This window comes from Seriola aureovittata, chromosome 5 (genome assembly GCF_021018895.1).
Source record: "Seriola aureovittata isolate HTS-2021-v1 ecotype China chromosome 5, ASM2101889v1, whole genome shotgun sequence".
NCBI classification, from domain to species: Eukaryota; Metazoa; Chordata; class Actinopteri; order Carangiformes; family Carangidae; genus Seriola; species Seriola aureovittata.
This window is the reverse complement of record NC_079368.1, coordinates 1,108,047-1,180,135: the sequence shown is the minus strand read 5'-3', so window position 1 is coordinate 1,180,135 and position 72,089 is coordinate 1,108,047. Positions and strand designations below refer to the sequence as shown.

Below are 72,089 nucleotides of genomic sequence, written 5' to 3'. Positions count from 1 at the left end.
AATTTGACCACGGAACACGGCCATATGGTGAAAGGAAACAAAAGAGGGGGGAACTAATTAAAAGTAAAATAATGAGGATTTTAATTAACTGGCTCCCCAGACAGCGGAGCGCAGGGATCAGGAGCCTGCTACCATAATTAAAGTGCTGTAACGCTGGCAACATCTCTCCTCTCTTTCTTATATCTGTGAGGGCTCTATCCATCTAATTAAATCTGTAAATAAATTAGCAACATTGAGGGTTCCTGCTTGACTTAACACCGCCTGCAAACCACCCCCACCCTCCCAATAACACGCTCACCTTACTTTCAGCACACTGCGCCACCCATATGTAGGCAAAGGTTGAGCTGAGTTCTGTCATTAACAGAGGGATATGAGTATAGGAACCGTGTGTGTGTGTGTGCACGTTGTGTGTGTGTGTGTGTGTGTGTGTCACCCATGTTTGTGATGGTTTCTGCCTTTCATAACCAGATTCTGTCAGATTCTGTTTTCAGGCTCTGTCTGCTGGGAACATGGCTGACAGATCACAGGAGGCCAAAGTGGAGGTGACGGAGGCATCACCTCCATGTGTTGCACATGTTCAGGCTGCAACCAGCCGCCATGCATGTTCAATACGTGCCATCTGGGCTTCCCTTCTCTGTCCCCAGTACATTGTACCTCAGTGTCTTTCTGTTGTTCTTCAGCCACACCTCCACCATGCTCTTTTCCCCCGGCCTTGTTTCCTCTTTCTCCCTTTCACACACAGCCAACGTCAACCTGCAGAAACCCCCGCCCCCTGGAAGTGGGAGCTTTTTCATTAAAATGCACTCAGATTGACAAGAGACTTATTTGCATATTAAATTAACAAGCACTTAAGAGTTCTGAGTGAACTGTTACACTGCCAGCTCTGAGTAAATGAGGAGCGAGTGAGCGTTCGACTGTCATTACCCATGGCTGTCACTGTTGGACACGGTTGAGGAATAGTGTGTTCAGAGATACAGAGACACACACAGACAGATAAATGTGACAGAGTCAACAAATGCAACAAATCGCCTCTCACACCTCTGCTGTCACACCTATAGTTAGAGTGATGCATGGGTTTGATGATAATAAATGGCTTTTCATTACAATCAGTCAGTTTAGTCCATGTGATGGAGTTATTATAGAAGTGATCAGTTATACACTGGTAGTCTTTATGAAAGACCCTAACCTGATAATAATGAGCCATTTAGATCAAACTCCACACGTGTATGGACAAATGCTTTCTGTTAGGAGCAGTAGGACTGATGGTACAACAGTCATCAGTAGAAAACAGAACATGGCAATTTGCAAGTTCTAACCCTTTTTGCACTTATGAATTGAAAAAATAAGATCATTACTATCACGCAGTACCAGTCAGCACTGGTCTCCATATTATTCATATTCATATTATTTGAAATATTCCAGAGAAAATTTTACACTGTTCCAACATCCATCCAATAATATTGTTTCCATTATAAGTTACTGTGTATCCATTCATTAGTCTACCAATGTTAACGCCACACTGAAGGATTTTTCTTACTGCAAAATGCATGAAGAAGATATTTTTAAAAAGTCCAGTTTCAAAATAAAAGCCCCATAAAACTACTCTACTGTAAGACCATATGGAATGATTAACAATACCCCCTTTTAAGATAATTTTAAGATAATTTTAAAAACATAGCTCAACATAAATATCTACCAGTTTTTGTGATGATTGGACAAACTGATGGTAGCAATCAGACCTATGAGCGTGATGTCACAAGAATATGCCGCCGCTTGAATATGGTCTATTGTTTCACTCCTCGGTAGAATTCCAAAGTAAAACGTCTTGTAAGTGATGAATTTTTCCAAGGACAAACATTTTCTGCTGAGGATAAACAGAGCTGAGTGGTTGGATGTGGTTCGTCAGTCGGCCATTTTTGTTGAAAAAAGTCTTAATTTACCCATAATCATTGTACCAAAGTCCACCTTAATATAGTCAAAAACTAAACTGCTTAATGCAACAGATGAATTTAAACTCAGTCTATCTGAAGTCTGAAATTACTGTTGCATCCAAATCACAGTCAAAGTGTGTCTTTGTGAAACCGGCCCCTGGACTAGAGTGTTTTAGCTCATTTACTTCAAAACACTCATACCTCACATCATTTTATAAACCTGTATTTTAGACATATGAGTCCAACAGATTTCCATCCATGACAATCAATGAGCAGACTCTCATCATTAAACATCAGATATGTTGCAGTAATATTTGTCAGTATTAATTAATCATTGTATGATAATGGAGTGAAGACCTTTCAGATCAATCCATGATTAAACTGCATTATCACATCATAATGATGTATCATTGACAAAGGTTCTTTTTCTTCTGATGTCACGCTGAGGATGGGAAACCAATAATCTCTGAATAAATCCTGTGTGAGTCGTTGTTGTTGTTGTTCACCTTCTGGACAAGCTGGTCAAAATGGCTGGGTCTGTGCTTGGCAGGAGTCTGGACTCACTCAGGACTGTTGTAGAGAGATGCATGCAATGTAAGGTGGAGGCCATCTTGGACAATACCAACCATCCTCTCCACAACATTGTGGCAGGACAGAGAAGCAGCTATAGCAGCAGCAAATGTCTCATCTCACTGTGCTGCAGAACAGAGAGGTTCAGGAGATCCTTTGTTCCCACTGCCATCAGGCTTATACAACACCTCAGCCAAAGGAAGTGGACTAATCTAATTATTATTGTTTATTTATTATCAACTGTTATTATATTATTATTATTATTATTATTATTATTATTATTATCAACAATGAGCTAATGGACACATAAATTTCCCCTAGGTGATAAATAAAGTATCTATCTATCTATCTATCTATCTATCTATCTATCTATCTATCTATCTATCTATCTATTTATCTATCTATCTATTTATTTTCATTTTCCTTTGACCAAACAGATATTGAAGGTAAGACCTGCCTACACTGGAAACACTGTAAGCTAATGCTAGATTAGCAAACGTGTATCACGGCTAACTTAGATAGCAGGGCAGCTAATGCTACATTGTTAGCTTGATTGCATCCAGTGTGTTTTACTTCCAGGCTGAACTAAACGTGTTTGAGATCTGCGTTGATATTTCAGAATCAATTTATTTCATTTATTGTATTGCTAATGTTAGCTTACATGTGGTTGAATGCTTAAGTTAGCTGTTGTCTAATGGTAGCCAATGGGTTATCATCAAATATCTTGTTTTACCTTGAAATATGGGTCAACGTCCCTTCAGATTAAAACATTGTACAACAGTACAACGTTGTCCTTTCAGTGACAGAATTTGAGCTTCCCACCCTCAGAGTGACATCAGAGTAAAATGGCCGCCGTATTAATGTGGTCAATGGAAACACGACTTATAAGTCAAAAGACAGAACCGTCTTCAGATGCTGAAATAATCAAAAACTACTTTTTGGAGCCTTTCAGAGAGTTGATCAATGAGGGTTGTTTCTCTCCCAGGAAATGACACTAATGACCAATCTCAACAATTACCACCTAATGAATATGGCTCCACTCTTCAGTTATCAGTAGACTCAAAATCATTATCTGTCTCCTCAAAACCAGGTCTGTCAGTCTTTCCTCTCACTATATTAAAAATGTTGCACCTCCACTCTGTGTGATAGTGATGACAATGTTCCCAACAGGTCTGTGTGTCGGGTGAGCTCACAGGAGTGTTGTATCAATACCAGCCTTAGCAGGCTTTGGGAGAAGCTCGAGGGAGGGCTTCTCACTGTAGAGACTCACCGACAGCTGCGGAGAAACAGCAGAAGGCTGTTTGCAAAGTGATTGAAGCACCAGTTCACACCCTTTTCCCTGAAGTGTTCTGCTGATAGAAAAAACACATCACCTCAACATCACGATGATCTACTTTGTCCTGTCCTGAGATATTGCAGCACTGATACTGAACCATTCAGACAGGAGTTTAATTTATCCTGAGAAAAATGTTGATGCTTTTCATCATAATGTCATCTGTTTTAAGAAACTTGGCTTATGATGCAAATGAAAGCTTAATAGAGTGATCCCTCCTCAGTGAGGCACTGACTCTGCCAAAACTCGTCAGTCACTTCCTGTGAATCACTCCCGAAACTTTCACAAACTTCTCTGATCTTTGTTTTTGAGTTACACTGATTGCTATGATAGTTCTGATTGTCATTTTATTATGTGTTCAATTTATTACTGCTCTTTATCACTAACAGTTTTATCACTTTTTCATTTTGGTTTATTGATTTTACTTGTGTCTCTAAAAAGCTTTATAAATAAAGATATTTTCAAATATGATGTGGTGGAAAACAAGTGGAATTAGCTGAATCCGCAGTTTCCATTGAAATGCACACTTCATTGCTGTATAGTGATGTTTGAATTTTACTTGTCGCCTTGATTAAAGGTTAATTAAAGGAGGTGTTGATCTATAAGAAGATATATTTGTTGGTTTAAGAACCAAAAGCCATCTCAGTGTAGTTTTACATCTCCTCTCTCAGGCTTCTGTCTGGAGCTCTAGTAACAACAGGTTGGTGAGCCAATCAGAAGAGGGGAGGCTCTGAACCTCTCTTCTGATTGGCTGACTGTTTTCTGAGTGACCCAATGAAAATAAAGCAGATTTCAGGTAAAACACTCAGAGAAACCAAATCCTGCAGGGTTGGATGGAGGGTACTGACTGTAAACTGGACTGAGATTTAGTTTCTGCAGAATACATATGGTGAACATGCTTCTGCTGCGTTTCCTCCTCCCGTCCACACGACTGGAGACTGGAGAAAACAGAGACTTTTGGAAGCTATGCTGGAACCGTTTTATTTTGAAAACTCTGGGGTTGTGTGGCTGGACAGAAATTGAGACCTTTGGAAACGGTCTCTCCTGATTGGCTATCATCAGCCTGGACTACCAGTGGTGAATACAACATGATAATGAATTACAGTGATACTGACCTTGTCTTTTCTAGCAGCTGTTGAGGAGTTAAATTCTGTATTTTAACACTGCAGCTGTGTTTGCTGTTCCTTGCTCACAGTGTTTTTTACAACTAATCAACTGCAGAGTAGACAATCTGCTTCCTGTTTACAGCGGCTCAAACATGCTCAGTGTACGAGATTGCTCAGGTAGGCTATGTATGTGTTTTCAGGTGTGTTTGTCTGGACGGAGATTGTTTTCTTTTGAAAACGTCGTTTTAAAATGAAAACGTGGTCGTGTGGACGTATCAAGTGTGCCAGTTGCTCCCAGATATTTCACAGAACTCATTGTCGACAGCGTGAGAACAACAAACCTTATTGTTTTGTGGTGGAGGCAGAAATTTCAGAGACAATTGAAATCCCAAAGCAAATGAAACAAACACCATCGACATCGCTGGAAACCACAAGAGGGAGGAGAGACAATGTGATTTCTTTTCTAATTTGTATGAAAAATCAGAAGCTTCAACCATCAGACTCCAATAAGATGTAGCATGGCTTATTATTGCTGCCAGTCACTTGAAATGATCTTTAGCAGATGTCTGCTGAGCCTCAGTTTTACTGAGGACCATGAACTCATCTGAGCACATTGTAAACGGCCCCATACACCAGTATCAGTGCTCCACTGCTCATGTACCAGTAAAGGCCTGATAGAAAGTGTTATTCCCCCTGACTCTTCTGAGGTTCTCCTCCATAATGGGAATCACATTTGTTTCCACGAAGAGTCACAGCAGTGCGGCCGCTGAGCATCACCTTCATCATTAGAGGAGGAACCGCCAAACTGTTGTCAGATGAGCGTCTGGGGATTGAGCTCCCCTGCTTGTCTTGAGACAGTTTTTACGATAGGAGAGCTGGGAAAGGCCAGGCCCTCATCAACCCCCCACTCCACCAAACCAGGTGGAACACACGTGCGTTCATTAGCGCCCTTTAATGAGGAGCAGATGCAACAATGCTGCCTCTTGCTCTCCTGCTCTCACATACAAAGAGCTGCGCGCTAACACACACACACACACACACACACACACACAAACACACACACACAACACTGAAAACACAGATACTCCTGCTTATGCGATGGAAGGTCATGGAAGAAATGTGTATTTGTATTCATGCATAAACTGTCAGGGGTTTATACAGACAGGCTTTTTCACATTAAAATAAATAGATCCCAACACATGAAAATGTGTGCAAATGCATGTGCTCCCACACACACACACCCACATCCTCCCACACACTGGCCCATTCATTCAGTCCTATAGGGGCGGTCTTTCACAGCTCAGACGTTTGGGCCTCATTTGTCCAATTTAGATGAATGACTGAGATCATATATCATTCCCCTTATGTCAGACTATTTTTATCTTGAAGGAAGTCCGTGTGAGTGAGACATAGAGGCCAGAAAAACGTCCCATCTGTGGAGTCGGGTTGAGTGTTCACTGGTGAGAGAGGCTGAACTTGTAATCATGGACAACAAAAGCAGAAGGGGGGGGGTTCAGTGTCTTGCTGAAGGGAACATGCACAAACAGCTGATGGGCATGTTGGATGTTCCTGTTATCACTTAACGTCAGAACAGCCTGTTTGAGCTTGAGGGTGAATTCACTTAATCCCAATCTGTTTGGAAAAATCCAGTAAATATAATATGTTTTAGATGAAAAAGCAAAGTAACATACATTTTTATAATCTCATCACTTATTGTATGGTTCACCAAAACTAAGATTAGGATAAAGAAACTGTTAAACAGTAATCTCATGTGTGTATGTTGGAGTCAGGATGGGGTTAGCCTAGCTTTTGCCTAGCTTAGCTTTAAGACTGGAAGCGGAGGAGACAAGAGGCTGTAAATAGACAACAGTGATGCTTTTTGTGCTAAATTCCAGCAAAACCAACATGCTAACATGCTGCTAATGGAGATGCTAACATGCTGATATTGTTATAAGAAGTCAATTTAGGGTCCAAAATGCAGAAGACATACAAGAGACAGTTGGCAAGGGACTAGCTAACTGAATATGTTTGAAGATGAGCAGATGGATCTAGCAGAGTCAGGCGGTGAAACGATCCAAACGAGGCCCAGGGAACGAGGCAGCTAACTGTAGCGACTTATTCACAGGTGAACACACGTTAAGATCAAACAGATGAGCAGAAGGATCAAAACGAGCAGAGGCGGGTCGCGGTGTTGCTACGACATCACTGACTGAATGATCTGCAGGGATGAGCCCAGGTTCAAATACAGCAGCAGCTTATAGAGGTGATGAGCTGATGAGATGCAGGTGTTCAGGTGAATCGGAGAGAGAAGGAACCTGATAGCCACGCCCAGTCCCACACACACACGAACACACGCACACACACACGCACACACACACACACACACACACACACACACACACACACACACACACACACACGCACTCAGAGAGGAAAACAAAAACAATCACACAAGGGAGGAGAACAGAGGGAATAAGGGAGAGAGTCTCGTCATAACAGATATTTAACCAGGTATAATGTTTAACATGCTAACCGTCTCAGTTTAGTGCGTTAGCATGCTAACACTTGAACAGAACCACCACACAGCTGAGGCTGATGGGACTAAGACAAAGGAAGGAAATATTAAAATGTTACCTGATGATAAACAGAGGCTCAACAAAGTTCATCCTGTGTTCAAAACAATCCAGCTGAGATGTTTCAGTCTGGCTGACGGACAGAATCACATCACCTGCGAGAGGCTGGAATATACCTACAGACAACATTCATGATAATAATTAGAATATAATAATAACCATGCTGTGTCTGATTTGTTGAATCAGTCCACAAAAGAAAATAGAAAAAAAAACAATGTGTGGTTTTAGAGGGAGTTACTGTACGTCATGCAACCACCCTTCACTGTAGCCGGAGACACTGCACAGTGCACAGATAGATAAACGATAGATAGATGTTCCTTATAGTCCACAGAGTCCTCAGGTCAGTAAACAATAAACGAGACAATAAACCACACAGAAATATAATATATAACATATATGTCCCTATATCAAGAGGGATGTTGCCATATATGTCACCTATAAGGGGATATATTATCCCATATATAGGTCTGCATCCTCTGCATATATGAAGATATGTTTATAACACATATGAAATACCTATAACAAATGTTTACATATATTAATATATATGATGAGTTTTTATATTACATAAATGTTGTGATCATCTTTATTAACAATTCATATATATACATATATATATGTTATGTATATTTTTCTTCAAACATTCTGTATTTTGTATTGATATAGTATTTTTATATATATATATATATATATATATATATATATATATACTGTAATATCAGCATATGTTGACAGGCTTTGGGATACATACATAACACATATGTGTACATACAGTATATGTTTTTACTTCATATGTACATATACTGCAACTGTCGTTACACCTGTCTCAGTCAAAAATCAATCCAGTTCAGAATGCTGCTACTAACCCGGTCCAAAAAATGTGCCCACATCACTCCGGTCCGTGCATCCCTTCACTGGCTGCCTGTTTATTTTAGACTTGGGCTGGCCCCTCCTTATATTTCTGAACTTTTATCCCCTTATGAGTCAGGACGCAGTCTGAGATGTTCTGATTGTTCACTGCTGGCCATTCCAAGGTCCAGGTTGAAAACCAAAGGAGACAGGGCCTTTGCCGTCAGGGCCCCTAAACTTTGCAATGAGCTACCAGAGGAGATCAGACTTGCAGAGTCAGTTCCCCCTTTTATCTCGCTTCTTGAGACACACTTTTAGGAAAATGCGAATTAGCTTTGGTTTGTTTTGATGTTTGTATTTGATTCATGTGAAGCACTTTGTTATTTGTATTGAAAAGTGCTATACAAATAAACTATTAATATTATTATTATATATATATACTTCATATATGGAAATGACATATATGTACATATATTTCATATTAATTGAAATAAACAGCACATTACAAAACGTGGCTCTAAAAGATTATTTATTCCCATTTTAACTTTTTTTTTTGTTTTAAACTAATGAAATGCAAGTTAGATGCATGCATTTCACTCTTGGAAAGAAAGTTGTATGTTAAATTTATTTCTGTAAAGGTCAGACAGAATCTGTCTTTTATCCACCACAGTGATGAAACCTCATCAGTTACTGTCTCTATCCAGTGAAAAGCTTCCATCTCCTAAAGCTAACGTTTCATTCAACAGACCATGTCAGACAGTTATCTCAGCCTCTGGACCAGATGCATCTAGAACATGGAGATCGTTACTAATACACAGCAAACACAGTGACCACACAGTTACAGGCAGAAAGCTTCTCTAAACACATCTGTTTTCTAAAGGAGTCGGTTGTTTTGTCTCGAGTTCCCACCACGTGAGTTCCTCAACCCTGACTGCTTTCTACTAGAGGGCCAGGCTTTAAAGTCACTATCCCCTTATTGCCCATTAAAGTTAACTCACAACATCCCAGCCTTCTTCCCTAATTGAGGCCTCTGAACCGGGGGAGCAGGTGGGGTTTGTGCTGCCACGTTGAATTTGGACTCGGCATGGGGCTGCAGACACCCCCAAAGCTACACTGGCTGCACAATCAGAAAACTGTAGCAGGACAAAAAAATATAAGATGTAGGTATTAGATATGGATTAATGATGAGCGTCTTGATTACATATCACAGATGTCCTTGTCAGTCTAAAACCATAACCCTGACCCTGAGATGATTGTTTGTTGTGTTTACACGGTAACTCTGTCTGTTCGCATGTTAATGAAGGAATAACAGCTTTCAAGTTTACAGTGAATTTCATAGCTTAACACCATTTTTGTCAACTGGGGACCAGTTAGTAAGCTGACACCCACTGGTGTTTAATGATTGCCAGGCAGGAAATCACATTTAGAAACGTGTTTCATTATATAACAAATGTGTGTGATAGTGTATAGGCTGAAAATAGACAGGTGATGAGGGGACTCAGCAGACAGCGTGGAGCAGTTGTGATCGCCTTTGACTGTTACAGTTACCAAGTGTAAGTCAGCACATCCGTTTGGAAGCTTGAGGTCAACTGAAAATATGAGCACTCATGCAACGAGCTTCAGCAGCAGCGAATTCATCGTTTTAGTGGAACTGAAATATCAACAACAGCAACATGAGTCACTCTGAAGGAATTCTTCTTTGCGTTATTAATTTCTGACAGTAGCTTGTAGCAGCTCAGGTTCCTGACCTTTGAAAGGAGCTTCAGTTCAGTCAGTAACACGTCCATGAGTTTAACAGCAGGTGGTTGAACGGTTTGATTTAATGGAAAAGGCTCAAAGATTCTGAGCAGCAATAAGGAAACTGGTGGGAGGACTGAGACCAGTGTTGTGCATGTGAGCAGCGCTCATTGAACACGTTCATATTTTTTGTGAACTGAACGAGTCAGTTTACAAATGATTAAAGTGAGTGGCGTTCACTCTCGCTCATGTTTTACGACAGTTTTACAGCACGCCGCGTGACGTCTCCATAGACACGGCGCAGCATGGCTGGTGCTGGTACAGACGCTACAGATGCTGCTGCTGAAGCTACAGCTTGTTTGAGCATTTGAAGCAGTTTTATGAACAAGTGAAGACTCAGACAGATTATATTTATATACAGATTTTAAATGTAACTCATGTCTGTGATTCTTCAGTGGTGTTCAATAATTCATTTAGTTTGCGAGTGGCAATGATTTGAGGCTGGTGATGGATGGTACAAGGAGCTTCTGTTGAAAGAGAATATTTAAAAAAAACGTGAACTAGTTCATTTACATCTGTATGTTCATTTCACTCTATCTAATATTAACACACCTTATATGAGACTGAAGAACCACGTATTCACAAACACTGATAAAGGCTCAAGTGCCACAGGCATTTTAATATGTCCTCGTTGTTTTAACTTAACTCTACCTACAACCTCCAACCACTCAGCAGTCTGTACAGATGTGAAGATCCAGCTGTGAGCAGAGGAGTATGGTGATCAGAGGAAGTGTAGCTGAAATGTCAGTGTGTGCTGTGTGTGTGTGTGTGTGTGTGTGTGTGTGTGTGTGTGTGGTTTGGCATTTCAGAGAGAGATATCATTGCAGAGCAGGGTGAGAGGTGTACAACACTGAATCAGACAGGGTGGGGGGTAGGGAGGGGGACAGTGGTGGACTGTGGTTTCCCAGAGTCACGCAGGGCTCTGCTGCCAGACAACAATGGGTGAGATGCTGGGATGCAGGCTAGGAGTTCCAGTCCCTGTGGCTCTGCTGGGTGCCTGGTGCTCAGTCCCCGGCTCGATAAGCGCCGTCGCTCCTGCCCCTTCTCGGTAGAAACCCCCCCTCCCCGATTGGAAATGCCAGCGCAGGGCCGAGGGCACAGCTCGCCCAACATGGCCTCACCTCTGTGAACCACAGGGCACCTACACTTCTTATCAGCACCCACACACCTGCACAGCCACTACAATAGGAGGCCATGGGTGTGTGTATCTGTGGTGGTGGTGGGGCAAATGGACGGACAGACAGAGGGAAGCCTGGTAGATGTGGTGGTCTCTTACTGGTTTGTCTGGCGTGGAGGAGAAACCTGACAGTTGGACGTTGGAGCAGTCGTGTGTCTCTGACTGTATCTGCTGTTGAACTGAACTTTTCTATTGGCAGTGGAGGTTAGCAGAGGTGCTGCTAGATAGGAGATCAGGCCAACAGCCCTGCACCAATCTCTGGCCCCATCTTTTGTTCTGTTTGCTTATTTTGCTGGTCGTGACCTCAGAAATAAGGCAGCTGAAACAGAGCGCCGTCTCTGGGATGGTAGGTGAAAGCTATGATGGATTTTTGTAATAAAACAGGCATGGAGCTGCTGCTGTCTGTCGGGCCTGTAAGACTCGTGCTGTAATGGTCTGTGCAGCCACTCCACTGCCTCGAGGAGGTTAAGTTGATCTATTTTGGATTTAAGTGGGCTGCTAAATGCCTCTTTGCATCTGTGTGTATGTATGCACACAAGCGTGGCTTCCAGTGTATATGCTGCTGCACACTTTTGTGTGTGTTTTCTATAATTGCGTAAGCCAATGAGGAACTGATAAGCCTGGTGGAGCCAGACAGCAGACACTTAAAGATGTCTGCATTGATAATAAAGGCAGAGTTTAGTATAGCAACCTTTCCTCCAAACACACACACACACACAGGAACCACTCTCTGTCATTTTGAACCTGCGCTCATGCTCTGAACTGTATACACAGTCACATGTGTCTGAATAAACATTCCTTCAAGGAAGCAGGTAAACAGATTAATCTCATCACTGCTGGCATGGCAGGTAAAGCTCAGTGAGAGTCCTGGTCTGTGTGTGATATTATCAGGACGCCATTTGTTGTCATAACCACCCGAGCGCTGCTGCTGCTCTCTGCTGCTCTGGCGACCGCAGACTGAAGACGAAATTTATCTCTTCCTTCCAGTTTAATGTAAATCTCCGTGTTGGGAGAGGAAATCTAAACACGTGAATGTCTGCGGAGTCTCTGCTCTGGTTGTGGGAGATCAAAGCACAGGACAGGCGGTGCTGCAGCGGGCTTATCTAACCGATATGGCGAGGGGTCAGTGAGCTTAAAAGAGCTATGATCCTGGTGCTCAGTGAAAAGAATCCTCTCTGCGACCGTGGCCTTGAAAGAAACCGGCTTCAGAAAGGAGGTTAAAAGCTAATTGATTTCATGTTGTCAGAGTGCATGAATCGTGTCTCGGCTTGTGCTGTGTTGAACGTGTGTTTGAGCACAAGGATGTGCCTTACCAGAGCCTGTGAGTATGTGTGTGCGGCAGTGTCTCTTGCCTCCATCCCTCCTGTCTGTGTTTTTGAACTTGGAGATGAAGCCATCTGCACTGCTCTCTGGAGACACTGGGCTCCCTCTTCTCCTCATCTCTCCTCCATTTTCTGCTCCCGCTGTAATGGGAAAATTGCTCTGTCTTTCCGCTCTAGTTGGGATTGGCAGCCTTGATAAGCATTGCAGGGACAATTAGAGGTAGGAGTTTTCATTGAGAGGCTTTCAAACGATGCTGAGCTGTCACTGGTGGCTGATCCCCCTTGGGATGTAGCATTGTGCTGAACATGACTCCCTCCTCAGTGAAAGAACACCCTGCCTAGAGGTAAAGTCCGGCGTCTAGGTGCAGCCTCAGTCATTACACAGTTGTAGCTGCATTGATCTGAACAGCATTCACCTTAGTCTGAAGTCAGACAATCGACATGTCTTTGTTCCTTTTCATTTAACATCTTGTGATGCCATTTGCAAACAATATAGAGAACAAAAAGGCTTTTTCCACCAAGTCTCAGCTTTGTTTGGATGTGTATGATGAGCCTGTTGTTATCTTAGTAGGCTCCGACCAACACAGCTTTACTTTTCCTTCCCCTTCTCCCAGATATGGGGATGAATTAGGGAAATATCTGGCTGTGCTGCAGTTCCTCAACTAATTACTGTTAAAAGGTCTGATATGACTTGGAAGCAACGAGAGGCTGGAGCTCACAGGCAGGCAGAAATATGAAGGTGTGGAAGGGGCTGGGGGCATTGTTTATGAGCTAAGTGAAGTGGACCATCACAGAGGGAGTCAAGCAAAGGCCAAGTAAGTGATGGAGGGAACGATTAGAGGAGAGTGAGGGTGGGATGAAGGGGGGCGGGCAAGAGCAACATTCCTGTGTAGGACTCAATCCCGCCTCTCAGTAACAGGACACTCTGGTCTCTGCAGCGAGGGCGTCACATGAGAGGAGCCCAGAGCCAGGGAGAAGCTGCTCTGCTACCACTGCTTTGTGTGTTTCCTGTACAGTGGTGAAGCTGGAGGTGCCAAGACTCCACATCTGCTACTGGTGTATGTCGTTTTCAAGCCCTCTCCACAATCTGAGCCGTGATTCAGTCACACAGATGATTCTCAGTCGTTCATCACACTCTGCCACTGCTCCACTTCTTAGGACCCGGTCTCCAGTTTCCCCAAACGCAGCAGCACCAGGTTTCTCTTGAGCTCAGACAAAAGCTGTAACAACAACAATGCTAGGTGAGTCAGTGCTGCTCCATTCACAGCACACTGCTAATTGGCCATAAATGAGCCCATCTGGTTTGATTTGCTGTTCGGTGAGGCAGCAGGATCGCAGCTCCCTCCCAGCTAAGCTCCCCGAGCTGCCTGCTCAGCCCACGGCCCCGCTATCACCCAAGACCACCTAAGCTGAACTCATAACATGAAACCTAAACTACACCTCTCTACACCAGCATGTACAAAAAGAAAAAAAACGAAGTGCAGCTGACTTCCAAGCCATCCCTAATGGCTGCATTATAAATAAACCCTCAGCTAAGGCCTTCATTTGAGAAGTTGCATGCAACATTCATGCCTCAGATTAGGAAAATGAAACACTGGAGTGAAACTTCAGACAGAGCCTTAAGAAACACAAAGTGTAGTCACGAAGGTTTAACTTAACCATAATGCAACATGATGGAAAGGGGATGACAGCACAGTCTTGCTCACCTTCACAGTGACTGACCTGACCTCAACACCCATCACCACATAACTTCACATTGTTAAATTATAATTGTTATGTAAATAATATATTATATTAATTAATGTTTAGAATCATTATATTATATAAATAATACATACTCTTCTGTCATAACATCACCACATGATTATCATATTATTCTACACTACTTTATAATATAATGTATTACATTTTAGGATATTATATTAGCATAATTTTTATCAAAAGATTTATTTATTTAATTCATTATTTTATGTTTATTACATTCTCTCTACAAATATATTGATATTACATCATAAATGTCCACTTCACTTTCCTTTTCACCCTCTCACAAAAGACAGATACATATGACTACATCACATTGAAACCTCAAAAAATATATTAATAAAGTTACATTCCCAAAGTCAGAAACTCCATTAACCTTTGCTTAGTTTCAACTCAAATAATGGTAAATTTGACTGGTTCCACTCTGTGGGGTCCAGGCCTATTGGCACCACTTCCCCACCTTTAGCCTCAGATCAATCCCAGCACATCCTGCCGGCTCTGTTTGCACAGCTTGCTGGCCAACACTCATACTAATACAGTACATTACCTCAAACCAGAACAAACTATCGCAACCTTTCATAATGTGAAGTGAGCGCAGCTGGATCATCACACAGGTGAACATGCCAGCTCTGTGGGGCTTGGAACAGGATGTGAAGCAGGTTTAAAGTCTGGACCACGGCGTAAGCAGGTAATCTGACTGGATGGCCGCTGCAGGACACCTACGGTACAGCACTGTTTCTGATATCATTATATCACTCCAAAGATGTATTTGGTGTCTATTGATATTGGTCTGGTGGACCTGGAGGTAGAAATGACTAACCCATTAACCTCCTGTTCCTCCCAGTCTCTGTTCAATGTTTCTACGTCATAATACTATCTGACTCATGTGATTCATTTTCTGAAGACAAACTCATTTAGGAATATGCTAAACTGAGTTAATGAGGGTCCTGAACGTAGCCCCTGAAATGCAGAGACTCTCTTTAAAGATCCTGTAAAGCAGAAAAACTTATGTGTTCTGAGTTTGTTACACCACAGAAAAATTTAAACCCCCCCCCAGCCAAATTTCAATGAATAAAAAAATTGCCAAATACAGTATTATAAAATTAGGCTTCAAACTTGTGAAAAAATAACCACTGCTGTGTTCTCTGAAGGCGGTGAAACCAGACCCAACCTTGGGAAAGGTTCCTCATCCTTCAACTGTCTAATACCACTGTCATGCTGAAAGGAAACATGACGGCTTTGTCCAACTAGTATATTCGTAGGATACAGCCGATCATATGTTTGAGCCACCAGAGCCAGAATCGTATTATGAGCCAGAGGATAGAGAACAACCTTGTTCTTCTCAGTGTTCAACAGAAAGGCGAGTTTGTTCCTCTCATTTATCTTATTGAGCTTTATGTATTATAATGCAGCGGATGCGCTTGTGTATGAGGGTTATTGTGTTATTGGGTTATTTTATGACTAAAGAATGAAACTGTTTCTTTAAACCATGAAATATATTTTCAGACATGAAGACATTTCAGATATGAAACTAGCATGCTAGCTTCAGATTAGAATGTTAGCTAATGTGCTAGCTAGTCATGTAATTCCATAGAACATACAACAGAAGCTGTCAATGCTGTTACCAAGCTACAGCTACCTTAACACCTGGAAATGGTGGGTCTGCAGTCCGCTGGCGAAACTGGTGCTCCAAGCAAAATGATGTTACACAGCCACAGTAGCAAATAAACATCTTTATTAGAACAAAGATGCACATGATTATCATGGAGAAATTGGACAAAAACTGGAAAAATGCAATGCTCAGGTCAATGACTTCTCAAGGTCACCACAGGTCAAATACAAATTGCCTCCATGTCTGAAATAAAACCTTGGGGTAGGCTATGTAGTTTATATGATGAAACTTTCATGCTTTAGTCATAACTTGTTCAATTGGTTTGTCTATCTCCCCCACTATTACTGACCAGCATAACTTAGCCAAATACAACTAGGCTATCAATAAATGACACTGAAAATGTATTTTCATTTTACCTATATATGTATTTCAAAAGTCCAAATTGTTCCAAAATCCATCCATTGCAATCATATTCCCTGAGGATTATCAATTCATGTCTGTCAGGGCCTTTACAGCCCCCCCCCCCCCACAGAACTATCATTCTGGTCACAAAAAGACTTCATGAGAGTGAATTACAATGATCATCTAGTCTCTCATTCAAATTTAGTTACAACTCTGGACTAATGCAAGATGGGTTGACATTTACTATAGATGAAATACTGAATTTAAAATGTTGATTAGCTGAGTATGCTGGCCAATATGGATGCACATCTCTTTAAATGATAACCATCGTGTATTCAGCCAAGCCACAGTATAATTAGTATTTTATATTTGGACATTTCTAAAAGGAAATCTGTTTGAATAGGCCTGACGTAGCTGCAGTCGACAGGCTTATGTTTACATCGTATAGCCAGAACTGAGTCAACTAAATTATCATCGACACACTGTCACAGTGTCTGGAGCTCTCAGGTGCCCTATACGCTTGGATTCTGGGGCGTGAAAAAAGTTGTGCGTTATAGATATGTGATGAGCAATTGTGTGAGTAACGTATAATGACTGTGAGTCAATAATTACATTACATTTACTAATATAGCAATAACATTGGTGTGAGATGTGTCATCTTGCTGCAGGGCTGGAAATCCAGTTTCTGCCAAAAGAGAAGCTTGTCTTATTTACATGTTAGCTAGCTAGCTAACCGTCTGTCATCAGTAATCAGCTTTGTTTAGTTGAGGTGTGTGAATTCTGCCGCTTTGCTATGAAGACAGGACTTCATCAGTCACCAGTGCTAAGCTGGCTGTGTGGGTGTGGAGTCTTGCATCTTGTTGGTAGAAACCTTTGATGAAGCTGAGAACTAATTACTTCTGCAGTGAATTTATGATCAGCTTTTTCAATGAGCTGTGAGTTAATCTTTTAAAGCTCTATATTTTACTCTTCTCCTGTGTTTTATCTGAAGTGTTGATCCATAACAGGATATATTTGTGGTTTTAAGAACCAAAAACCATCTCAATGTAGTTTTACATCTCCTCTCTCAGGCTTCTGTCTGGAGCTCTAGTAACAACAGGTCGGTGAGCCAATCAGAAGAGAGACTCAGAGCCTCCTCTCTTCTGATTCTGACTGTTTTCTGAGTGATCCAATAAATATATAGCAGATTTCAGGTAAACACTCAAAGAAACCAAATCCTGCAAGTTTGGATGGTGGGTCCAGGTGGGCGGGGCTTGGTGACTGCTTTGTTGTGACATCACAAAGTTCCAGAAGTCCTGACGGCTGGTTTTAAGGCTCAGGTTCTGAATACAGGCTGTGTGCATTTCTCTGTGGACTGAGGCTTTGATACTTTACAGTATTAATATCGAACCTAGACCTGATCTATAATCACACTACACATGGACAGAGACCTTCAGGCTCTAAGGAGCTTTAAACTGGTGTTTTTGTCAATCGGAGGAGCGGTTGTTGAGAAAATGCAGTTGTATTTTTGGTGAATATGTGGCTGGACTATTTTATATATGTGCGTAACACAATATAAATATCATAACCAACTAAATAATACAGTATTGTGTTCTTAACAACAAAATACTTTGATACTGCTCTGCTGACTGTTCAGTAAACACAGATTTTGGATCAGTATCAATCTATTAAATATTTGGATGCATGTGTGTGAGGATCAGATGAGTGTCAACCACAGTGGAGTGTGCTTCCCTCCCACTCCACCCGCTTTATGTCTAAATATGTACTTATATGAATAATGCAATATTGTAGTGTTACTAAATTATGTAATCTTAACCATGAGTGACACGCCACCACCCTCATAGTCGCTGAGGTCGAGGCTCATGCTGGAATAATGTAAAAACAAATAAGGGCAGGTAAGTGAGATAAGCCTCTGCTAACAGCTGTGTGAATGTGACAGGCGTTTAAGTGGGAAAATGGGAAAAGCAATTTCATTCCCATTCATTTTGGTAATAGCTGTAGTGTTGCCGAATGTTTCCACTAATGCATCACTTGCAGGTAACTGACTGACAAAAATAGATTTTTAATCTCATTATCTCCAAAACAGCTATGCAAGAGGAGAGAAAGAGGACTCTGTGTATGTGTGTGTGTGTGTGTGTTGCATGTGTGTGTGTGTGAGAAACAGAGTGTGTGTGTTTCTGTGCCTCTGTGTGTGTCTGTGTGTGTGTGTGTGTGTGTTGCGTGCGTGTGTGTGACTGTTCATAAATGAGCGTTTCAGGGAAGAGAAGAGAGAGGAGGGAGGGAGAGACGGCAGGAGGGGGTATGGGTGCACAGATATGAACCCTCGCTTCCTCCCACCCCCGGGTGCTCTAATTGAGAAGAGGCTTTTGTTATATAAACAAGAGGTACACCTCAAGTTGAAAATTAAATATTTGGAGAGCAGGTTTTGAAAGTGATACATATTCCAGTGGGTGAACGCTGGTGTCAAAGGGGTGCCGATGAAGAGGTGGTTATTGGCATGGAGAGCCTGCTCTCTGCACCGGAGAGTCAATTCTCACCTCGCCTCTCCTTCACAACAATGAACACAACAGCCTCTAAAGCTCTATTTCTGTATGCTCCAACTGGATCACGCTGCTGCCGATTGTTCTACATCTCAATAGGCTGTTAAAGTGGTAATCTACAAGTTCCTTGTTATTTTCCTCTTCCACTTTGTCTCTATGTTTGGTGCTAAGCGCTCATTACTGCAGTTTTTGCTCTGCACGTCCCAGAGATCAGTCAGTGTGTCTGGTGCTTTTTCCTTGAATTTTCCAAGTTTCACTCTCTGTAAGTGGTAAAGCTTTTCTGTTTTCAGCTGTGTGGCTATTGCTGCTCATGCTAATTTCTGTTTCAGAGAGTTGAAAGTCTGACTTCCTGCGAGGAAAAGTGTAATAGAGTCAGAACTCCTCAATGCAGATAAATTCCAACCAGGAAAATATCAATAACAGACTGATTGCGGTGGTAAGATGCTGAAAAGTGTCTTTATTCATTAAGAAATGATTTAATCTTGCACAAAAATTTCACCCACCACACTTGACACTTGAGCAGAAGATAGAACGGCAACTAGATCGTCTTAGTCTTCTTCTTCTGGCCTGTTAGCGGTCACGAGAGAAGATCCTTTTCAATTTCATCCTGTCCTTAGCATTTGCCTCTGTCACGCCGACCACCATATCCTCCTCTTTGGCCTTCCTCTTTCTCTGACCTGGTAGCTCCATCTTCAGCATCCTTCTCCCAATATAACTTACTATATCCCTACTGTTCACAGATGACATCACTACCAATGTTTTAATGACTCAAGTGCCCGCGCTTGTTATTCATGGGAGCTGTAGTTTTTTATGTGCCCAAAAATTTGTTAAAATCTGAAAGCTTTTAACAAAGAGGAAGTCGACTGTGAAGTTTTTCTCAAGAAAGCTTCAAACAGCACATTTCTTCATGTCACTTGGTGTTGAGAAAGAACACAGACGAACGCCATGAATAATGGTTCAGATAAACTGTGATGTCATCAGTGACGTCACAAAATGAACAGAGATAAAATAGGTGCATTCAGCTTAATAAGGCATTACTTGAAACAATGTTGCCTGCTCAAAAATTTTGTCCGGCTTTCATCGGTACTGCAGAATGTCATGTTGGGGCGTCGTGTGGCGTAGTGGTCTAAGCAGGTACCCCATGTGTAGAGGCTGCAGTCGGCCCCGGTTCAAGTCCCACATCGGATGGCCTTTCTCTGCCTCCCCATTTCCTGTCTCTCTTGACTATCCTGTCCAATAAAGCCCCCAAAAAATTATACTTAAAAAAAAAAAGAATGTCACATGATATCAATACCTCATGGGAACAAGGCAGCTGCAGTTTCCTGACTTGCTCTCATCTGGCTGCACCGACTCTGTGATGACAGAACATTAATTCATTAATTAATTGGCTTAGATCTCTAGAGTTGCTCTAGCAGTTATTCCATATCTGATTCAACCCACCAGCCTCCATGTTTTCATAAAACATACTTAGACTTAGATTTAATTTCATGTGTCAACAGACTGATGTAAACGTGTGTCTGGCCTGAACATATTTTAGAACATAATATTTTTGGGTGAGTAAACAGTGTATAGAGGTTTTACAGAACAGACATATTAAGGGTAACCACTCAAGTTTTTAAATAAAAAATCACTCGCTGTGCACGTCACAAGATCAACCATGAGCTCACTGACACTACAGGAAGAAGACTGTTTGGATTGAATTGACAGCAGTCTTTTTATTCACTGTAGATGTGCTCCCATTTCCAACCTTAAACACCTGGATGCTGCCTATCATTCAGCTCTGATTTATCACCATCAATCCATACGGCGCCATCATTCAGAAATCTCATCACTCCTGTGCCCAAGACGTTCCACCTTTAACACATTCTCAAGACTGGCTGACCTTGTACAGTATGTTACTGCAGTAAACACCAACCATGGCAGGACAGCCTTCAGACATCATGCCCCATCCGTGTGGAAAAACTTACAGAACAGACTAATCTGTGACCACTGTTTATATAAACAAATGTCTACATGTTTGTATGAATACATATCTGAATGTATATTTAAATCACTGAATTTATACTCCTATTAACATTTCTTTTTTTTTGTTATTGATTTTATTTTTCTGTACTCAGGTGATCTGAATGTAAATGTAATTAAAGAATTATTATTATTTTTTAATTCTTCACCCCTGCAGTCACCATCAAGTCAGTTGAAGTCAGTCAAAATTGAAAAAAAATGCAACTCTTGCCTTAAATAATGTCACATAAATACTTTGTGAGTTTGTAAATAGATTTCTACGGTGGCTGACAAAGAAACAAAGGCCAAATGCACTGCAACCACCCAAAACACTTCTATTTGGATAAATGAACTGCTATTTTATAAACAATGTAGATTAAACATATAAAAATACAAACAAATCCAACAACAGAAACAAGCTGAAAATGAAAAAAACATGCTGTTGTAGCGCATTTGCCCTTGTTGGCCACCGTAGATTTCCCTCCATCAGGCGACTGACAGGCACGTTTTGAACAAGCACTGCACCAGTAGAGCAGAGGCGAGCCGGGACGTTCAAGCTGTACAGAATCTCACTTCCTCCAAGTCATGTGGATTACGCAGCACAAAGGCATCAATTTCCCCATCAATGTGAAAACAACATTAAGGTCATTTTTGAACCATAGTGGAAACATACGTATGTCAACCCAACAGCTGCATATTCATTAAGACTCAGCAGAGGTGTCTGTGATAACATCATCATGGTAAATACACTGCACTTTATTCACTGAAGCTCCATCAGTAGGTCCACCACCATGAACTTGCTGTAGCTCCAGTGAGCCAGACTGAAGGACCTACAGCATGAACTGTCTTTAAATCATGTTTTACTTATAAGTACTTATAGTTTTACAAATTCTTAAATGCAAATGCACAATTAAAACCGTTAAAATTCACTGCTAAACTGCTAGCTAAATCGTCCCAGAAAATATTAGTGTCCAAATGTAATGCTACATCAGTCCAAAGCTTTAACATCAAAAACCTGCAGCAATGTGAACTTTGGTTCTGGAAAAACAAGCTCACGGAAAGTGCACAACCATACACAAATGTAATATATCTACAGTATATATATTGAATGTCCATATATGAAATATATGTTCGTGTAAAATAAAAACATATATGTAAAAATTATACATGAAACATATTAGAAACTTTCACATAATCTATGTTGACCTAGTCTAGCCCATGCAAATTTATATGTTTATGTGCTATATATATTGTAGACATATGTAAATATAAATCCATCCCAAAGTGTCAGTATATGTTGATATATGTTGCCCATAATAAATGTAACAATAAAAGATTGACATGTATGTTTAAAATGAACTAACTACTACTATGTATGTTGCGTTAACATATACATTACATATATGTGAATAAAATGTAAATAACATAAAAATTAATTTTAATATACATATATACAGTCAAGCCCGAAATTATTCATACCCCTTGCAAATTTTGACTTAAAGTTACTTTTATTCAACCAGCAAGTTTTTTTTCACCAGAAATGAAACAGGCTTCTCCCAGAAGATAATAAGACGATGTACAAGAGGAATCATTGTGGAAAAATATATTTTTCAGCTTTTATTTACATTTGAACAAAAAGTGGCATGTCCAAAATTATTCATACCCTTTGCAAACTGTCACAGTCTATGGGAAAATCCAAAGTTCTATACCATTCCAAATAGTCCAAGCTGTTCTAAAGCATCTTAATTACCCTGATTCATTGGGAACAGCTGTTTTACTCAACTTAACAGGTGAAAAACAGCAGCTCTCTGTAGTTGGTTTGTGGACAGTCTAAGACAAAGGAGCTCACTGAGGACCTGCGGCTGCGCATTGTGGCTGCTCACACGTCAGGAAAGGGCTATAAGGCCATATATAAATGTTTTCAAGTTCCAGTGGCTACAGTGCAAAGTATTATTAAAAAATACAAGACGTTCCGCACTGTGGAAAATCTCAGAGGACGTGGTCGGAAGCCAAAAGTGACACCTGTGCTGGGCAGGAGGATAGTGAGAGAGGTGAAGAAGAATCCAAGGATCACCACCAGATTCACCATCCTGGTGAATCGGGGCTCTGCTGGTGGCAACGTCTCAAGGCAGACAGTCCAACGGACACTGCACACTGCTGGGTTCCATGGACGCAGACCAAGGAGGACGCCACTTCTCCAGATAAGGCACACAGAAGCCCGCTTGGCCTTTTCAAATGATCATCTGGACAAAGAAGAAGACTTCTGGTCTTCTGTTTTATGCTGCTTAGAAAAGGAGAAGCCTTCAACCCTAAGAACACCATCCCCACTGTCAAACATGGTGGTGGGAACCTAATGCTTTGGGGGTGTTTTTCAGCCAATGCACCAGGGAACCTAATCACTGTAAACGGCAGCATGAAAAAAGAGCAATACATCAAGATTCTCAACAACAACATCAGGCAGTCTGCAGAGAAACTTGACCTTGGGCACCAGTGGACATTTCAGCATGACAATGTCCCAAAAACACACAGCAAAAGTGGTGAAGAAATGGTTAGAGGACAAAAACATTAACGCATTGGCCCAGCCACAGTCCTGACTTGAATCCAATTGAGAATCTGTGGAGGGAGCTAAAGATTAGGGTGAAGGCAAGGAGACCCTCCAACCTGAAAGAGTTGGAGCTCATCGCTAAAGATGAATGGGCAAAAATACCAGTGGAGACATGCAAAAAGCTAGTCAGCAATTATAGGAAGCATTTGATTGCTGTAATAGTCAATAAAGGCTTTTCTATTGATTATTGAGGAGGGTATGAATAATTTTGGACATGCCACTTTTTGTTCAAATGTAAATAAAAGCTGAGAAATATTTTTTTACACAATGATTCCTCTTGTACATCGTCATATCTTATGGGAGAAGCCTGTGTCATTTCCGGTCCAAAAAAAACTTGCTGGTTGAATAAAAGTAACTTTAAGTCAAAATTTGCCAGGGGTAAGAATAATTTTGGGCTTGACTGTACATATACAAATTTTACTACGTATTTCATATATGTTACAAACTCATGTGTTCATATATCTAGAGGTTGTATATATGTGGTAACATATGTCATAAATACATTCCTGTATAGTTCTAGAGCCAGGCTGTGGTTGTTAGCCTTGATACACTGTGTGATTTAGAGCTGGAGAAATATGGTTAAATCTTGAACTCCATGTCTACCTGTACTTACGCTTGTTCTGCATTTTCAAAGCATAAAGCATGGGAAATGGGAAACATGAAGGACATGAGCCTCTTCTTGTGTATTTACTTCACAATGCGACAGTCTGACAGAATTCATATGGTACAGTCTGACACAGATGAGGACCAGGATTTTAGTAGAGCCGTCTTATAAACTGTGACATCCAGTGAATCTGCTGCTATCACACAACATATAGGACATTTATCAGTGACACGTGAGCCCAGCTGATTTATATTATCATCAATGTGAACACAAAAACATTTTTTTATCAATTTCATCTTAGTGTCTTTGGTTAAACAATTTCGTATTGTGCGCCAGGTCTGATCTACTGTCCTTATACACAAAGTCAAGCTAGTAAATTAGCAGAATAAAATCTACATTTTACATTTTCTATCTGGATTTTTACCTGCATTCAGCCAAAATAAAGGAAGTCAAAGGTAAAGGTTTCTGTGTCTTTAAAATGTTCTTGTAAGTGCCTGAAGTGCTACAGAGAAAGATGGAGGCTGTTTCTTTCTTCTTGTAACAGATGTTGCAATTAATGAGAAACATTTGAAAGTCGAGCAGCTTTAGTTTGAGATACAGAAACAGCACATTTCCCTCTGTCTGCATTGATCAGCCACACATGAGAAAAAAACCTATGCTTATGCATTAGTAGAACAGAATAATACCACTTAACAATAGCCGCCTTTGCAGATACAGCTTCTATCTAAAAAGCTTGTACAGCGTAGTGGAGGATAAATGGGAGCTTGAGAGTCTGGTTCGAATCAATAAAAGCCATCAAACACCTGAGGGGTCCCCCAATTTTCCCACAAACCACTCCACCCCCTGGGCAGGGGGGAAACAATGGTGGGGCATCAATACCTGCAATTGGGAGAAGGTGGGACAAGAGGCAGTGAGCGAACCACACAGGTGGGTCACCTCTCCTCCAGACAGCAAATGGGCGTGCAATCGTTTGCATCAATTCAGTGCAGTGGGAGATGGAAGACAGGATGGGGAAGGGGTGCCATTAGGAGTGTATTGGTATAGAAGGTGGGCGCCAGGGAAGAAGAAGGGGTGTGGAGGTTTTTAAAGCAGGTAGCGATGGATACACAGGGGGATATAGGTGTTTTCAATTACCCACAAATTCAGAGCAATTTCCTCCTCTTTCTGACCACACCCCCCACTGTGAGGCTGATGGGAGTCCTGAACAAAGAGGCGTGGAGATTGCGATTGTTTGACTGCAGATTGGTGGGGAGGAGCAGGAGGAGGTCGGTTTTCATCTGTCTGCCTTGTTCAACCTTTCTCTGTCACCTTGCAGCTTTTATTGAAGCCTCCTTTTTTTGCAATGGGTAGGAACTTCAAAGTGCATTTCAACTTGTGTGTAGACGTTGATAAGCCACTTCCTGATAGTGAGAGATACTCTTATGCTGCTTAAAGATAAGAGCCAAACAAACACACTCTCACACACACACTGCTTTGTTTCATTCGGCAGAACAAGACTGAGCTGTTTCTGCTGTATAAAGTAGTTAAATTTGCTCTGTAGCGTCACTTCATCTCACTGATCACTGTCACCTTCAGTTAAAATCCTCCGTCTGCAGAGAAGGAAAGTCTGTGACGCTTTGGATTAAATTATTGTAGATAGTTTGTGTGTGACGTATGTGGTTTCCTGGAGCAGATATGTACTGACAAAAACACCTCAACAGGGAAGCAAAAAGACAGAAATTGAACTACTGTGTTCATTAGAGGGTGGGGTGGGGTGGGGGGCCGAACCATGGTGACAGTATCAATCCATTCAGGCCTTTTGGGCCCTTATCAACTCTTTTTGTTGGGAGAAACTCTGATCCACTGATCCGGAGTTAAAGCTACGCTGCTGATCATACTTTAATTCATTCACTTTTTCCTCTGGTAAATTTAGCCATGACCAACAGGGTCTGGGACCCTGAAACTCTAGGGACCTCAAAAACCCAAGGTTCACTAAGGTGAATTATTGCAACATAATATTCCAGCAACAGCGATGATATTCATTACTGATTTGTCTTATTAACTGATTCATCATTTAGTGTATAAAATGTCAGATATAAAGAATAGTGACCATCCAAATTCCTCAAAGCCCAAAGTGTCATTTTCAAACAGCTTGTTTTCTTGCATTAGCGGTTCAAAAGTTTACCAGAAATAAAAAAAAAAAATTCAAAATTGAGAAACTGAGAATGTTTTTAATTTTATCTTAAAAAGGACTTTAGGATTCATTTTCAGAATTGTTGCTTTTTCATTCATAATCAGGTCAAAATGTCAGTCTATCCAACTAATCTATCCAAGGGCGGGAGCCATATTGTTTTCAGGTTATCCATCTGTCCTTCTTGGGTACTTGGTACTAGGACTCAAGGATGAACTGATTAGATTTTGGTTATCAAAGGTCAAAGGCCAGTGTGACCTCAGAAAACACTTTTTAGCCATCAGTCAAAACTTGACAGGACTTATGACAAAATTTTACACAAATGGTTTATATTTTATATAACTGATAAACAGGGATGTAACCTGAAACTAGTCTGAGTAGTGGAGGCAGACAACCATGAGGAGGTGATCTAGTTTGGTTTATGAACCTGCAAAACCAACGACATTCCCATCAACCTCATCTGTAATGTGTGTTTAATGCTCATTAGCAAATGTTAGCTTGCTGGAAACCTGATTTCTGGACCCACATGTGCACGTCCGAAAATGTGGCTTTTGGTTCGTGTTAGGGTTTGGGGTTAGGTTAGCATTGAACATAGACTATAAATAAAGATGGATGTAGCCTCTTTGAGGTCACCCACAGGTTTCTGAAGAGCGGTTTTGAAGCTCAGAGTGAGCTGCTCCACCGTCACCATCTTGGCAGTGCCTGACACTGCCCTTAATTCCCAGCTAATCCAAAAATGGTCAAAGAGGAGGAGCATGTGTGGAGCTAATTTTGTTCATGCCGGTTTGTGTCAAGGAAGTCAACCCACCTGTCACTCAAAGAAACCATGCCCTCAATTCTCCATAAATTTAAGTCTTCATAAAATGTAAACAGGTGAGTTATATACACAGGTGTCATGAAGGAGGAAATCAGCTCTAGAGACCAAAGCTGTTTTGTACCAGGCTGTAAACATGTTTATTTCTGCTGTAAAGTTGGACATTTTAACATGGGAGTATATGGGGATTCACTCACTGTTGGAGCCGGATTCTAGTGGTCATTAGAGGAACATCAGGTTCTGGTTCTTCAGTGTTGATGCTTCATGTTTCAGCCTCGGAGGATGATGCTTGGCGTTGACTTGCTCTCGAATACGTGATACAGATTGTGCACCAACGCAAATCGGGTTAATACACTGGTGAACATCGCAAACATGAGGCTATACCTTCGAAACATCTGCATGTTAGCATTGTTATTATTAGCATTTAGCCACAGCCTGAATACGCCGCACGGTGCTGGTCCTGACCAATTTGGTGCCCTAGACAAGATTTTAGCTGGCACCCCCCTTACATCACAGTCAATTAAACTACCAATGTTCATACACTCACAGAAAGAAACTGCATAGCTTTGTCTTTGAGATTTTATTTTTATTTTGAGAAGAAAATAACCCAAAAAATAAAAATTGTACTAGAAACAAGTGACATGAAATAAATTATGAATACAATATAAATAAGGCATTGCACGAAGATGGCACACAGCATAAATTAACAATTTCATTTCAGTTTACTCTGTGTGACTATTACAAGCAAGGCAAACGTTGGCTAACCAGATGTCAATAAAACGTATGACACAGCCAGCAGGTGAAAACAACACCTGAATGGAAAGAGAGCTTTGGTCATTTTGACATGATGAAAGATACAGCGTCTTTTCTGTGGTCACGTCAGATAACTTCCCCAGACAGCAGGTAAAGTGTAACGAGCCGGGGATGAGGGCCAGGGGGCGGCAGGAACCCAGAAAAAAAGGAATGGTGTGTAGTTATGTTGTTGTGTGGGCTTATGTAATATTTCGAAATAATAGTTGTAATAGTAAAAGTTAAACATTTTGAATTTTTTCGTCTTCCCCCGTTTGCGGTGCCCCCTATGGATGATGGCGCCCCTAGCATTCGCCTACACTGCCTATGCCACAGGCTGACGCCGCAACATCTTCCATGGAGTCAAGTAGCAACAGTGAGTTACAGCATGTTTCCTGTTCGTCTTGCACCTCCCTCACTAATGCAACTGTACACACATGAAAATCCTCTGTACAGGAGACAGGAAGCTTCCCCTGCTTCAGATGTTGCCACATGAACATATGAGCGGCCTGATAGCAGCCTCTATCAACCATGTCACTTCCTCTGTTCCGTGGCTCAGCAATGAGGAACAACTAGGTAGCCATATTACACACAGATAGTACATCTGAAATAGTAGTGTGTGTGTGTGTGTGTGTGTGTGTGTGTGTGTGTGTGTGTGCGTGCGTGCGTGTGTGTGTGTGTGTGTGTGTGAAGGAGGTAGGTTAGGGTTCTTTCTGGATGGTTAGCCATATCTTCCCTCCCATGCACATTCACAATGTACACTGTGCCAGATGGCTAGAGAACACAGAGCCACTAATGGTAGCACTTGATCATGTCTTTGTGCTGCTATAAATCAGTTTATTAACAACGAACATAAATGCAATACACAGAGCGTTTGATTGATCCCCATGTGACACATAAGGTAAGAGGTAACTCTTAAAGGAGAGCGTGGATTCAGCCTGAGTGTTGGTCCATGGGAGAGCTCTAATAGGTATTATCCATAATTTAAATACATTTGCTTGAATATAATTAGAAAAGGCTCTTCATGCTGCATTTACATATATTTTTAGTTTAAAGAGAGATTAGATTACTGATGAACATGTGGGGAGAGTTAATTGGCCTGCATATATGACTAAATGCCTGCCACAGCTCCAGCTCCCCTCCCCAAAGCACACACAAACACTCACACTCACACTCACACTCACACACACACACACACACACACACACACACACACACACACACAATGGTAAATGAGAGCTTGTGTGTATCTAGTTATACATTACTGCACCCATGTGGTGAAATACAAGTGTGACTGCACTCATGTTGGTATTTCTCCATCAGGCAGAGTTCTGGTTTTATTTTGAAAATTCCGCCTTTATAGTTCTGCCATTGCACTAAAACAATGGAGGTGTATGGAGTTTTGTCTGTGCCACACAAACTGATATGTAAGAATTCATTGTCAACATGTCTGTTGAGACTCACAGTCGTGTTGTTCCGATTAATCCACAGAACACACATGGTCAACAGATTTAATTGGAAATACTTTTTTCTTTTTACTTTTTTATATCAGATACTCACTAGGAAAATTATTAGATTATTAAAAAATTATTGTTAAATGAAAATTCTAATTCAAATTTGTGCCATTAAAACATCAAATGCATAATTGTGGTCGAAAAGTCTAAATAATCTCCTCTCTAAACTCTTCTCCTTGACGGAAAATGTCATGAGGTCATGGAATGATGTGAAGGAGAGTTCATAAGGACTCAGGAAAAGAATCTTATTGCACTTATACTAGGCTTTTATTAAAGCCAACTTTATCCATAACACAAGGACACATAGTTTACCTACTCATTTCTTTACAGAAAACACAAAACCATCAGGATTGAAAAGATAAAATGAAAGAAATGTAGTTAAATGTTTCGCTGTTAAAAAACAACTGGAAGCAGGGTTGCCCTTATTTTACTGTAAAATTATCGGTACCATGCTGTTGCTGATATTTAGTTTGCTACTGTTTTTGTAAATACAGCAAAAAGCTGTTATTTCCTACTATTTCAGTAAAATACTGATGGAGGATTAGCAGTTTATTACTGTTTATTTACACTTTTTCACAGGAACTATATTTGCAGATTTTTACTGTAAACTGTAGTGCATAAATAAAACATGCTGCAGTATACACTATTGATAAATTAACTGCTAACAAAAAGAACTACAGTGATTTATTTTTTCCCTGAACTTTATGAGTTGATAAATTATTCCTTGGCAGTCTTGCTATAAAAGTCTATGTTTTAATATATTGAATAAACGTGGTCTTGCAATTGCAACTTAAAATTTGAAGAGAAATAATACTGCTTCAAAGTCTTTTAAAAAACCACATCCCTCTTTATTACGCTTGTGAAAACACAACACGCAAATAAACCAAAATTTCAGTCATTTAAAAAAGATCTCTAACAAGTGTTGTATTCTGCATGAACATTTAACACTGAACGCAAATAAACACAAGAAATATTATCAAAAATAATCAAGTGGTTGTCTAACATAAGCTGTATGTGTATATTTATAAGGATTGTATGAGGGAACAGCTAAAGGAGTGAATGAGTGGCCAAGTGAACTGAAAAAAGAGTATGGCTAAGACATTAGCAGTGTGTGAGTGAGTGTGTGAACTGACTTATGTAGAGTCTCACTCAAAGTCCTTCATTTCTTTAGTAGACTGGAGACACAAGGCTTGACTGATGCCATCTTTTTCTGGGTGACCTTACCCATTTTCCAAGACTTTGACCCGCCCAGCCTTGGTGCCTCTGTCAGGATTTACCCCCATGAATGTCCTGAAAAACAAGAGTGTGTATTCATGGTTGGTGGGGAAATAGGACAGTGTACTTTCAGGGTGCAGATTAAGTAATAGTTGTTTCGCCTTGATTAGTGTCAGAAAAGCTTCCTTCACATGCTCCAGTATCAGATGTTTTAGGCAGCTTGTATGTAACCTGTGAGACGAAACTCAACAAACATGATCACAGCTGCTGTGAACACACAGTACCAGCTGAAGGATGTAAGTATCTAACCTTTGAATTAATTCCAGTGTGCATGCAGCATCATCTTGGGACTGGAGATTGAAGATGTAGTGAGTAGAAAAGACTGAAGCCAGCATGGTCAGCTGGCTGTGTGACCTCATAAATGACGTGCCCCTCAATGCTGATCATGAAGTGGTGAATACAGCTTCCTGAGAAAACAGCACTGACATGTCACACTGCAAATGACACGTGCCAGGGAAACTGAAATCCTTCTACCCATTCACAGATGAGTTCTGTTTTTTTTGCTATAAACATTATAAGGTGTTGGGATATAGAGCTGAACCATGTGGAACAGCCACATTATGTCTGTTCATTGTAATAATAGTGGAAATAACATATGATGACAGTTTAGCTAGCTGGCTAACATTAGCCAGCAAGCTCCCGGTCAATTCAGTCGAGACGGTAAAGTAACGTTATCTAAATAAAATCAGCAGCGTCCTTTGGAGACGTGCACTTAGCAGATGCTAAGTTAAGATGAAACTCACCTTGTAGTTTGGAGGATCAGGATCAGAGTCCAGCTCCTCTCTCTGCCACACGGTGAAATGGTGATAGAAAGTAACCATTCCAGTTTTACCGATGTTTTCAGATCACAACAGAAGCTTTTTTTCCCGCTTAGCAACTGCACAGCTATACCTCGAAGTAGCTAACGTTAGCTGACAAAGTACACACTGTTTGCTTGTGTGTGTGTGTGTGTGTGTGTGTGTGTGTGTGTGTGTGTGTGTGTGTCAGCTCAGACTCTGACCTCAAATGACTTTAAACTTAATTCAAGTCCAATGCTTTTTACATTCACTCTGAATACAGTTATTTTAGCGAAATAACCCTAAACACAAAGATAAGTCAGGAGGAGATCTCTGGCTTAAAGACTAACATTACAAGTAAAATCACTCGTCTTGTTTGATGGTATTCTACTAGATAATCAATACAACTTGATTGTAAATGTGATGTATTTTGCCTATGTTAACAAGCAAGGCAAAAAGGCACTCACCTATTCATTTGAAGGATGAAGATATAAAAAAAAAAAACAATCAAAACTGCATTGTCCAGTCAAACATGTCTCACTCTCTGTTTTCCCAAAATGCATTGCAAAAAATGCTGTAAATTACTGTTTTATATCCTCCAAGCAATAAACCTGTAAAAATACCGTCATAAACAATTTCACTGAGAAAAATTTGCGGTAATATACTGCATTTAAATGTAACAGGATTATACTGTTCAAATTTTCCCATAAATTTACAGCAATTTAGTAAAAATGTTGAACCATTAAACTAATAATTCAATAAAAACAAGCAGCTCAGTAAGACTAGAATTAATTATATTCAGACAAAAGTAGATTTTATTTATATTTTATTAATTTTGACTTTTTTATAGTGTGTGCCAAAACAAGTGTTATGTGGTTGATATCACAAACTGGGAAGATGAAGATAAGTAAATCATGTTTTGTTAAAACTTCATTCTGTAATTTTCTATTATGTAATTTTGCCTTTCTCTGGTTGGGCCCCCAAAGCTCACATAGAAGTGATAGTTACAGGTGAGAAGTGAGTTACAGATGATGGTCACTTTGACTACAACTATTTAATGAACAAATCAGATGGTGTTAGACCACATCATGAGTTATCTCTGAATTAACCTCACTGTCCACAGACTGCGTAGAGATCATATATGTACATATATTGCAGGGCTGTAAACTAACTTTTTGGCTCACCTGCCAAGGGGACCGGTAGATGAAAAAATCTACCGGCCAAGTAAATTTTTTACCGGCCAAGTAATAAATTGCCTCTTTTTGTTACATATACATCTGTTTCAGTACTTTTCATTGAGATAACAGTATTATATAGCGATATATATATATTAGGAAAGAGACCAAAATATTATTCAAAATACATTTTTAATATTTTGAATATTCAAAACATTGCGAACATGGCAGTGCCAGTACCAGTTAACCTCCTGTTCTGATAACAAATGATAATAACAAAATTCAAGGAAAAAAAAAAAAAAATAGAAAAGAACAAAGTGGATCAGTGCATGATCTTTGGTCTCTTCTGATAAAGACGTCAGAGCAGTCACGGCAGGTTGAGTGAAGAGATGCTCGGACTGAGCCCGAGACACTGATTTGCAAACAGCGTGACATTTTTCTTCCTTCGTGCTCTCGGATGGTCTCGAGTTTCATCGTTTTATTGCCAACCACAAATTAATTGGTGCGCTGCTTTCTCCTCTATACTCTTTCTTTTTGGGTCAGTCACACCGGGTATGTGCCTCCACATTGCTGCGCCGGAACAACACTGCGCGGGCTGGTGGTGACGCGTGGAGGCTGATTTATACTACTGCGTCAAGTCGACGCCGTCACGACGCAGAGCCTCTGCGTCGACGTGAACCCCCGACACAGAGCCTCTGCGTCCGTCAACGTGCACCTCCAAAAATGTCTAGGCATTTTATCGCAGCAATGTTTTGCTATATTGTGACAAACACTTACCTGCCCCATGGCATGTAGCCCTCCAAAATTTAGTCGCCAGGGGAATATTTTAGTCGCATTTGGCGAGTGGCGACCGTTAGTTTACAGCCCTGATATATTGAATTTCCATACATGAAACATACATTTTTATTTTATATGTACACATGTAAAAGAATATATGTGAAACTTATATGAAATTTGAACAATTTCATACACTGACATATACTGTTTATGTAACCTATTCAAATATATACATTTATGTATATTGTAGACAAATATTACATAGACATATATCCATCCCACAGCCTGACAGTATATGTTGATATTATATAAAAGTCTGAGACGCTTTCCCAGGATGTAAACTTAGACATGTTTAAATTAACTTTTAAATTTTGATTTTTTAAACATGTATGTTTTATAAACTTAATAAATTAAATATATAATGTTGGAACATGTTACCACGTAATTTTTACATAGAGCACATATGTGTATATATGACACACATTACATTTCTGTATGGGGACTTCTTATTGGTTAGAAAGTTGTTCCAACAAAAACACGACAACGTCTGTGAAGTATCCAGAGTGAGGACAAACTGCTGTTGAATTTTTTACATGTCATTTTTCAGTGCTTTGGACTCTAATAATTGAATCCCATCCAGAAATTTCAGAAGCAAATATCAAAAAACCTGAACAGACACAACCCAAACCATCAGATTGACTGGATACTTGAGGATTTCAAATGATTCATTATCATGAGCAGGAAGTACACTCATCTTTTACAACAATAAAAGAAATACTACTTAATTTTATTTAAAAGTACTGCATTTCAAATCTAACTCAAGTTAAAGTCCAGATATATACATATATACATTTCTATATATGACATCATGAGATTGTTGTAGAAGGTGGAGGTAGAGCCCATTTACATGTGTTTTATTTTATAAGCCAATCGATTTTTTTAATGTAAAATTCTAATGTGCAAAGTAACAACAGATGTCAAATAAACGTGGAGTGAAAAAACAATATTTCCCTTCCTCCCTCTTTCCCTCAGATGCAATTAATTCAATTCAACTTTATTTGTATGGTGCCAAATCATAACAAACATTATCTCAAGGCTCTTTACAGTGTGAGATAAAGACCTCAGAATATTATAGAGAGAAACAGTTCCCACAATGAGCAGCACCTGGGGACGGGGGGGGGGGGCTCCCTTTAACAGGAAGAAACCTCCAACAGAAGTGGACTCAGGGTGGGGGCTGTTAATATGTATACAATACAACAACATGCAGTCACCATTGTGGTCTCATATTGTCCTGTAAGACGTGATTATCTGTAGGTTGTTGAAGCTCACTGTGTCTTTGAAAGCAGCTCTGACTGTTCTCCTCACTCAACAAACACACACTCCTCCACAGTGGACAGTGAGCCGGCCTCTCCTCAGTCTGCAGCTCCCGCTCTTTATTTAGCTGCGCTGCTCGTGTTGGAATGAGATGTGTGTCAGAAACAGCTACGATCGTGCACATGAGGTTGGAGATCAGTGTCAGTTTCTCTATATTTAGCTGTTGAGGGGACTGGGTGACCCAGTGTGACTTCAACACACACAGACACACTCCTCTGGACCCGGCACTCTTTCACCTGCTGGCTCTCCCCTCAGCTCTGCTGTGTGTTTATCTCTCTGAAGAGGACGTGAGTTGTAAATACTTTATTTCCTTATCAAGCACGACTCTGCAGGATGTGTCTTAATGTCATTTTTAAACAGTGTCCCTGCACCACCATGACAGCCTGATGGGACTCAGAGAATGGCTGTGCTGCTTGGACACAGAGCTGTGAGCTGCCGTCTAATGAGAATACAGCTTAGTGATTAGTGAAGTGGCAGTTGGAGGCGACCATGTGTCAGTTGGAGGAGCCAGAGGCCAGACTGGGCCTGAACAGTCCTGACCCACTGGTGAGAGAGGCTTTTCTCATGGCACATGACTACATAAACTATGTAACCACAGGGGGGGTAGATGGGACCATGGGTCCTGCCCCTACAGCCTGCACCGCAGCCCTGCGCCACGCCGGAGATGAGCTCCTCAACCGTTTCCCCATCTTCTTCAGGCGCTGGCCTCGTGTCTTCCAGGATGTGACGGAGAACACGGCCTGCCCCATGCTCATGAGCATCCTGGACGAGCACTTCTTTCCTCCCGTCCCCGGGGGGCGCCGCAGGGACCTGGCCTGGAGCGCGGTGCTGTCGGTGTACGTGCTGGCTGGACAGATGGCTCTGCATTGCCACGAGAGGGGCATGATGGTGGTCCTGCCCCAGCTGAAGGAGTGTGTGGGTGCCTACGTGGAGAAGGTCATCTGCCCTGAAATACGGGACAAGGGAGGATGGGTAAGTGACGCTGATTCTCATCAACATGACTTACACCTAATGAAACATGTGCAACCACATCACCATGTACATTATTGATTTTAAATAACCCAGACCCACACTGTCCTGCTCCATCACGTCGAACAGCAGTGAAAACAAACCTCAGGGCGGGGCAGATAAAATGGTTTAATGTGAAGCAGCACAGGCTCAGATATATTGACACCCAGTCCCGTAGGTGGGTGAAGCTCCAAAAACACTGGATCCTACACTATCCATGATGCCACTTGATAGCATCTTTCATCAGAGTCTGATAAAGACCCACTACTTCCAGACTCCATGGCCCTTGTTTTAACACAGACATCTGTTATGCCATAACTAAAATTTAGCCATAGGACCCTATTGACTTCCTTCCTGTCACTTGTTCCTTGCTCTGTGTATTTGCACCCTCTTGCTTTGGGTATCCATCATGTGCAATGCACACTTCAGAAACATCATTCTCACAACACTGACTCACCTGAGCAAAAGCCTCTAACACAATCAAAACCTTGTTCACATGCAAAGTCAGTCAGTTCAACAGTGACACCAGTGAATGGAACTTTTTCTCCAGAGCTTCAGACTGAGACGCCAAATGTTTTGATACTTTGATAAGAACCTGACTGACTGTAGAAAAAGAGAACTGCAGAACATATAGAGTAAAAATGTTCAGACACACACTGAACTACAGTTACAACAGTGACATGATGGGATAATAACTTTATTCTGTTTCAACACTGCATTGGTGTTTATTGTGCTGTGAACATTTCAACCTCTCAACAAATCACTGTCCTGTCACTTTAGAACAATGTATTGGGATGTATGTATTAATAATTGATTTTTAGATGTGTTTATGATATTTCCAATGCAGTGTTTCATTTTGCAGCAGATATGTGGCATTTTGGTGGCAGTTTTTGGATTTGTGTGTAGTTTTGAAAAAATGTGTGAAAGCAAAAACCATATCTATAATCTGAATATAACAGCTGTAGCTGAGGAAAATGAAATGATGAACATGGAACTATGTATCTAAAAATAGACATAAAAATATGCAATCAAATTTAGAATATATTATCTATATATCTATATATCTATATATCTATATATATATGTGTGTGTGTGTGTGTGTGTGTGTGTGTGTGTGTGTGTGTTTGTGTGTGTGACTGGCCTTGCTCTGTCATACATATTTGAAGAAGGTTATGTGTTATTAGTATATATAGTGTAAGTATTAAGTGATTTTACTAAAACACTAAAGCAGTGCAGGGCAGTATCAAAGGTCTGTGATCTGATAACAGGTACAAACTGTTTTCATGAGTCAGATGACAAATGAATCAGCACAATGGGAAAATGTGTGGATAGTATACAATGGCAGTTTGTACAAACAGTGAGAAATGCTGATGTCTGTGGATGAACTGTTCTGAGAGCTGCATTAACTGCATTATTAAGAGTTGTGAGAATGATGTTTCTAAAGTGAGAATTGCATCAAAGCGATTGAGAAAAAAACATTGCACTCATTATACTTGCCAAGATTTTAGTTATTGCATCTTATCCCTGGTTTACTGTGTCACTGAGTTTGTGGTAAAAAAACAAACAAACATATATTTGTTTAGGTATATGTATTATTTAAGCATAATAGTAATAGTGAAGTTTATGAAAATACCCAGTAAAAACACTTCACATTGTGCTTTAGAGATGTATTTTTGTTGTGTTTTCAATGAATCTTCATTTACACAAACTCGTTTCCACAGTTAAATCATGGCCTTGGAGACCCACATCAACATCCTTTTTCAGACAAAATGATGTTCAAATGTTCTTTTTTATATTTATATTTAAAACCTAATCAATACAGACCTGTACAAGATACTAAACACAAAACAATAAAATAATAAAAATATGTATACTTACTTGATTTAACACGCTAAATTAGAAATTCATTATTATTGCAGAGAGGCTCCTGAACACTGTTTAACTGTGATCTTCATGGTGAACCTGTTGTATTGAACATCCTGTTTTCACTGTAAATTGAATGTGTAATTTCATTTGAATCCTTCATCTACTCACTTGTCTGACAGAGAGGTTTTGTGTCACGCTTTGGACAGAAGCAGGACTTGGAAAGCCAGGTGAAGAAGGTGTGCTGCTGGACACTGCTGGCTCTGGCTGTCAGCATCCTCACCTACTTGATGTGGAAGAGAATGGCCTAGCCTGCACTGCCACCTAGCAGCCACAGGCAGAAACTGTCCCACAATCACACATCAAAATGTCTGCAGTAGCCTTTCATAGACTTTCCATTCTATGAGAACGTCACATCACAGTAATTTTCATTTACATATTTGATGTCCAGGTCAAAACAGACGTACAAACTTGTTGGGGCCTGTTTATGGAGGATTTCAGCCATTTGTCACAGTATGGCAAAAACTGAACTAACAATATTTCTCTAACAGTATGTGGACTTTAATTTGGTTATTAATTTATTTACAGTGTGACAAGGCTACAGAGATTACAGCAACTAAAATGACTGGATTTAATTATGCTGTACAGAGCCTTGAAATATAATACCTGCATTTGTATTATCATCTGGAAGTTTGTTATAACTGCTGAGTTGATAAACATACAGCACCAACAGTTAGCTGCTGGGGTAAATTCAAACTTCATCTCAATTACAAATTAATGTAGTGCATCATTCAGCTTTGACATGTGAGCAGCAGTAATTATTCAAAGAGCAGTTAAACAAGTTTATGTAGTTTAGTGCTTGTGCTCAAATAAAAACCCTGATCTACCACTGCCTTCACCTGTATATGATTGTATAGTGAGTTAATTTAAGTATCAGTGTTTCATTGAATGATGAGGCAGAAGTCAAATATGCAGAAGAACTTTTATTAACATGAACAGCAGACAGAACACTGAAGACTGGAAAAGACTTGGAACGTTACATTTCACTGCAAAGATACAACAGCAGAGCTTTGAAAAAAGAAGAAAGGTACATTTAGGCCAGCTCTTCCTCACCCTCCTCCTCAAACTCTCCCTCCTCCTCAGCAGTGGCGTCCTGGTACTGCTGGTACTCGGAGACCAGGTCGTTCATGTTGCTCTCTGCCTCGGTGAACTCCATCTCATCCATACCCTCACCGGTGTACCAGTGGAGGAAAGCTTTGCGCCTGAACATGGCTGTGAACTGCTCAGAGATGCGTTTGAACAGCTCCTGGATGGCTGTGCTGTTGCCGATGAAGGTGGCAGCCATCTTGAGGCCACGGGGAGGAATGTCGCAGACGGCGGTCTTGACATTGTTGGGGATCCATTCAACAAAGTAGCTGCTGTTCTTGTTCTGCACATTCAGCATCTGCTCATCCACCTCCTTCATGGACATGCGGCCACGGAAGATGGCAGCCACTGTCAGGTAGCGGCCATGACGAGGGTCGCAGGCAGCCATCATGTTCTTGGCGTCGAACATCTGCTGGGTGAGCTCTGGCACAGTGAGTGATCTGTACTGCTGACTGCCTCTGCTTGTGAGTGGGGCAAAGCCGGGCATGAAGAAGTGCAGACGGGGGAATGGCACCATGTTTACAGCCAACTTGCGCAGGTCAGCATTGAGCTGTCCAGGGAACCTGAGACAGGTAGTGACGCCGCTCATGGTGGCAGAGACCAAATGGTTGAGGTCACCGTATGAGGGTGTTGTGAGTTTGAGGGTGCGGAAACAGATGTCGTATAGAGCCTCATTGTCGATACAGTAGGTTTCATCTGTGTTTTCTACAAGCTGGTGGACTGATAGTGTGGCGTTATATGGCTCAACAACTGTGTCTGATACTTTGGGGGAAGGCACCACGCTGAAGGTGTTCATGATGCGGTCGGGGTATTCTTCACGGATCTTGCTGATGAGCAGCGTTCCCATACCAGAGCCTGTACCACCACCCAGGGAGTGTGTGAGCTGGAAGCCCTGAAGGCAGTCGCAGCTCTCTGCCTCCTTCCTCACCACATCCAGGACAGAGTCCACCAGCTCTGCACCCTCAGTGTAGTGACCCTTAGCCCAGTTGTTACCAGCACCACTCTGGCCTGTAATGTAATAATAAAGTTTAAGCATCACAGAACTTGAAGTATCACAAGGCAGAAAATTTCTTGACTATGCACACAAACCCCCTCCCCCAAACAACACTTACCAAAAACAAAGTTGTCTGGCCTGAAGACCTGACCAAAAGGTCCAGACCTCACAGAGTCCATGGTTCCAGGCTCCAGATCAACCAGCACAGCACGGGGCACATATTTGCCACCTACAGAAAATACCCAGAAGACATGAAAGGTCAGAGAATATGCAAAGTCTGAGTACACTGTAATTAAAATGAAGGGTGCCTTTGACTTACCTGAGGCTTCATTGTAGTAGACATTGATCCTGTCCAGCTGCAGGTCACTGTCACCATGGTATGTGCCAGTTGGGTCGATACCATGCTCGTCACTGATGACCTCCCAAAACTGTAGAACAAAGTATGTAAAGGTTTGTTAGCTCTGAGGAAAAACCCAAGTATGACTAGGCAACAAGCATCCATTAATCATAGTCGTTTTATTAACTATTAAGCGGCTTATTTAAATATTCTAATATTATAAAAAGGTAATAATTGAACAATTGAAATGTGGTTTCCCGCCACGCTTCCTTCAGCGCGCGCGCCCTGACCCCCCATTGGCTGCGACTCATGGGTTATGAATTTGAAAATTCCTTACTACGTCACTAACCGCCAACGCCGCCTACTCCAGGCAAAAGCCGGGCGCAGTTGAAAAAGAACTGCCAAGTAGGCCTCATTGAGCCCGGAGCTGCTCTCATACAAAGAAAACGTACATTTATCTTAAAAGAAATAAATAAATAAAAAATGGTGCAAGTCTGCTGTATCAACATACCTATCACAACATTCATGTAACGTTACATGTTTAAGTTGCTTCATGTTTTTTTTTAATCGACAATCCTCACTTCCTTTTTTCCGCATTGCATTAACGGCTGCTGGAGAACAATGGTTCCGTTAAAATAACAGCTCGTTGATTTAAATCTCATAACGTATAAACTGATTCCTACCGTTTCTAAAAATGTTTAATTTAAAACGGACAGACTAAATGACTCCGAGATAAATCTTACAACATGCAAAAATTTGTTGTAATCATTTTAATTCGTCCCCACTTCGACAGATTACGATCCTAAAGACGTTCCAAAATGTTATTAATATGATACTTGACATTAAAGGGAATTTAAGTTAAGTAGGACACATTGATATTCCAGGGTGTGGTTTCTGGGACGCGTATGGGCACAAAGCATCGACTCCTACAGCGAAAATATCGGCGTACATACCTAAAATAACTCAATTTAGTGCTCAAAAGACAAATACAGCTTTACAAACCTTGGCACCAATCTGGTTTCCGCACTGGCCGGCTTGAAGATGCACGATTTCCCTCATTTTTTCTGGAAGTAGACTGGACCTTCACACAAAAGACTGTGACTTTCTTTATGTGCGTGCACAACGGCTCGACGGTTCTATTTATACGAAACTTGAGCCCGCCTTTTCCTCCTCAGCTCGAACATCTATTGGCTGATGTATACATGCATCCTTTACAGACACAAACGTCGACCAATCAAATGTCGAAGTTCTTATCTGCCATTGGTCGAATCCGTCTGTCAGTCACATTCATCTCAAACGTGTGACTAACTTCTAATCTGTAGACGTTGGCCTACTTCCCTCATGGTGGCGGAATAGATATGTGATTTGACATTAGGTTTTACTCTGCATTTCGCTGCCACATTACAACTTACTTTAGAGACAGTGAAACGTTTCTTCGGTGATTAACAGAAAACATTATTGATTCAGTTATGACGCAGCAATACTAGATGACTGCTGGTTAGCCACAGTCTACGTGGCTGACTAGCAGAATACAACGGTCCACTACAGCCGACGTTTCACTAGCGGAAACTGCCGCAGCAGGACTGGCCATGACTCTGCTTTAGCTACAACACTGATTATCAGTCATGTGCCTTTGGGCTCAGGAGCATACAGTTCTTCATCCCAGCTCAGCACAACAGCAGCTCAATTCACAGATTAGTTCCCATTTCTATGGTTCTGTTTGTGATCATGGGTGAGCTGCTGTGCAGTTTTGTAAATAGCTTTCACCCCAGTATGAACGTTTAACTCGGCCCCTTTTCTTACAGATTTCGGGTTAATTCTGAGGATAATGTATGAATGTAGCTTTATATATTAGCCTCAATGTAAGTATTACAAATAATGCACACAGCAGACACAATGTACGGAGAAAATAAATGTCTGTACGTGTACTGAATTGTTGTCGAGTGAAGGGAGTGTTCTTATTAAAAATGAATCTGAATGCCAGGTGAGATTGTGTCTGTGACACCAGTGCTCCTGCATGGTGCAGTTGCCATGGCCATGTCTCTAACGACGGAACATCCCTCCCAGGTAGCTGTCGCCATGACGATTAGCCTTTCTCACTGGGCATTGCGGACTTTGGCGCATTAGCTCATAGGTTTATGTAAGCTTTCGATGGAGCTTACGAGCCTTTAGCACAGTAATGGACATGCCATACATTTTTATGTAGATTAGCTCTTGTGTATACAAGTAAAGGCTTTCTGGGGGTGTATGAATAAAAATGGATTTAGCTTGGCTCATTAAGTCTAAATAGTGTTATTATGAATTCATTCACTCGGTCTGGACCTGGGTGTTTTTACAAAAGCACCCTGCTACACTTATCATATCATACAGTATGTAGGTCACGCTCATAGTCTGTGTGCATTGTAATGTGACACACAAAGACCTCCTCTGTTTGCTTCATGACAGAGGTATGTCAGAGAGGATGAGTCAGGGTATAAGCAAATGTGACCAGCAGGCTATTATTCTCTTCTCTACACTGGGCCTTGTTGTTTTCAAGTGTGCTTGTTGTAATTGTGGGACAAAATTTGGTTAGTTGTCATGAAGACATGCCTTCAGATTATTTAGCAAAACTATCCTGCAATGGGAGGTTGACACGTTTGAACCCTGAATTAGGTGTGGATATGTGTAGCTATCATTATTATGATCAGTAGCAGGGAGTTATAGTGGATCTGGAGACTCCTGAAGAAAGGACCAGGGTTCACAGCACCACGCTGCTGAAGTCACTGAATTCCCCAACACCTCCATGGTGCTGCTCTGTCACTGGAGCCAGAGAACGGATGTGCTCTATTCCCACAGCACATCTGTCTGCTACACACTAATTCAGCATAGATTTCTGTATTTAATCAAGACCACAATCTTTCCCTGACATCATCAAGTTCTTTTAGTTGTTGAAACACAGCTAGAAAAGTGTAAACCGTCCTTTAGTTTGAGAGGATACTGTAGGAAAACAAGTGAAATACATTGACAGTTAGACTGTGACATGTGACCATTCTTCAGGTAAATCAGTGTGATTTCCATAACCACGGGCATTAAAGCTTCTCTCCAGACATGTTTAAAACTCTGTCAAAATCCTCTGCTATGATTCATATTTTGTTAAACAAGGTTTTCAGACATAAAAAGTGAAAAAAAACTGGGTCTGAAGCTCACCTACTCTTACTTCCTGATTGAGAAATCTGGATCAGGCCTTGTGCCCCGCCCACCACCTGCTTGCTCCAGGTTGACAAGTGAAAGAGCAGAGTATCAAGATGGTTAGAGGAAACATTAGAGGCCCTGTTCAGACCTTGCATTAACATCCGTCTTCAGGTGTGAACGCACCCAAGATGCATGGAGGACGCATTTGAGCTCCGATCATTCAGACCACATTCTGAGGTGGTGTGAACTGATGAATTTAGAGTTGACCACTTGTGATCGGAAACTGAATAAGCATGTTAATACCAGGTCTGAACAGGGCCAGAGAGACTCAGCCACATGTGTGAGCCTCAGTCAGACCCAGACTCAGATGAGGAGTCTGTTGAGACCAGAATCAGAGACTAGCAGATGGATCAGAACGGTTAGCATAGTTAGCATCTTTTATTCGTTTATGTTGTTTGTTAGCTTGTAACTGTCAGTGGCTGACACAGGGTTAGTGGTTGTGCTAATGCTAACTCTCTCTCTCTGTACTGACAAGGTATTAGGTTTATTTAGACCTGCCCACCATCTCCACAAGTTGACAGGATTGGTTCCTGAGGTTTGTGATGTATGAAACCCTGGCTCTCTGAATCTGCTTTTATGAGACTCATTGGTTCACTGCAGTTCAAGGTGGAAACACTCAGTCATAGTGTTGATGATTATTTCATTCATCATATGTCTTTATTATATAAAAGCATCATATGGATGTTAACATGGTTAAACACTTGATTTTCATCAGAGGAGTCTTTAATAAAGGTCCACTTCATCCTAAAGTTGTTGGATGGGGGTGAGGTCAGAGCTCTATTCTTCCACATGTCCATATGTCTACATACTTTTGTGGACATACAGTCTATCAGATATGTCTGTTTGTTTGTTTGTTTTTGTTTGTTCGTTTGTTTACCTCTTTGCTATTTGTATAAGGGAAACATTATTTCAACACAACATCTTCCCCATTTATTTTTTACACTGTGAACATGAGCACCTGGATGTTATGATAACATGAGTTGGAGTTTCGATATTACAGTTCCACACATATTAGATTTTTTGGCCAATGTCAGTGTGTCAGTCCAGACTGAAATATCTCAGCAACTACTGAATAGACTGTCATGGTGTTTTAGTACATTTTCATGGTGTCCAGAGGATGAATTCTAATGATTTTCTAATCCCCCGACATTTGCCATTTGTGTGTTTTTGTGCCTTTTTGTGCCCAGGCGTTTGCTACACACATTCATGTCCCCCTCAGGATGAATTGTAATAACTGGTGATTTGGTAAACATGGTAAAAAATACCTGCTAAATATTAGCATTGTCATTGTGGACATGTTAGCATGTTGACATTAGCATTTGGCTCAAAGTACTGTTGGGCCTACGTATAGCCTCACAGAGCTGCTACACTTAGACTTAGACTATTTATCCATATTTTTATTTATTATTGTAACACACTTTATTCAGGTATCAGCCAGGCCTCCATCCACCTTCTTCAGCTGCTGCTGGAACAAACAGGTACAGTCACATGAATCTGTGGATGGAGGCCTGGCTGATCACCCTGAGGTCAAAGCCTATGACTAAGGGTGACTTATAGATAGATAGATGGATGGATGGATGGATGGATGGATGGATGGATAGATGGATAGATAGATAGATAGATAGATAGATAGATAGATAGATAGATAGATAGATAGATAGATAGATAGATAGATAGATAGAAACCTAATAAAGAACCTAATAAAGTGGATGGTGAGTGTATATCAATTTGTTGAAAAAATATTACATTTTTAACATATTTCTGCAATACCAAATTTAAGGGGTTAATTTGAAGGTGCAACTCAGTTGTAAAACCTAAAATAGGCCTATTAATCTATGTAAAAAATGAAAATAAACCTGACCACAAGAATTTCAAGTGCTGTTCCTGCTGTTTTGTTTTTCACTAATTCTGTCTTCTCTAACCTCACGTACCAGAGTGTACAATGGAAACCATATCTGCTCTTAATATTATATAATAATTAAATTAGTCCACATCATTTGGCGGAGGTGTTGTATAAGCCTGATGGCAGTGGGAACAAAGGATCTCCTGAACCTCTCTGTTCTTTTCTGTGAGATGAGACGTTTGCTGCAGCTGTAGCTGCTTCTCTATCCTGCCAAAATGTTGTGGGGAGGATAGTTGGTATTGTCCAAGATGGCCTCCATCTTACATTGCATGCATCTCTCCACAACAGTCCTGAGTGAGTCCAGACTCCTGCCAAGCACAGACCCAGCCCCAGTTTGCTATTAGAGCCCTGACACTCTGGACCTCTCTACTGACTCAAATCACACACAAGTCTCAGCCTTTGGTAATGTCTGTTTTCTTTATATTGTTTTATCCCTTACTATTTTTTTTACATATTTTATTGACTATTACTATACTACTATTGATTATATATGTATATATGTTTTAAACTTTTTATGATGTTCACTTTGGATTTTTCTTTTATCTGGTTTTACTTTTCTTGTAAAGCACTTTGTAACTTTGTTAATAGAAGTGCTGTATAAATAATGTTGTCATTATTATTATTATTATTATTATTATTATTATTATTATTATTATTATTATTATTATTATTATTATTATTATTATTGTTATTATTATTATTAGTCTTAGACTAAATTTGACTGTTTTAGATGTAAGACTAAATAAATTAAAATCAAATCAAAAGGAATTTAGCTGTTTTGGCACCCGATCATAATGTATGGAGATAAAAAATGAATGAAAATATGTATAAATATTAATATAACATGGAAAAAATATGGAAGATTTTTGATGGCTAGATTTTTGGGTGGGTAGGGTTCTGTTGGGGGACTTTGGACCTATGCTAATATCAAGTAGATTCATTGTGCTGCCTCACATGTAAAATATAGTGTATTCCAGTAGTACTGGGATGGTCTGCTGCAGCAGCCTCAGGACTTGATGGATCTTCTCTTTGATCTCAGTCAGTTTTGTTTCTCTGCAGTCTGTTGCCTTTGTGCTATGAATGATCAATTATTCATTGACCTCTTTCTTTGGGAGGGTGGAGTGTGTGCACTGAGTGGTCTGTGGTGACAGCTTGAGCAGGTCAGCTGAAAAAAGCTTTCAGTGCACTGGGAGGAGATTTTGCTGTTTGATGCTTTTTATGTACACTGCCTCATGACAAGGCACTTCCCTCAGTGTGCTCATACTACAGTGACAAGCAGTGTGTCTCTGTGTCGAACTGGCGCTGCTTCCCATGACTCAGCATCTTGCACTCACAGGCCACTGCAGCATTCAGCTCTCAGCCTCCAGCAGCCAGATCAATACTACAGAGAGGAAACAGATGCTGCTGGGAGAGACAAACCCACATCGATCCTGCTCAGAGGTTACAGCCTAATGCTTTAACAAGATTATCTGTGATGTCACTGAGGAAAATTGATCATAAAACATCTACTTAGGAAAACTACAACTTACAGGAAATCTGGTAGAGAAGACCAATCATACAATATTCCCATCATGTTATTGTTAAAATGTAAAATGTTGAGGTAAAGCTTTGATGTTGCACATACATCATATTTACTGTTTGATTTTCAATTAATGTTCAACATTTTGAATCCAAATAAGAAGACAAACCACAAAGTGGTTAAAGGAACCAGTAGTATTTCACTGTTCATGTATTCAGCTATAGCTACAATAGGATTATGATTATCTAATAAGTCTTAACATTTTACACTACATTAAAAACAGAATCAAGCTAAATATCAGTGATTTATTAGCAATAGGCTCCACATACGTAGCTAGCTAAGAGCTAATACAACTTGTACTGTATGTCCTACAGAGTAAGAATCAGTACAATGAAATTAAGTCTTGGCATCTAAAATGTGGATTCAGATGAAAATGAATGATATGAGATGAGATTTTCAAAATAAACAGAATGTTAAGCCTAATGTGTATATTTATTTTTAACCATGTAACCGGTAGAATTTTACTACAATATTATTGTCAAGAGCATGAATCACATTTCTTGAAAGTTTTTCATTTGTACAAATGCACAGTGAGTCCAGGTTAAATTTAATATTTATAATACCTATATTTAGAGACAAATGACTCGAGGATCACCTGCTGAACAGTGACTAAGACATGATATGAAATCGAAGTGTTTTTTGTTCCCAAATGTACAGTGGCCCTGAGAGAACACACTGCAACTTAAGACTAGAATCACCTCCTTGTGGTTGTCTGCCTCCTCCACTCAGACTCATTTCAGGTTACATCCCTGTTTATCCAGAGTCATAGAAAATATGAACCATTTGTGTGAAATTTTCTGCTTTGTGAAGTCTTGAGTAATGGTTAAAAGTGTTTTCTGAGGTTTTCTTTGACCACCAAAATCTAATCAGTTCATCCTTGAGTCCGAATGTGTCGAAATTCCCTTTAGGAGTTCTTGAGATATTGCGTTCACAAGGCCAAAACCATGTTTTGTGAAGTCACCATGACCTTTAACTTTGAACTTTGACCACCAAAATCTAATCAGTTCACCTTTGACTTCAAGTGAATGTTTGTGCGAAATTTGAAGAAGTTTCGTCAAGGTGTACTGAGATATCGTGTCCACTAGAATGAGTCCGACGTACAAATGAAAACCCGAAAACAATATGGTTTCGGCTCTGACTGGTGTGGAGGAATAAAAACACATGCACCATCATCTTCATCAGTTTGACAACACATGAGCGGCAAATACTCACAACACAACCAAATACTGAAACGTACCGCAAGTAGAGCAGACGACAACAGAAGTGTTTCCAGGGGACACTAAAAAATGATGAACCCGGCTGGGATGCACTTGCTGTTTTATGGTTTTAACTTCAAAAGTCACAAAGCATTGAACAACATGTGCATCCCAGCTGGGTGTATCAGTTTTTAGGGTCCCCTGCAAACACTTCTGTTGTCGTCAGTGCTACAAGCAGCATGTGTGTGTTTTGGTTGTGTTGGGAGTATTTGCAGCATGCGTTGTCAAATTGGTGACGTTTTCTGAACTTGCTTGTGTTTTGTTGCTCCACATTTTCCCCTGTGCTTCTGGGTCACAACTCCATAGAGGTACCAATGAAGCAACAGTGAGTTTGTGGTGTAAAAATAAGCCACAACATGCAGTAAAATTCAGGCCAGACAGCATAAAACCATATAATATTACATTATAATATTAATGTTGCACCAATAGTCTCACTGCAGAATAATTGTGCAGGCACAGACAAACATTTGCATTTTAAACTGAAACTTAATGCACTTTGAGGACAATAATGCAGCAGCTGGGGGAACGTTCATCTGGTGTGACTGGTCCTGTTATAGATATTGCAGGGACTGAGTTATTAGGGTGGACAGGTGTTAGACAGGAACAGCTGGGTTCATGTACAGTATGTCTTCTGAGAGAACCACTGATTCACTCTAATATCAGGTTACTCACTCCCCACTGTAGTAGCATTCAGCCAGTGTCACATTCTGCTGCAAACCACAGCCTGTTCACTCTATAGAAACACATGAGACACAAAGTGCGTCAGGACAAAGTGGGTTTGTTTGAGTGCAGGTTACACCCTGACATGGCTTTGTAAAAGATGCTGGGAAACAAACAGCATGAGTAGACGTTTTACAGAGATGTAGGGTTGAAGCTTGACATTGATATTTTTGGATTTAGGCCACTGATAGCTGATTTATAACCAACACTGCCCTACAAAGCCAAAACACAGGAGCCTCTTTGGTCAAAACTGATTTGAGACTGGAATTTATTAAATTTTTATTTGAAGATTACACAGATTACGTTCTCAGTTTTCAGAGCTCGTCTGTCATTCATGCCTTATGTGACAGAATTTTAAGCTTAGTGATTGGATGTTCTTACTGAAATGCTCCTTGAGAATTTTTTGTACACAAGCTTGTAACTTTCACTTCATCACTATGGCTAAACCACAGGTTAGCAAGATCCCGACTCCTGAATTAGCTGAGACAGTGTACATGACAAGGATGAATGTGAAGGGGTGGATGGAGCGTAATGGACCAGGGAGGAGGTTGGGCAGAAGATCGACGATGAGGCTGGAGGGGAGGCAGTGGGCACCAGAAGATTCAGCCCCAGGTTGGGACTGAGTGCAGGGCTGGAGGCGGGCAGCTGGAGGACTGGCTGTGGGTCAGTGGAGACAGCTGACAGGAGAGTAGGAACAGGTGTCGGCCAGGCCGCCACAGGAGATCAGGAATCGACTTGGTGTCGGCCAACTCAGAAACAGCCTCAGGGCTTGATGAGACGTCAGCGGAGACGGCCAACTCAGGAACGCATCAACACCCCTGATACAGGTACTGGCTCAGGAGCTGGCAAGACGTCAGCTGGGACCCCTGACGCAGGATCACCAACCTCCGAGGCTGAAACATGAAGCATCAACAGTGAAGGACCAAAACCTGCAGTTCATCTAATGACCCCTAGAGTCTGGCTCCAACAGTGAGTCAGTCCCCATAGACTCCAATACCTGCATTTCCACCACAGGAACTTTCCCCAGGAACCAGGAACCTTTTGAGGAACTATGTGCGTTTCCACCACAGGTCCCAGGGTCTAAATTTAGTTCCTGGGTAATTGATCGACCCCCAGAAAGGTACCTATATATACGGGACGCAATTTGGCCCGTATTTTTGTTCATGTTATGTCCTCAAAATGCTGTGAACAATGTAATGTCAAGTAATAATCTTTCATAATCTTCCCAGGGCTTTAGGCTGGGGTGGAAACACAGCCACCAATGGGCCACAGGAACCTTTTAGTTCCTGGTCGAAACGCGGCTCATGTTAAAATTTCCAGATTTACAGCAGAAATAAACATGTTTACAGCCTGGTACAAAAAGAGTTTCGGTTTCTAGAGCTAATTTCCTCCTTCACTACAACTGTTTATATAACTCACCGGTTTACATTTTATTAAGGCTTAAATTTATGGAGAATTGAGGGCGTGGCCTCTTTGAGTGACAGTTGGGTGAGCGTATTGACACAAATCAGCATGCACTGAAGTCTCAGCTCCACACATACCCCACCTCTTTGACAATTTTTTGATTAGCTGGGAGTTAGGGGGCGGAGTCAGACACTGCCAGGATGGCGTCGGTGGAGCAGCTCACTCTGAGCTTCAAAACCGCTATTCAGAAACCTGAGGGTAACTTTACAGAGGCACGTCCATCTTTATTTAAAGTCTATGGGCATGACACAAGGTTAAGTAATTTCAAAATAAAACAGGGAATAATAACACAAAGTCCAAGCAGGAAGTGACACAGAGGGACAGATCATGACAAAATCGGTTCATGTCCTTGGGGACATGAGCAGCAACCTGAGGACTATAGGATAGCTAGCTATGTAAGCTAGCTGGGGAGCTATCCTTAGCAAAAGCTAAAACTAAGTGTATTCATTATTCCCTAGCTGACATCTGACATTGAAAAAAATATCCTTTTTTTTTTCATTTTTGTAATTTATTACCTGAAAGCTGTAGTATTTTTTATAGGATCACTCTGAAAACAGTCAGCAATTCAGAAGAGCAGCAGGATGGCTTAGAGTGTTCTCTCTTCTGATTGGCTAACTGTTAGTTGTTATGTCAAACTACATTGAGATGGTTTTTGGTTCTTAAAATATATCTTCTTATGGATAAACACTTCAAATAAAACACAGAAGAGGAAAATATGGAGCTTTAAATGTATTTTATTGATTACAATGTAAATACATTAATAGCAAACAGACTTATTTAATCTTTTTGAATTTAGGACTATAAATAATCAAAATATCTTTCAGTTTATTTATTAAACAAACTAGTTAAAATGGAGAAGGCTGAAAGAAGACATTTGGTTTATGCTGCGTCTCAGCCTAAATCCAAAGCAGGACTGGAGTCTCTGCAGTAACATTATGAGGGTTTTGATGTTGAAAAAAAAAAGAGGCGTTACAACCATTTGATCTGCTACACAAACTCAACTGCCTCTGTAGTGACACGCCTTTAGAGCTGAAACAATAGATGCCTCACACTGACAACTGGAAATGTAGATGAATCTGAAATCTTTAGCTAAATGCTATACAATACATACATTAGGCCACATTGACTAGCCACACATTTGTCCTGTCTTTGAATAATACAGAGGGAGAAATGCATCCCTCCATTGATTTTCCTCATCATGCGCAGTGTTCCTTTAAGAGACACATAGGAGCGTCTGTTTGGCTGCTCTCCAGAGATCAGAGTGAAGAAGTCCATTTGATGCTAATATAGGCAGACAGTCAGCGATGGGTTATGCACAGTCATGGCCCCACACAAAAAACATGGTGGTCAGCGTGGTCCAGGGGAAGTCCAGGATGCATCAGCCCATCCTGCTCCCACAGGAGATCATGTTACAGTAATACACCAACAGCTCTATAATGTTAGGGCATAGCTGCAGGGCCAGCTGTGTGAACCAGGGGAGGGGGATGGGGGTCCAGTTCTACTAAACCATCTACTGTCAGTCTAGGTCTCTGGACTTGGATCTGTGAGCTTTGGTACCGACTGAGTGAATTAACATGATCTTCAATGTCCTGCATGTAGCCTGATGTTATTATGCGTCATATTTTATTCATCATCAGATATGATGAGCAGGGACTCTGTCTGCCTCGAATGGCTGCAGGACTGCAATGCAGAGTCTGAGTCTGACAGGAAAATCACTTCCATCATGTGAGGATGCCAGCAGCAGCAAAGGGGAGGGACCAAGAAGAGACAGGGTTTATGGGAAATGTATTTTTGATTAGAGACAGGAAATGTATTCACACAGCCTTACGTCAACCCCCACCCACTCTCAGTCCGTTTGCGCGTTCACGTGGACGAACCAATTTTACGACCAACCAAAAAGCATCGGTGCAGCCTCCATGAGCCACACTCCCAGAGAGGTGCAGGACTGCTTTGAGTCCGGGATGGATGAAATGCCACGGACCGAGGGCTGTGAGTTCCGCTCGGAAGGAGGAGTCACACAGATGAACAAGTGATGAAATTAAAGGTTCTATATGTCGCTGTGGAAAGAGAAAACATGACGTTTTTTTTTTTTTACTTGATTTCTTGTGTAATTTCAGGAACTATGGGAAAAAACAAAAAATATGTTTGCCATATATTATTGTCACATATATACATCCTCTGGATATATGAAGATATAGGCCTACATTTGTAGAAAATATCCAAATGCAATAAAAATACAATGTTTGTTGTTTGTTTAGCAATTTTACTTTTAATGTCTGTCTGTGGACAGATTTTTTCCACTTCATCCTCCAGCACCTGGAGACTCCTCTGGACTTCAGCTCTGCCTTCAACACCATCATCCCGGCCCTGCTGCAGGACTGTTTCTCCCAGCTGAGCGTACCTGACTCCACCTGCAGGTGGATCTCTGACTTCCTGTCTGACAGGAAGCAGCATGTGAAGCTGGGGAAATACGTCTCTGACTGCTGGACCATCAGACCCCCAGGGCTCTGTCCTTTCCCCTCTGCTCTTCTCCCTCTAACAGCTGCACCTCCATCAGTCTGTCAAGCTCCTGAAGTTCACGGACGAGACCACCCTCACTGGACTCATCTCTGATGGGGGTAAGTCTGCCTACAGGTGGGAGATTGACCATCTGGTGACCTGGCGCAGGCAAACAACCTGGAGCTGGATGCTCTGAATGATTATATGATGATATTATTATGTTTATTGTCATGCACCAAAACAAATTCCTTGAATGTTGAAAACCTACGTGATGATGAACCAGATTGTGATTCTGATGATAACATCACAACCGTCTGATATTCAGCCAAAAAACTTTATAGTGTGTGTGGTTGAGATCAAACTGAAGGCCTGGGTGTCTGACACATGAGTACTGGTATAATAATGTAGTAATAACTACTGAGCACCCAGGGGTCAGAGCATTAACATGTCCACATGTTCTCTAGTTATTGTTTGTTTTCATTTGCATTGTTCTAACCCTGGTTTTGAAACGTGTTATAAATAAATAAATTAAGACTCACAGTCATCTTCAATAACCTGGACAACTCTTCAGTTTAATCAGTGGCATTGAGACCCACAGTAGTTTTGCTGTTTGCAAATCAAATCAAAGGGTTCTCTGTGCTGTCAGGACCTACTGAAGGATGTAGCAGGTGCTGATACAAAAGATAAAACCACAACACAGAGGAATGACTCCTCCATATTGTTCATTCACTGCATTGATTCTCTTTGGGAGAACGAACCACAAAGGAAGCAGGAAACAATCAGGTTTCCTCCCTGTCTGGATTCATGACGGCGTTGTCTCTGAGGTGGAGTCTAACCGCCATGTTTCTGAGCACCTACAGCCACTAGGGGGTGCTCTGTGTCAGCCTCAGACCTGGGTGATGATCACATCTATGTATGATCATAAACTGACGAGGCCGCATGTTCGTTGTGATCCAGTCTCATATCTCAGATCTGAAAATGATCATGCGTTTAATCCCAACAGAACACGTCTGTAACTGAGATCAAACCTGTGAGACCTCTGGTGACAGACAGGTTTTCTAAGAACTGCTGCTTGTAGAGAGCAGAGGACATTAGGCAAAGCAGATACAGAGAACATGAATCCTTATCTGATCTATTACACTTCCTCCTGATACACTGATACTTTTCCAGCAAACTGTAGTTCTCTAATGATAAACTAGAGAGGCAGACAGGCTCTATTTTCTGTCTAACTACTACTACCACTAATACATTAGCTGAAGCAGAATAATCAAGAATGATTTAGATTTAGTCTATTGATGGACGTTTTTCTTTCTTTTTTTTGGCAATAATCACACATATTGGTTATAGAGAGTTGTTAATGAGTGAGGTACACAGCAGATCTCTGGATCTGGTTTCACAAAGACAGACTTTGCCTTTTAGGAATAACAGTCAGACTTCAGATAGACTGAGTCTAAATTCATCTGTTGCACAAAGCAGTTTAGTATCTTAATCTGGACTGTGGTACAATGAATTCTGAGTAAATTCAGACTTTTTTCAAAATAAAAAAAATGGCAGACAAAGGAAACATTACTGAGTTTACCCTCAGCAGAACATGTAGAAAGAATACAAGACGTTTTACTTGAAGAGTGAAACAATAAAAAGAAAAATCTGATTTGGTCTAAATTCTCTTTCCTTCTCTTTGCTCTCTCCATAACATGTTAGCAAACCACAAATTATGAGCCACGTTGTCCAGTTTTTTGTTGTTGGGTGCTACCAGTCAGCACAGGTGTCATTGATTGTTACCATGGCAACATTGGTTTTAGGCCTTAGTCCAGGGGGTAAGGTGTCTAATGTGCTAATGTTTTTGGGTTAAAATGAGTCAGTCATGAAGACTAGACCAACACTACAGACCAGTCTGAGTCTTGTAAATATGAGTCCAGTCTTCAATATTGAAAATAAACAGAATCAATACATATTGTAATGTGAAATCAAACACTGGTTCTGAAAAGTGAATTATGTTGCTGGTTTCCTTTGTCTTGCTTTTAAAAGCCAAACTGGTGCTAATGACATGACCTCTAGGTCACCCCACTTCTGAGTGTCATCTTCATGTGAGAAAAGTGGTTTATGGGAAACGTAGTCACCAGCTGAATTGAGGTTAGAGACTCCAGTCATGGGTTTGTAAGAGAATCTGTGTGTGACCTGCAGAGTCTGACAGCTCAGGTTTCAGGCTTTCCTGCAGTTCCTTTTTTTCAATATCCAAGAGGAAGAGCAGGAAACATGGTTTGTTGTGTGATGCTGTCACCTAGTGGTGCCTTTTAGAATTACACATGATGTGTTAATGCCGCTGCTTCAGTGGCTGAATCTGGAGATAAGGAGAAAGTAGAGAGGAAGATGCAGCACAACAACACCAGAGAGGTATGGAAGGGGATGAGGACCATTACTGGCTATAAAGAGAAGAACAGCCAGGCAACATCAGGTGATGTTCACAAGGCCAATGAGTTCAACCTGTTCTACAACAGGTGTGACACAGTCTCACCTGTTCTCTCTCCCACTGCTTCAGCTGCAGCTTCTCCTACAGCATCTCCTTCACAACCTGACACTGCAGCTACAACTCTCTCCACACTGGGGTCAAGTCTCCTGTCCTTTACAGCAGAGGAGGTGAGGGCGGAGCTCAAGAGGCTACGTCCTGAAAGGGCAACAGGCCTGGATGGTGTGTGTCCGAGGTTGTTAAAGGACTGAGCAGCCCAGCTGGCTGAGCCTCTCCAGAGGATCTTTAACTTAAGTCTACAAACAGGGAGGGTCCTGGTCCTGTGGAAAATATCATATCATAATATCATGTACAGACCGGTGGCTCTCACATCACACATCATCAAGATCCTGAAGCGGCTGCTTCTCCACATTCTGAGGCCACAGGTTGAACATGCACTAGACCCCCTACAGTTCACCCACAAAGAACATATTAGATTGGATGATGCCGTCCTTCACATGCTCCACCGGGCCCATTCTTATTTGGATGAGCCAGGTAGTTACATGAGGATTATGTTCTTTGATTTTTCAAATGCATTTAACACCATCCAACCCCCCATCCTTAAAGACAAAGATGGGGGTGGATCCCTGCTTCAGGTCCTGACAAGACGACCACAGTACGTCACGCTGGGTAACTGTGTCTCAGGGACAGTGATGAGCAGCACTGGGGCTCCACAGGGAACTGTTCTGGATCCATTCCTGTTCACCCTGTATACGGCCGACTTTAAGTACAAATCTGAGTCTTGTCCTTGCATCCATTTTACACACATCTAATGTTTAGAGAGGGTATAGCCTATAGGCTACAGTATATCCTGGGATGTTTACTCCATTTCTCCCCTTATTGTACAAATGTACAGATGTGCAGCTGATCTTATGTAAACAAACCTGACAGCAACTCATTTGACAACTGACAGATAATGATGTTGAAGAGGGGGGTGTCTGTATTTGATTTAGTTCATTTGGAGCAGATTCAGGGTGTTTTCACACCTGCGCTTTTTGGTCTGGTTAAACTGAGCCCTGTAAAATGTCTTTTCTCAAGGGTTGACCTACAAATGAAAAGTTTCCATATTAAGTTTATACACAACATTAATACATTTACATGATGCTTAGATATTTAGACTCAGTTTATTTTGTCATTTCTGTTTTTTCAAACTCATGTCACAGATCAGCTGACTGAGCATTTGATAACTGATACAGATGTGGTTGATGTGAGCATCAGGAGGAGGATCATAATGAATCCATCATGTCATGAATTTGTTCTGGTTGTACGAGTGTAGGGATTTGAACAGACCTTGTGTCTTGTAAAGTGCAAAGCTGCTGATCAACTCCTCACTGACTGAGAAGTTTGAAGTTCTAAGAAAGACCCGGACCAAGACCGTGTCTTAATACTCAGAAACATTTCTGACATTAATTCTTGGTTTTAACCCTTTCAGGCATAGTGGTCACTAGAGTGGACAGCTATTCAAAAACCAATTTCTTGCATATGCCTGGGTTTGGATGGTGAAATTGTATATCAATCACTTCAGCTGACAGTCCTTGAAAACCCCATAGACTGCCACCTAGTTGCAACCAAATGTAAGAGCAGATAAAAACCCAACATCCAAGATGGCTGACAAATGTTAGGTATACTAAGCACCTCAGGAATGTCTGTCCAGTCCCTCTATAGAAGACTCTTGCAGGTAAAAAAGATATGGTGATAAGTAACATCTAGGGAACGATATTGTCGATAGATTTGTCAAATATTGATTTTGTATAAACAGAAAATTTCAATTAATCATGTATCTACTGAAGTGGACATAACAATTACTGGTTATGGTTTAGCTACAAATCATGTTGTAGTAAAACTTTACAAATGTGTTAAACATTAGTCTATAGTGACATTTTCTCACTAAATGAGTCCATATCTAATAGGATTATGTAATTTTCTGGGTGTTTGCAACAAATAATATTTTGTGTTAATTAAGTCTATTGTTTTGCTGGCATTTCATCATCATTTTGTATGTACTGAAATTCCCTCAGGCACATGTACAAAAACGCATATTTTCTCCCAACTCTGCATCTAGTCTGCAGAATCTCTCTGCCCCTGCCCTGTGTGTGTGTGTGTGTGTGTGTGTGTGTGTGTCAGCGCTGCACACACACATGCGCACACGGGAATAGTAGTAGTAGTAGTTACTGTGAGTAAGTGCAAGTAAAAAGCCAAAACTTTATCCATACACCTGTTCAACCTGCATAAATGTTAACTTGTAAAATGCAACATTTTTATTTGCTTTGTCTGCTCCCGAAGCCTGTACGCTCGCGAGATCTCTTCGTCTAGTGAGAGGAGTGGAAGGAGGAAGACAGTCAAATGGCTGAACGCCTGCTGCCAGTTATACAACACAAAACCACCGTCACAAAACTAATCACCATGGAAACTTTTGATAAAATATCAATAAAGCGCTTCAAAATATCGATACAGTAACACGTCATGAAATATTTTAGTGTATCTTTATTTTTCTTACACCCCTACATGAGTGGACCAGTGTGGACATGTCAAAAACTTCATGAAAAGTACATGTAAACTAAAAAGTAAGTAGTAAGTTGGGGCTGCCGGGATGGTCCGGGTCATCTACAGCAGTGCGCAGGTTTTCCTCAGGCTTGCTCCAGCTCCCTCTCCAGATGTGTTATCTGTTCCTCCAGCTGTGTTATCTGTTCCTCCAGCTGTAAAATTCACAGCTTTTATGCTGAAAAGTGACAGAAAAATGTTGGTGTAACATAAAATGTCAAAGTGATGAAGCTGAAGCATCAGAAGCTGCTGCTGCAGGAAGCATGTCCCATACACAAATATAATATATGACATATATGTCCATATGTCAAGAGTGATGTCTGTCACCTACATGGGGATATATTATATATATAAAATAAATTATACGTTAATAACATATATGAAAAAATGTGTATATGTGCATACAGTATATTAAAAAATATCTATATGATACATTTTTTTTTATCATTTGTCATGTTGTGACCATATATGTAAATAATATATGTGCAAGTTGATTAAAACTACAAACAGATAAACATTCTATGTGTTTATATAAGTTTTTCTTAATTTCTCATTAATTTTAAACATGTCTATCTTTGTATTCTGGGAGAGTGTCTCAGAGTTTTGGACTCTTTACCACTTACTGCATTTAAAATATTACTACAATATTATTAAATATAAAACAAATAACTATAAAATAAATATTAAATATTATTATTAGTAAAATGTACTTAAAGTTATAACAGGGAAAGTACTTTATCCTGCCTCCTTTGCATACACACAATATGTATTGTATTTTGTGTATTCATTTTTTGGAGCTTATTTGAACTAATTTCAGATATTATTTGGATTTTTAGGAAACATATGTGTTATTTATAGAAGTGGATCACATGTTTTCTATGTAAAACTGGAATCTTCAAAGCAATTGACTAATAAATTAACTAAATAGCTTTAAGATAAATGTGAAAAGAAAAATATACAATATTTACCCATGAAGTGTAGTTGAATAAAATACAAGGAGCTTGAACCTGTGCTCAAGCACTTGAGTAAATGTAGTTAGTTACTCTCCATCTACACAGAAATGTAATATATGATGTATATGTCCTTACATCTGTGATGTTACCATGTATGTCCTCTCGATATATGAAGATAAGTTTATTTACATTTGATTTACATTGTATACACCACATATATTAAAAGTATCTATATGATGAATTCCTTTTTTTTGGTATAACTTGCTGCAAAAATATATGATAACAATTAATCAATAGTTAATTAAAACATTTTCTATGCTTATATTTTTTTTCTTATTCATTTCTCATTCATTTTAAACATGTCTGTCTTGCCAGTCTGGGAAAGTGTCTCAGACTTTTGGACTCTACTGTTTATAATATCAACATATACTGATAGGCTTTGGGATGAATATATATCTATGTAACATACTGTATGTCTACAATGAAAGGCTACAATCATAAATAGCCCACATATTTGTATGGGTTAGACATATATGTCAATATATAAAATTGTTCCAATTTCTAATAGATTTCATATACAAGTTTTTATTTTATATGTACATATTTTATGTATGGAAATTTATATGATGTACATATATTACATTTGCGTATGGGCACCACTGATCTGGGTTTGACACAGACCTGACAAAACCAAATCCTGACACGACTTGATGGTGCAGTTTTGCTGCATTTTACACGACTAATAAGCGAGGATGTCCTCAGAATTTAAACTTATACGTCTTGTTGTTAAAGTTGTGTTCTGCAGCTGTAATCTTCAGTTTAGACAATAGAACATACTAAGCTGTGGTAAGGTGTTACCTAGTTTGAGGACGTTTTTCTCAAAGTATCCTGCCATGTTCATGTTGCCAGCAGGCCGATACTGCCCGACGACAAAGGCCCTTTTGCCATCAGTGGCCATGCCCACGCCCAGTTCAGTGCTGTCTTTCCACACCACCTGAGTGAAGTGACCTGCAGGAGGAAACACAGAAGTGTCAAAGTCGTTTCTACCTTTCAGCAAATGCATCACATTATGAACCTACATCCAAAACTACATACTAAACCAATTGTCAGACCATAAGGTCGAAATGAAGCTGTTTTTATCTTTCCCACTGAACATAAAGTAGAATCTTTATTTTTTCTCATGGTTTTATCATGAAGTGATGAATGTTTTAGGATCACACTTCAGTACTGATCATGTGTGGTGTGTTTTACCAGTGTTGCCAGTGAATCCAGGCTGGTCCCAGTTATAATCCTTGATCTCACTGTACCATGAATCCACAGCTTCTTTCCCTGAGAGAAGAAAACACACAGTGTGAACACAGTATGAACATTTGCATTGGCAGTTGTTTTATAGCCTGAACAGAGCAACTTGTTTGGCTGAGTGAGTGAATGCAAAGAAGATCAAACTGCAATGACAGAGAAATAAAAAATCATTTGAAGTGTAAAATGGTTCCTTTAATATAGAATACCATGTAAAGCATTAATAAATAATTAAATTAATAGAGCTATGAAATTAGGTAATAAATGTAGAAATATATAACAATAATAAAATAATAATATAATAAACAAGTAGCTATACAAATGAATAAATACATGAAAAAATAAATGAGTAAGTAAATAAATAAGTATCTATTTCTTTTTAAAATTACATTTTTATTTATTTCAGGGCACTTTTATTTTATAATTCCACTTTTATTTCCAGTGTTATGTCACAGATTCAGACCAAAGCAACAGCACCAAAACAGCAGTGAACTAAAAGTCCTCAGAAATAAGTAAAAAGGTCATTTTTTAAATAAAAGGCTAATCATTTATTTGTTCATTTGTATAGGTATGTATTTATTTATTTATTGACTCACTTACATATTTAAATTTACATTTACATGTATCTATATATTTCTACATATATTACCTAATTTATTTGGGATTTATTTCCTACTCGTATTTATAATATTGATCTGGATGGCATTCCATACTTTAAAGCCTCTGAAACTGTCAGTGAAAATGAATGGTAAATGAATGGAATTGTAAATGTTAAAAAATAGTGTAAGACTCCTGAAGTAGAGAAGCGTCATAAAGTTACATTAGTGACTCTCGAATGTTAGCTACAAACGAGGCTGCAGCAGAAAAACCCCTGATTGTGATGAATCAACGAAGAGTGTGTTTTATGGCTCATTGATATCAAATAATATTAAATGTAATATTATTTCAAATGTTTCACCTTAATCAATGGAAAATGAAAGACTCAGTTTTATTTTTAAAGAAGAATGACTTGATAAAAGAGAAGAGAAGGTGGGCTGGGTGTTTACTCCACCTGTCAGTGTGATGGTAGCTGAGCTGGACATGGTGAAGACGTTCTCTCCATCCTTTGTGTTGCTGTGCTGCAGGGTTCCAGCTGCCAGCAGGTGATTGGCCCATTTCTGAGCTGCAGCCGTCAGCTCTCTGCTCAGGGTCAGGGCAGGGGTGCTGTGCTTCGCCCTGTAGGTGTTGTGGGTCTCCAGGAACTCCTGCTGAAAACTCGCATCTGGACATGAAAAGACATGATTAGCTGATGCTGAGACACAGCAGACCTGTGCAGTTACACTGACACACAAACACAGTCAGTATGAATCCTGCAGATCTCCTCAGTGATGCTGCCTTTTAACAGCTCCTGAGCAAACAGTGCACTGACCTGTCATGGTGTCTGTCGTTGTGGAGGCTGAAAGGAAAAAAGAACAAACTTAAACATGAAAAAAAAGTTCTCACTGAATAATCTCAGTGTGGTGATGATGAAAAGACTCTCACCCTCCTCTACCTGCAGAGATCTGTGGCTCTCACCTGACTTTCTGAAGGTCTGGAGGAATGTCCAGTAAAGACACAGTTTCCTTCTGGTGTCTCGCAGCAGGTATTTATTTACAGGAGCCTCACCTCTCCTCCCTCGTCCCTACATGTGGGAGGAGCCTCACACCAGCGCCTGCTCCTAATTATTCCACTGTATTGCTTTTTTATGACTGGTAGTGCACAGTGCTGCTGTTTACAGGATGTTCCACATTCTGCACATGCACATTTTCAGTTTCTGTCACATTAAACATATTTTTCTTTACTGGAAGTGAATCAATTCTTTTCTGATTCCTTGTTGTTGTTTTGTCCTTCAGGGTTTGGTCACATGACGGTTATGTTTCAGATAATAACTGCTCAGTTGGGTCAACACCCTGGATACAGTGAAGTGTCACTTGTGTCTCTTACAAGTGATTAATAAAGAGATTAACGTACGTTTTGGCAAAGAAAACACGAAAACAGAGTCGATGAGTCACAGGCCTCAGACAATTTGTGGTACACTCCTCTTCTGCCATCTGACAGCAATCATCTAAAGTTGCTGGTGGTTTTAACAAGCTGAGGCCTGAGTTAAACACAGACAGACAGAAGACTTCAAAAGCAAATGGATCTCATTAGATCACTATAAAATACTCCACTCCCACCCCTTTAACGCCTTTAATCATCACAAATCCAACAAGATGATTAAAAAAAAACTGCATATGTTTCACCTCAGCAGTCGCTGCATGATGAAGGATGAAGTCAGGTGTACAGAGAGTTAAATCCAACACAAACTGGTTAGTTACGATGTAACAGTAAACTGCAGGTGAACCACAAAAAACAAATTTGACACCATGGTTTTGTATAAATCCAGCGCTGCAGCATTCTTGTCTCTGTGGTGTTTGTGTCCTACAACCAAAACAGCCAAAGATCCAAAGATCCACAGGCTGATTATGTCATGGTTTGCTATGGCAGACACTTTTTGTTAGTTTTGTTTTGGAGTTTTTGCACTTCCTGTTTTATTTTGTATTGGTTTCCTTGAGTGTCTGTGTCTTGCTTCTTGTCATGGTCCTGTTTTCTGTGTAGTGATTGTCTGCCCCGCCCTAATGTGTTTCACCTGTGTTCAATCATCCTTGCCTCCCTTGTCTATATAGTCCTTGTGCTCCCCTTTGTCTGTGTCGGTTCGTCCCTTTTTAGTTCAGGGTTTGTTCACGTCTGTTCACGGCTGTTCATGTCTGATTTCTGGTTAAATAAACCTGCCTGCACCTTTCCCCAAGAGTTGACTGCATTTGGGTCCAACTTACCTCGCAAAACCCTGACAGATTAAGTGTCAGCAGCTTCTGTCTGTGGGTCGGACCTCTGACAGTTTAATTACCACAAGTGTGGTACTAATCACAGGGACATGATGAGTTGCTTCATGGTGAACTGTCTGCACTTACAACATCCTTATCATTTTTTTTTTAGTTTTGCCCTATCATTTGGATATTCAACATATAAAAGGGTCTGAAAATGTAACGGCTGACTGAGATGTGTTTAACTGTTGCCCATATTTGTGCCTTCCTCTCTTTCTTCCTGTCCGTCTGTCCTGCTCTCTCTTTAAAATGCTCGTGTAGGCACCAAAGTGGTGGAGGGGGGAGAACATGTAGCAATGGGTAGCAGGTATTTGGATTTTACTGTAATAGGCCAAAAACAATAGACGGTTGTTACTGTTCAGAACAGTAAAATGTGATACTTGCCCATGTTATGGTTCTGTTTGTGAGTGATAAAATAACCCAATATTTTTGAATATTGTGAGATTTAAAATTGTAACTTGTTTGTGTTTGTGGAAACCCTAGGTGGTCACCTTCTTTAGTCTTGAATTTTGAGCTAGTTCATGACACTGTGTATTCACAACAGCTGTTTCTCAACTGTCTAAAGGTCACAAAAATAAACTTGTGATTTTGTGCTGAGGGTGCAGCAGGTCCGTGTACTTTCAGGCTACCCTCTTGGCTTTTATTTTGAAATATTTACCTTTACTGTGCCACCTGACTACCATTCTTAATTCTTCAAAAATGTGTGTTTCATTCAATTTGATATTCTTGTTTTTCATTTAATTCTGACAATTGGTTTAGAATGAAAATAAATAAATAAATAAATAAAATAAAATAAAAGATGGGAATCCCGTGCCTGATAGTTCACTAATCTCACCACCAGCACGGATCGGAATCAGGGTGTACCAACCTGCTCCATGCACAGTTCTGGCTCTGGAACCAAACTCCTGGAGAGGCTGGAGTCTGTCCATTTCTGGATTTGCCCCTGGTATGAGGTGCGGGGCAGGGGTAAAAAGATTCATACATTGTGAGATTAAATACAAGACTAGAATCATGCGCCTGGTGCAGCAGCGATTTTTTTCCCCTGTGAAACTAGAAAAGGTGGATCTGGACACGTCCTACATGCACTTGTACCGTGGGCTGCATGACCCGACTCTAGATAAGCAGCAGAATGTGGATGGATGGATGGAGGTGAACTTTGACACCAGGTGATATTTGCTTTTCAGTCGTGGGGTCTTTGGCCTCCTCATTCTCTTCATTGAGACCCAAACACTGACGTCTGGAAAAGATTTGCAACATCAACCAACAGTGCACTGCACTGGCCGGTCAAAAACATGCATGTGCACATTACATCATCATTAAATGGTCCATTACAAGTTCCACATTCAAAATGATACCTAGGTAAAAGTACATAAGTATTGAGAACAAAGTATTCAAAGTTCTCATTATTGCAGAATTATTGCCTCTGTCAGTTATATTTCTGCATAAATCGATAGATGATAATTATTGATGCATTAGCATTTTGGCAGAACTTTAAACTTCATTTTTTTTGGCCAGTGAAAAGAAATTGTTCAACGTCAACTCATCATCACCTTTTCAGTTCATAATAAACTTGTTAGCAAACAGTTTATTTAGACATCCAGCAGTTCTTTCTTCCAGCAACATTGATCTGGAGCTATGCTTCTGATGAATGTAAGTTCAGTGTTCACTCTATTACCTCTGTTTTTGGTCTCTACCAACTCCTGAGAAAAATATCTTAAGCTGCTTATTGTTGCACTATGTTTGTGCTGAGCAGGAACCGTACAGTCCCAGTCCACAGGTTGGTGACTACTGATGAAATGATTGTTGCTCTGATAACCTTCCACAGTGGTTTCTGATAAGACTTCAACGTGCAAAAGGATGCAAAACATGCCCTGATAATGATGGCAGCTTTGAGATTTCTAGAGAACAGGCAGACCAGACTGGACTGTGCCAGTCATCCTTGAGCCGCACCATGTACGGGATGGGATCATCCGTATATAATCCAGGTCTATTATGTTCCCATATGATGTTGTTAACCAGGATAATATTGCAGTGCAATTTGCATTATAGCCGCCGGAGCTGCTTTCCCTGATGTAATCGGATCGATCGACTGCACACACACTGATATAAAGGTGTTATTATTAACTTTTATTCACTTATGTCAATAGAAAATATCTTCATTTTATAAACGTGCAAATATGTGATGCAAAACTATTGTGATTAATATTGTGGCAAGATGACCTGGACCAACCCACAGCTCATTTCTCCTAACGAACAGCATGGTCATGAACAGTACAGGCTGACAGGGTGAGTGATGGTGGCTTCTCGATGAGTAATTACTTCATAAGTTAAATCAATTTTTGGGATCCATATGTCCCAAAATATATCACTGTCTTTAGAGCATCATTACTCCTCAGTGGAATCAGAGCTTTCCGACAAGCTCGTTTGTCGGTGTGAGTCATTTATTTCTGTCAATAAACGAATGCGTAATGACGGAAAAGATTTGGATAGTCTCACCTTTTGCCTGGCGTATTGCTTCATTCCTTCTGAGGGTCTATTGATAACAGCGCATGGATGTAAATAGTGTGTGAAATAAACAAAATACTACTGTAAACATTTTTACTAATTTCAACCAAGAGAATGTGCATAAAGTTCAAGAAAAATGATTCTGATGCAGGACATGTCCGGACCCCCCCGGTTTAGCAGCTCGTGTCATGTTTTGTTATCAGGACCCAAATGCAGACAAAACATAAATGCTGGAAGTTGGAGTGAAATAACTTTACTCTACCGAAAACACAAGGAGCACAGGAGTAAGGGACGCAAGGAAACAGAAGTTCCACAGGGTAAAACAGGATAAAGCAGGATGAACAGACTCAGACAGAGGGGAGCACAGAGACTACAAAGACGCAAGGGAGGCGAGGGTGATTGAACATAGGTGAAACACATTAGGGTGGGGCAGACAATCAAATTGGAGGGAAACAAGACAAAGACAGGAAGTAAAAACATCATGACACAAGGAAAGTAACTACAAAATAAAAAAGGAAATTACCATTACCACGGCAAACCATGACACTTCTGTTTTCTGTCATTATTAATGCTAGAGGACAAAGTGCAGAATAAAACCTTTTTTCTGGACTCTACCTCTGAAAGCAAAATGACTCCTCCTCCTCACACTCACTGAAGTGTATCTTTTTGGCAACTTGGTTTTGCAATTTTTCCTGATTCTGAAGAGAGGGGTTGTCCAGGCATGTGTACTCATTAGCATATTAAATTTAGGGCTGAGAGAGGGAGGAGTGTTGTGTCCACATTTCAGTATGAATTCTATGCATCGTATGTACATGAGGCCCAAGGTCATGTGTTCAGGATTCTTTACACTGGGATGAGGACTTAAACCAGGTCCTTCTCCCAGAATGTGATGTCTTCATGTGCAGACACATATGCTCCAGAATCTGTTCTCATATGTTCTCTGACAAGCTACAGTCAGACGGGAGTGGAGGGTCTGATTTGCATACAGACTGAGAGGAATCTGTTTTGGCGTGCCTCAGGGTGATGAACTTAAATGTCAACTATAATTATACAATGTACAGATTTCTCTGCTTTATGTAAAGATGAAGCCTTTCATTACGAACATGTAAAAGTGTGACATATGTTGAAGGTGTACACTCAGACAGAGGCCTGGAGGGCACTGTGAGTTGTCACTGTGTGTCTGCAGAGTGATGATAGTTTTGTGAGTGGCATCGCACACTGCTGTCCTCGCTGTCTGTAGTGTGACAGAACATGTTTGTCTTTTTTTTTTAAAGGTCTTTGTCCTTTAACTCCCTTTAACCTGATAATATGAAATGGCAGGTTGTATGAATAAGAATGCAGCTTTGCAGAGAGCGAGTCTGCTCTGATGTTTTTGATTTAAACCAAAAAATCCGGATATGAGAGAGGCGAAAAGTCCAGAACAAGGAAAAACCTTTGCAATCAAAAAGAACTTTGCACAGCAGCCCTGCAATAAATCCCACACTAAAGTCCAGGTTTGTCAGGACTGTGTCAGACCTCTAAGGAAAATAAAGACACGTTTTATTTTTTAAACTACATCTTGATATAGCCAATTGGTGTCTGATGACGTTGGTGCCACCTCATCATCGTCTCGTCTTAGTAATGGAAAATAAAGGTAATTGATGAATATTTTGTCATAATTTTCATCAGTTAAATGAACACTACTTTAACCTTTATCCTTTCTCATTCTCTCGCATTCAACCTTCAATTTAGCCTTTACTGCTGCACGTTTAACTCCTGTCCTTAACTAGTCCAAACTGTATTCTGTCACAGTCTGCTCGGCCCCTCTCCTGCGCTGCTGCTCAGCTACACCCCTCATCAGCCTAACTGCTCTCACCTGCTGCTCTCACCTGCTCACCATCTCCAATCAAGCCAGTAGATCTGCAGCTTCACTCCACTCACTCTTTGCCAGATGGTCTTTGCTCTCATGCCTGACTCTCCAGCACTTGTTCCTGGACTGCTTACCTGGTATCGACCCGACTTGCCTCCGACCTTCGCCTCACGTCTCAGCCCCGGTGAATCCACCAGCCTTCTGTCCCCGACTACGAGTATTGCCTGCCTGTTTTCTGTTCCTCGTCAGCCTGTGGCTGGTTGGCACTCAGCCTGTTCCTGCTCCACCAAGAGACCCACCTTGTCAGCTTCGCCTCGCCAGCTCACCTCCAGCCCCACCGACTCCGTCTCAAGGTCTGGATCCACATCCCGCCATACTCACCTGAATCCAGTTCTCTGCTGCCATCCTTGGGTTAGCTGTGTACCTGTTTTGATGTTTCCAGACTAAAACCTGGTTCACTTGTGCTGCTATTGGGTTCTCTCCATACCCGTTACAGTACTCCTCCATGTAAAGGTGTAAAACTAAAACAATACTCATACAAACACATAAAATCTTATTCTTTTAAACTGACTGTCTCATTTTTGTAGTTTGTAATAACTCATAATGGGTAATTTGTGGTTCATTTAACACCAAATGTGTAGAGAGCTCCATTTGACTCATCTTTGTGCCCTGGTCAACAGTAAATCAGATGAACAACTTGATGTTAAACAGCCTATAGATTATCTAATCCAGTACAGGAGGCAGGGGCAACAAAGCCAAAACAGTCCTGGGTTTAATAAACAGCCATCTGTAAGTATACCAGGTAATACAGACAGTCAGGGTCCTCAGAGAATGAATCCTATAGACTTGATTACTGTAAATGTGGTTCTTGCATTCATGGTCTCCTCAGGGTGGACCATAATAACTTTGGTCTGAATCATCAGACTTAATTTTTTTTTTTTTTTCAATACTCGGCTTATGGCCAAAACTAGTCTCAGCTGCACTTTGTGTCTAACTAGAAAATGTTAGCATGCTAACACGCTAAACTAAAATGCTACATGAACATGGTAAACATTGTACCAAAAATAGGTATTATGTTAGGTATAAAGTGTTCATTTATATGATGCTAACCGGCATGTCAACATGCTACGTCAAAGAGACGAGCAGCGGCACGCTTGTTGGCACTGTGTGTGTGGGCTGTGAGCTATGATGCTGTTCAGCAGCAACCAATCAGAATGTAGAATCCTAGAGAACACAGCCGTGTGAACCATTTTGTTCCCATCAAACATTTGTCCCTGGGCACAATGTTTCTCCATTTTTTTTATGTCATGTCCCTTTTTGCTTACAGAGGCTTAAATGAAAAACACAACGCCTAGACAGAGGTTTCTGACACAGCAGGTGTTCCAGGTCAGTTGGCGATGGTGGTGTAGCCTTTAATATGTTTTGTGAAAATAGGCAGAAATTGCTAACTAGCGCCATAGCATGCAAAACTGCTTGATAACTTGATATGAATCAGTCAGTAATGTTAACGTTGTTAGTTTGCCTTAACATAATGAAATGTGCAACTAGAACAAACAGGACGAGGCAATTTCCTAACGTGACTCATAAGAATGATCCTGTCAAACGAGGTATTACTGGTGCTGTACAACAGCTCACCCTATCCTGCCATGTTCTGGCCACGGCCTCTCTAAAGAAAAATCACATCCTTGGTTTGCTAATGTCTCACTAGCATTTCAAAAACAGATGTTAAGACTACAACTTACAGAAAAAACCCTTATCCGCCATTAGTTTGTTTTGAATGAAGCCGAGAACACACTAGCTGTAATGTGTGTGCGTGGCAAGTGCGTCTTGGCTTTCATTTCGGCGCCCATGTGAACGGGTTAGATTTACGTGTGACGCATGAAATTCCCAGCAAAAATAGAGAAAAGACCTGTTGATTTCATATTGACATCACACCTGCAACATCACACTGAAAACTGAAAGCTTCAACTATAGTTGACTGTAATGACATGATTGAGTCTGTGGGGTTGGAAATTGTTTTCCAACCCCATTTTCAGTGTCTTGGACTAGGATCGGTTCATCATTCAGTGCTTGACCTGAACTTGCGGTATGTGTTCCTGATGATTCACAGCTCCCGGAGCCGGAAGTGCTGACGCTTTGACAGACACACCAAACTGCATGAAAGATTAAAAGTTTCCTTGCTGGGCCTGATTCTGGCAGTTTGAGATGCTGACCAGCACCTAAGACTCACATTCACTGTGTGGTACGTTCAGTGAATGACTGACTGAATCACTCACTCAGCGACTGACTGTATCTGTGCAAACAAATCCCATTCGCAGGGAATCAGTGACTTAAAACTCACTCAGTACGTTTGAATGAGTTTGAGTTCAACTAAATGTAGACTTTTAGGAAGTTATTCGGTTCACTTTGTTCTTTTGAACAAATGGTTTGTGAGCGACACAATGTATCGCGGCCTGGAGGATCGAACCACTGAGCTTCTGATGGGTGACTCGCGCTACCTCACGAGTCACAGCCGACCCCTACAATTTAGCACAGTTGTGTAAAATTGCCAGAGACTAGGGATGCCCCGAGGGGCCGGTCATTATCGGCTTATTTTCATTGAAAATACGTGATAGTTGATCGGCATCAATGCTCCTAATCACCTGTGGTTCTGTGACAGGTTTGGGGATGTCGATTACCTCTGTTGCAGCACCAGTGGTTCATTCACCCCCACGTTTTGATCAGGCGGCAGAAGTTGAGGGAAAGTTGTGTATGTCAGATGATGGGATATTGAGAGGACGTCTCAAAAACTGAGTCTTTTGCCAATCTTGTTTTGATGTTGAAACATTTACCTGATCTAAATCAGAGTTGGTGAACCTGATTAAAAGTAACCCTTGCCTGTCCAGTGACATTCCATCTCGTACTCATCATATTGAGCATGACATTGAGGTGGGAGAGGTCCATCCAGTCAGACAACATTTTCCAGACAAGTGTGAAAAGTTAGAAGCGGAGGTCAGGTACATGTTAGAGAACAACATTGCTGAGCCTTGTGCATCCAATTGGTCTTCCCCGTTCTTGCTAGTAAAAAAAAGCAGATGGTACGTTTAGACCTTGTACTGATCTCAGGAAGGTGAACCAAGTAACATTCCAAGTAGCATTCCTGACGATTTTCCACTCCCACATATGGAGGATTGCATGGACCAGGTTGGCTCGGTGAAGTTTGACTTAAAGAATTACTGGCAGGTTACTTTGATGCCTCCAGCTAGGAAGATTGAAGCATTTATTACACCCAGTGGTTTGTATTCCTCAACAGTTATGTCATTTGGTTTATGTAATTCCCAGCGCCTAATGAACAAGGTGGTGTCTGGATTAGTGGACTGTGCTATGTACTTGGAAGAAAGTGTCTTTTTTGACATATTTTTAAAATCTAATGTCAGTTACTGTTACAGGTCTATTATACACTGGTAACACATTTTGTAGCCTCTGGGGTTCCTCCCGTCCAAAAAAGGACACACAAAGAAAATGCTATAAAATCATCATATATCAATATTTTTTTCTGCTTTTTTTTTTTTTTTTTTTTTTGCATACATCTCTTAAACAACTTCAGTTCTGCTCAAACCTATCAAATGTTTATTAGTTTTCAGGATTTTAACCCTCCTGTTATGTTGTGGGTCAAATTGACCCGTTTTAAAGTTAAAAAATGTAAAAAAAAAAAATTGTTAAAAGTATTTTTTGGGAACTTCTTCTGCTTGGCTTAAGTGTAATCAACATATAAAATTAAATGGTTCATTTCGAATATTTGCAACCCCCCCCTGCATGTTTATATTACATAGATACTGTTCGGGTCAATTTGACCCGGCAGTCAAAGTGGAGGCTAAAAGGGGTCAAAAGTGTCAAATACTATTTGTTTCTTTGCAACTGTGAGACATATGTCACCCCAATCACACACACACACACACACACACACACACACACACACACACACACACACACACACACACACACCCTCTCCCTATTCTCTTGACCTCATCTGTAAAGTGCGAGAATGCAGGTGATGTTATGACTTTTGACAGGAACCTTTTCTGTTGCCGTGGGCAAACTCCACCCACATTGAGTGGACACTCAGCAGGGGAGGGGCAAAACATATAAATATTCTCTGCAAGGGAGTCCTACCAACATTACACTCTGCAGCTACATATGATATACTCTCTGTCAGAGCTTTACAAAATGAGCAGCAGAGGTAAACAGGTGACAACCCTGGAGGCTCTGGAACTCATCTTTGATCATGACAGTGAAATAGAGGAGGATGTGTCTGAAGATGAAGACCATCTTGAGCTCAATTCTGAGTCTGATGATTCTGATTATGAACCAAATGAGGAAACTGCTATTCATATTCCTCCAAGCAATACATTCACATCAAAAAATGGTGAAATACAGTGGTCTTCATCTCCAAATATACTTCAGGCAAAACTGTCTGCAGAAAACATAATAAAGACAGTGCCAGGGCCCACTAGGATGGCAGTGACTCGTGTGACTGACATCAAGTCAGCTTTTGAGCTGGTCATGCCCAACTCAATACAGAAAATCGTTCTCGAAATAAAAGTGGAAGGAACAGGATAAAATGCATTTACATGCATATCTGGGGGTCCTCATCCTGGCTGGGGTCTA

At 40.7% G+C, this 72,089-nt stretch overlaps 3 protein-coding genes across 5 annotated transcripts; 1 reads left to right on the top strand and 2 right to left on the bottom strand.

The window, feature by feature from the left end:
• Positions 1-34,976: 34,976 nt before the first annotated feature.
• On the top strand, positions 34,977-38,665 carry bcl2l16 (BCL2 like 16). 3 transcript variants are annotated; one of them, XM_056376579.1, is made up of 3 exons: positions 35,058-35,194; positions 35,268-35,879; positions 37,961-38,665. In XM_056376579.1, the coding sequence occupies exons 2-3, from the start codon at positions 35,397-35,399 to the stop codon at positions 38,087-38,089; spliced, it is 612 nt and encodes a 203-aa protein (XP_056232554.1). In that variant the 5' UTR covers positions 35,058-35,194; positions 35,268-35,396; the 3' UTR covers positions 38,090-38,665. The 3 variants fall into 3 exon arrangements, with proteins under 3 accessions (XP_056232555.1, XP_056232554.1, XP_056232553.1); XM_056376580.1 differs by having other exon boundaries at positions 34,977-35,879; positions 37,988-38,665; XM_056376578.1 differs by having other exon boundaries at positions 35,063-35,879.
• Positions 38,666-38,748: 83 nt separating this feature from the next.
• Positions 38,749-41,409, bottom strand: LOC130169670 (tubulin beta-1 chain). Its single transcript, XM_056376577.1, has 4 exons — positions 41,258-41,409; positions 40,238-40,346; positions 40,037-40,147; positions 38,749-39,932 (listed from the first exon to the last, which is right to left on the bottom strand). Exons 1-4 carry the CDS (start codon positions 41,312-41,314, stop codon positions 38,872-38,874), a joined length of 1,338 nt encoding a protein of 445 aa, XP_056232552.1. The 5' UTR covers positions 41,315-41,409; the 3' UTR covers positions 38,749-38,871.
• Positions 41,410-58,001: 16,592 nt separating this feature from the next.
• Positions 58,002-61,650, bottom strand: LOC130169079 (Golgi-associated plant pathogenesis-related protein 1-like). Its single transcript, XM_056375497.1, has 5 exons — positions 61,615-61,650; positions 61,258-61,467; positions 60,159-60,236; positions 59,766-59,915; positions 58,002-58,132 (listed from the first exon to the last, which is right to left on the bottom strand). Exons 1-5 carry the CDS (start codon positions 61,619-61,621, stop codon positions 58,128-58,130), a joined length of 450 nt encoding a protein of 149 aa, XP_056231472.1. The 5' UTR covers positions 61,622-61,650; the 3' UTR covers positions 58,002-58,127.
• Between the last annotated feature and the right edge of the window lie 10,439 nt (positions 61,651-72,089).

Bases quoted from the DNA above. Each gene is read 5' to 3' on its own strand.
- bcl2l16 (XM_056376579.1), top strand. From the start codon at position 35,397: ATGTGTCAGTTGGAGGAGCCAGAGGCCAGACTGGGCCTGAACAGTCCT. The intron at 35,880-37,960 runs GTAAGTGACGCT...CTTGTCTGACAG, and splicing joins TACGGGACAAGGGAGGATGG to AGAGGTTTTGTGTCACGCTT.
- LOC130169670 (XM_056376577.1), bottom strand. From the start codon at position 41,314: ATGAGGGAAATCGTGCATCTTCAAGCCGGCCAGTGCGGAAACCAGATT. The intron at 40,148-40,237 runs GTAAGTCAAAGG...TATTTTCTGTAG, and splicing joins CTACTACAATGAAGCCTCAG to GTGGCAAATATGTGCCCCGT. The intron at 39,933-40,036 runs GTAAGTGTTGTT...ATTACATTACAG, and splicing joins GCCAGACAACTTTGTTTTTG to GCCAGAGTGGTGCTGGTAAC.
- LOC130169079 (XM_056375497.1), bottom strand. The intron at 60,237-61,257 runs GTGGAGTAAACA...TTCTTCTCTCAG, and splicing joins AGCTACCATCACACTGACAG to GGAAAGAAGCTGTGGATTCA. The intron at 59,916-60,158 runs GTAAAACACACC...TTCCTCCTGCAG, and splicing joins TGGATTCACTGGCAACACTG to GTCACTTCACTCAGGTGGTG.